Source organism: Silurus meridionalis, chromosome 3 (genome assembly GCF_014805685.1).
Source record: "Silurus meridionalis isolate SWU-2019-XX chromosome 3, ASM1480568v1, whole genome shotgun sequence".
NCBI classification, from domain to species: domain Eukaryota; kingdom Metazoa; phylum Chordata; class Actinopteri; order Siluriformes; family Siluridae; genus Silurus; species Silurus meridionalis.
Window position 1 is genome coordinate 9132721 of NC_060886.1, and position 68439 is coordinate 9201159.

Consider the following 68439-nt stretch of genomic DNA (forward strand, 5'->3'; position numbering starts at 1 on the left):
TGAAGTGATTGCAAAACAATTTCAGAAGTGCATCCGAGCCTCTTTTTAATCACTTTGGTGTTTTCTGGAGAATGTGTAGAAGTGCACATTGAATGGGTTTGTAATGCAGAAAGAATCCGGTTATTCTCTCGATAAAAACCGGATTAACAGGTCCACGAGGTCACGCCCATATCCTCCCCAAAAGCGGATATAAGTCTCAGATGCTGGGCAACACTGCGACACAACGTTACTGCTTTGTATAGACACATATTATATTTATTTATTTATTGTAACTTTTTTTTCGCTGCATCTCCCACTAAAAAGAAGGTACGAAAAATGATGCGTTTGCCCGAACTCCAGAACCAGAAGAACTCTCTGTTCACGGCCATGAACCGCTTCATCGGCGCGGTGAACCGGATGGATGAGACGGTGATGGTGCCGAGTCTGCTGCGAGACGTGCCGCCCGCCAGCGCCGCGGACGCCGGGGACGCCGGGGACTACCTGCGCGCCGACGAGGCCGACATGTACACTTACTACACGCAGCTCAAGACCATCCGCAACGAGATCGAGTGGGGAGCCGCACTGCGAGCCGAGGAGTCCCAGCGAGCCGCCGAGAAAGCGGCCGAGCCCGAGATGAGCGAGCACGACGAGCTGGAGAGCTTGCTGCGGTTCCACCTGAAGGGCCTGTATGGTGTTCTGACCAAACTCACCAGCCACGCCAACGAGCTGACCGACCGCTACAAGCAGGAGATCGGCATCGCTGGATGGGGACAATGAGACACTGGTGTGTGTGTGTGTGTGGAGAGGACTTTGAAAGCATTTAAAGTATTTCTTTTTTTTTTTTTTTTTTTTTTTTTTTGGAACTAACATCATTTTTGGTTGGTGACCAAAACCTGATGTCAAAGTATCAAGCTACCCTTTTTGCACATATCTTTCCTCCTCTACATGATCACACACACTACCTTGTCCGGTATATTTGGGAACTCTTGTATTACTTGCATTAATGTTATTATAAAAAAAAAAGAAGAAAACCAGAGAATGGGCAGAGGACTAACAAGGTCTCATGATGCAAAAGCTCTCTCCTACATCACATCTTCAGCTTTACAGAAAAAGCCTTAACCGTTGCATGTATTTATTTTTGTTGTTGTTTTTGTGTATAACTTTAGACAGATTTTAGTTTCACTGAAAGGAAAAATGATCTGAAACTATCTCCGTCAATGACCTGGAATGCTCCGAGAAGTTATGAAGAGCTCCACGAGACGATTTTGTTGTTGCTGTACTATTGCCACCAGTGCATTTTTGTCCAAAACATTTGTTACTTTTATATCCTGAGATTATTTTATAGTAAAATAAATTGTCATCTGTTTAATACATGATTCCTGCTTGTTTGTGTGATCTTTGAATCTCAAAGATGGTCGAGAGAGAGAGAGAGAGACAGAGAGACAGACAGGGAGAGAGAGATGTATAAGGTGTGTGAAGTGTTTGAGATCTGGAAATGAATGTTACTCTCAAGGTGTGACTTTATGTAATACATTAAATCATAGCTTGGAAAGTTAACAATGTAGAAGATGTGCTACGCTAATGTTGCTTCAAGAAACCAAAACTTCCAGTTCCAGTGACTCAGTCTATGCATACAGTACATACCAGGAAACTGATGTTGGTATTAAAAAAAAAAAAAAAAAATCATGAGTAATAAAATGACTTAAGCAGAGCAATTTGAGAAACAAATACAAACATCTACTTCTTTTGGTCTGCTTTCCAACCAGGAAATGTGATTTCAACCACCAGATTTTGAAAATGGAGAAGGGTTTAAGGTTAAACATTGTGATTAAACATTTTAAAACATTTTCTAATGTCAAATTACATCGCATGCTTTTATAATAAATTGGATGCACACTTTTAGATTAAATTAATGATAATTGGTGAATTGTAAGGCAGATCTTTTATAATACAAGATAAATAATAATGATTGTGAAAATCTGCAGAGCAACAACAAAATATCTTCATTTCCTAAATGTTATGGGCTTTAAACTATAACATGTTCAATGTAAATACCTTGGGTATTTTTTTTCTCATTTAGTGCTTAATGTGTGTGTTCTGGAGGGAGCGTGTTCATCTTTATTGCTGATTAGACAGGTCAGATAAAACTAAAGGCTTTTGTGAGGTCAAATTTTTAATAATTGTTTAAAATGTGACCACCTGAATTTCAAGATTTTATGCATTTTAGTACTTTATTTTACAAAATATAAAACGCATGGCTTCTGTTTTTGGATTAACGTGAATTGCCTTATAGGAATAACAAAAGTGCTAGTTTGTGAAGGCTGCTTTAAGCCCAGTGTTTACTAATCTACTGAGTTTTTATTGGTCCTTAGATGAAACTAATTTAATTATTATTATTTTTTTTTTTAGGAGAAACCTGAGCGAAAGTCTCACCAAAGATTGAAAGTAGCACTTTGAAATAATGTAAAAGATTAAACAATACAAGAAAACACAATAAGTAATAATACAATAAACACAAAAACATAAGGAAAGAAAACCAAACAAGTTACATTTAGTTCTCAAACTTGATTTAAAACCACCCTTTATTTTCCATTTATATTTAAAGTTTCCATAACCCTGACTAGCTGACACACGATTTTATTAAATCCTTTAAACTAAACTTTATCTTGCATTTTTTTCCTCAGGCAATTTCCTCATTCTTGCCAGTTTTGGCTCAAATTGTTAATTCAATAGGACAATCCTTCCATCTTAAAGTATTTAGGTCTGTAAATAGAAAACGTTGGTGAACACCTCTCCCACAATCCTGGACCACTCCTGCAATTCTTCAAACAATGGCACGAAAAGATCACCGGGAAGGAACCAGAGAAAGAGAGCTTCCCACTCATCACAGAAAAGACACCACACCCTTACCTGTATATCAAGGTGTGCTTTATAGCTATTATACTATGCACAATACACCTTTGCTCCTCAAGCTACCTTTACAGGACGAGTCATGTCTGCACACCTTCTGCCATTTTGACTCTATAATTGCAGATGTATCACCTTTACATAAACAGTATAGACACAAACACATTCTGGTGTTTCTTCCTGTTTCAGATGAGGTGTTTCTAAGAAAAGCAGAACTGCCAGAATGTGGTTGCAGTTGAAATTTTGGAAATGTACATATCAGGCCTCCTCTTCATGCAAAAAAATTAAAAAAGAAAAGTAGAGGAGTGAAAATGAATTTGCCCGATTTGAAAAACGTAACAAAAAAAAAAAATGAGGAGCAGCTTCATGTCTCTCATTATAGCTCAAAGCAATTGGCTGCATATCTTATAGACTACATAGCTGTATTAGGCACTGAAATCTATTGCACTACAAATTGGATTGTTTATATATTTATATTGTACTATTCGTTTCATTCTACAAGAGATTTAGATTACAGTTTTTATCCATTTATTTATTTCTAAATGTTATACAGTTATAAATGAGTGGAACCATGACAACTTTCATTTTTAATATAATACAGTTTGGTATAATGCTAATTTAATTTTGTACACACGGCCCTCAATCAAAAGTTTGAAAACACTAATTAAAAAAATATATATATATTTTAGAGAGACATGCATGTTCTTTTTTGTATTCAACAACATATGTAATTTATCAGTTTTCATTATCATTAAACTGTCACTTTAGGCAATACCAGTAGGCAACTCCATAAATATCTGTAAGTTTAATGATGAAAAGAATACTGAACCAACATGGTTACCATTTCATACTTCAACACCATGCAATTTCTTCTGGACTATTTGACACCAACTTTACAATACAACAAGACAATGGTCTATAGCATATGTTCAAGCTCTGTAAGCGTTATTTAGGAAGCAAAACGGTCAGCTGGAGTGTTATCTCTAATGAAATGGCCTCCCCAGTCACCTCACTTTAATCCTATTTAACTCTGGGATGAACCAGATCAAAAGGACAAAAGAATGAACCTCAGGATTGAACTTGAGGAAATCAGGTATGAACCACAGGATTGATCTTGAGGAGTCAGGAATGAAGCTCAGGACTGAACTTGAGTAGATCATGAATAAACCTCAGGACTAAACTTAAGGAGTCAAGGAATGAACCTCAGGACTGAACTTGAGGAGATCAGAAATAAACCTCATGACTGAACTAAGTAGATAAGGAATGAACCTCAGGACTGAACTTGAGGAGATCAGGAACGAACCTCAGGACTGAACCCGAGGAGATCAGGAATGAACCTCAGGACTGAACTTGAGGAGATCAGAAATAAACCTCAGGACTGAACTAAGTAGATCAGGAATGAACCTCCGGACTGAACTTGAGGAGATCAGGAACGAACCTCAGGACTGAACCCGAGGAGAATAGGAATGAACCTCAGGACTGAACTTGAGGAGATTAGGAATGAACCTCAGGACTGAACTTGAGGAGATCAGGAATGAACCTCAGGAGTAAACTTGAAGAGATCAGGAATGAACCTCAGGAGTAAACTTGAGGAGATCAGGAATGAACCTCAGGACTGAACTTGAGGAGATCAGGAATAAACCTCAGGACTGAACTAAGTAGATCAGGAATGAACCTCAGGACTGAACTTGAGGAGATCAGAAATAAACTTCAGGACTGAACCCGAGGAGATCAGGAATGAACCTCAGGAGTAAACTTGAGGAGATCAGGAATGAACCTCAGGAGTAAACTTGAGGAGATCAGGAATGAACCTCAGGACTGAACTTGAGGAGATCAGGAATAAACCTCAGGACTGAACTAAGTAGATCAGGAATGAACCTCAGGACTGAACTTGAGGAGATTAGGAATGAACCTCAGGACTGAACTTGAGGAGATCAGGAATGAACCTCAGGAGTAAACTTGAGGAGATCAGGAATGAACCTCAGGAGTAAACTTGAGGAGATCAGGAATGAACCTCAGGACTGAACTTGAGGAGATCAGGAATAAACCTCAGGACTGAACTAAGTAGATCAGGAATGAACCTCAGGACTGAACTTGAGGAGATCAGAAATAAACCTCAGGACTGAACTAAGTAGCTCAGGAATGAACCTCAGGACTGGACTTGAGGAGTTTAGGAACGAACCTCAGGACTGAACCCGAGGAGATCAGGAGTGAACCTCAGGACTGAAATAAGAAGATTAGGACTGAATCTGTTAGGAACAGAACTAAAACTCAGAAGTGAACCCGAGAAGATAAACACTGAACCTCGGGTCGGAACTCGTGAAGCTCAGCATTGGCCTTTTTTCTGAGAGACCGGATTAAGGCGTTTCGCGTTCTCTGAATGTCCCTCTCTGCACACCGTAGTACCTCGGCAGTGTGACGGGTCGTGAGCTCACATGATGATGTATATGAATGAAGATATCATCACAGCGCTAACGGCTAACTGCTAACCTGCAGAAGTATGGAAAATGTAGGAAATGTGGAAAATGGAGATGCAGTCGGGACAGACCAGAACAGCAGCTCCCGCTGTACCTTCTTCAGTGTGGATCCGAGTGACTACAGATGTGTGAGTAACTGAGACAGAAGAGATGACATGAGATAAGGGCCTATGGAGGATAGATAAATAGATAGACAGATGTATAAACATCAGTAGGTTTCCAAACACAACATTACAGACAAGCAGAATGTTACTGTAGATCTTTGTGTCGCCATTAAGTGATCCAGCAGATATCGGTGTTAATGTGGGATTAAACCCATTAATCTTCAGTTTAACAGCATAGTTTTATATTTATTTTAGCTTTTGGACACTGTGTGATTGATAATTAATATCAGCAAGGCTGACAAAAAACAACAACAAGTAACAAGCACAAAGAGTCTGCTCTTAGCTGTGAGTTCAACTGAACGAGCTGAATGGAAGGAAAGAAGAAAGGGAAGAAATTGATGAATAAATAAAATGAAGCAGGAAGGGAAGAAAAACCGAAAGAATGAAGGGATGAGAAAGAAGGGAAAAAAAAGTAAGAAGGAAAAACAAGGAAAGATAGAAGGAATGAAGGAAAGAATGAACGAAAGAAAGAAAGAAAGGAGAAAGGAATGGAAAAAGGAAATGAATCAAGTAAGAAGGAAGGCGAGAAAGAATGAAGGAAAGATGGGGAAAAAGAACATGAAAACAAAAGAAAGAACAAAGTAAGAAGGACTAGAAGAAAAGAGTGAAGGGATAAAAGATAAATAAGGATAGAAAGAAAGTAAGAAGGAAAAAGGAAAATTAGGAAAGAAAGAAGGAATGGATAAAAGAAAGAAGGAATGAAGGAAAGAAAGAAAGGAGAAAGGAATGGAAAAAGAAAATAAATCAAGTAAGAAAGAAGGTGGGAAAGAATGAAGGAAAGAAGGAAAAAAAGAACATAAGGAGAAAAGAAAAATAAAGTAAGTAGGAATGGAAGAAAAGAGTGAAGGGATAAAAGAGAAAATTAGGAAAGAAAGAAGGAATGGATAAAAGAAAGAAGGAATGAAGAATGAAAGAAAGAAAGCAGGAAGAAAAGATGAAAAAAGTAAAGAAGGAATGATGGAAAGAAGAAAAGAGAGAAAGAAACATAATCTACAGTGTAGAGTGAAAAGGAAAGATTTGAGAAAAGTAAATTGGAGGAAGACGTGTGCAAGGCGCAATATTTGTAGAGAAATATGAGACATATCATTGTATAATATGAAATATATACCTTTTATGTACAACTCTACAAATATTATACACCGTGTATATACAGATGGTATACGGATTACAATTATATACAGAAATGATTGGGAATGCACAGGTTGGAGCTGAACCTCATCTGTGCAGACATCGTGAAGGTGCTCATTGGCAGGTAGTTGGTTGCCAGTGATGCTTTGGGTGGCGGTTCTTTTGTTCTTTCTGATCTGCGAATAAAGTGGAAAATAAATTAATTGACAAATACGTTTACAGTATTTGTCCGACACTCCTATCCATTAATTTCTCATTCATACAACCAAGCAGATGAGGGTTAAGGGCCTTGTACAATGGCCACCAAGTGGTGGTGGGGTTTGAACTCATGACCTTCTGATCAGATTTCCAATGTCTTAACCACTGATCCACCAATTCCCTAAGATTTAAAACTAAACAGGAAATAGTTTTATAAACTAAGTACAATATAAATGCATTATTTCCAGAATATTTGAAGGAAAGAAAAATGAATAAGTCAAAACAAATTAAGTTTAATGAAACAAAAATAAACAGCACTTGTAATATTTATAAGGAAACACGGGGGCGTGGCAGATCACTCCCTGTTCCTAATATTGTGACAGGCCAGGACATATTGTGCTGCTATTATACAGTTGTTTTTATCTTCTCCAAGTAGGGTGGGAAATTGTACACTATTAGATTAGCTGTGACATTTGGTGTGTGTGTGTGTGTGTGTGTGTGTGTGTGTGTGTGTGTGTGTCTTTTTTTTGAGTTTGATAATGCATGTAGTTTTCTTTCATTTCTAATGTAATCTGTTCTAGTCTGATTAGTTTATGGTTTTGGTCTAAAGCAGCTTCCACACTTAACAAAACTTTAACCCTAATTCTCATATGCAATTTGATTTGGATTTACTTTTTTAGCAGAATGAATTTACATTTCCAAAAAAAGCAGCATATCTTTAAAAAAGACAAAAGCATTTATTTTTATTTATCATGCTGGGTACATTGACACCGATCTGGTTTTCTAGTTTGAAGACTGTTAAATTTTGTTTATGTGGTGCGACACACCTTCAGTTAAAGTAAATGATCAGCAAATTCTTCATTAGCTTTACGGCAGAAGTGGCGAAATGTTTTTCCTGTGAAAATCACACTTGACTGAGGGCCAAAAAAACATATGTTGCATCATACCCAACATTGTATTAGAATCAAAGTTGCCATGGTTCCTCTCATTTATGATATCATAATATTCAAAAATAAATACATAGAAAACACGACTTTGTAATCCGATTCTCTGATGCAGTTTAATTTTCATTTATTTTAAATCGTTGCTCAGTGAAACTAATTGAATCAGAAACAATCAAATTTATTTATTTATTTATTTATTTATTTATTTATTTATTTATTTATTTATAGTCCATATTTTTCCAAAGATTTTCTCTGTTCATATAAGGAAAGGCAGTCAATTTAATCAAGTTCAAGTTTATTTCTATAGCGCTTTTCACAACGGCAATGTCTCAAAGCAGCTTTACAGAATTTATGAAGTAAAGTGAATGATGTGTGTTTATCCCTGATGAGCAGCCGTGGCGACTGTGGGAAGGAAAAACTCCCTTAGATGATATGAGGAAGAAACCTTGAGAGGAACCAGACTCAAAAGGGGAACCCATCCTCATTTGGGTGACATCAAGGCCAGTAATTTGGCTGATAATCACAAGCCAACTTTTGCCCATAAGCTCTAGTTTGGAATCTCTGCTTGACAGTATGTTTACTAAAGTTCTCAAAGGTGCCACCTAGCATTTTTACCGGATGTGTTCAGTGAAATGAGTGGAGGTTTTTGTTGTTATATTAGACACTATCTGAGGCATCAGTATGTACATAACATGTTGAGAATACTTGGCCTGTACAGTCGATGGAAGCCACTCAGCATGAACTTGTCTTTCAACATTTTTCCTGCTTGAGTGATCAGAGAGAGAAAGAGAGAGAGAGACCGAAAGGAACATTCCATTACTGTTTCTCATAACATCATTTTTCATACCTTTTTTCCTAAATGTAATGTCTGTTACAGTAGCTGACAGTGTGTTTTTACCAGATGACCAAATACAGATAAATATGGTTCTAAAAATAGCAGAAATTTACACAAGAAATATTACACAATTAAATAAGTCTACATTTTAGTTATACTGTGAAAAAAAAAATTTTATTTAAAGAATAAAATCATGCATTTGGACCAGTATGGTTTATTAAATGTGTTTTCTAGGTCTATCAGATATCCCTTTATTCGTCCCACAGTGGGGAATATTTTGTACTGTAGCCTGTCTGCTATTTTGGGAAAGTATTTACAATAATGTAGAATGTACAGTATCAAAAGACCTTCCAGTACTTGAAATTTGCTGTGGAAGATTAGTTTTTTCCAGAATGTCTGCTGGTTGTTAGTGTCTGCATGTTGGTAGTGAAGTGGATTTAAACCTAAATTGCTGCTATTAGACTTCAGGTGGAAACTCACTTAATGCATTTACACTACTGGAGAATAATATTGATATTTTTTTCCCCCCTCACAGGATGTGATTCTAGTGGTGAAGAAAGCCACCGGGGCGTTTTCTCTGGTCGCATGGTAACTAGCATTTTCAATTCTCCTTGTTTTCAATGTCTCTTGAGAGCTGGAGTTTGATTTACTGTCAGTGCTAATGTAATTTTCCTTCCCTCACAGCCTTTTTATGTTATTTGTGATATGGCTGCTGCGCCGATACAACTCCCTGGCTCAGGTAGTGTGCGTATATCATTTCTAAAGTGGACTTCCATATAATCATCTATCTGTTAATATATCTGCATTTCAGTGCTACTTTTTTAAGTCCTAGAGGTAGACATGGAACAATTATTTAGTAATACATTATTTAAAAATGGAGACAAATCATATGTTTAACCTAAAAAATGAATCTACAGTGTATATATATATGTGTGTGTGTATATGTATATAAAGGAGATATAGAAAGGCTTAATTCTATTGTTTTTGCTATACACTGATGATATTAGGGTTTCATTTTCAGATCTTTACATCTAGATGTGTTAAACAACTTGAAACATGACACCTTTAGTGGCAGACCACCCATTTTATTGGTGAATATAAAGTATATTAATAGATAGCTAACAGATTGTAATATTTGGTTAAATAACACCTTGCATTAATCTCATCACGCTGGCTGTTCGTGATACTTTTCCAGGCTTGTACCATAGGTCCTTTAGGCTTTTTTTAAATTTATTTTTATTAAAGATTCTCCTTTTTGGCTCTAAATTGGGTTAAGGTTTGGGTATGGACTTGACCAGTTCAAAATCTTCCATCTTTCGGCCTAATGTTGTATTAGTAATATATGTTATGGATCTTTGGCTTGTTGCATGATGAAAATTATTGGTAAATTGGCGATCAGAATGTTTCTGTAGACTTTTAAATCCATTTTGCTGCTACCATCACAAGTTATTATAGATTAGTGAGTCTGTTCTTGAAGCAGCCAATCGTGACACTAGATCCACAATGCCTGAATATTGAGCTTGTATGTTTGGATTATAAGCCGATTTTTCCTCTACACTTTTGACTTTTCATCTCTTTGCTGGAGGGTAACTTTTCCTGTGGTACTTTTATGACTCATCTCAATTCCATTGTGGATTCAAATCTGACTTTCTGTTTCCTCCTGCTATTGGGTGGTTTGGATCTTGCATTATGGCTCCCGCATGTATTCTCTCAAAGTGTTCTTTAAACGGTGGACGGTGATACCAACACCACTGCCTTGTGCAGTTTTCTCTTTGGCTGGCTTGTTTGATGTCTGGCTATTAGTACACCAGTATTTATTTAAGAACATTTAAATTGTGATTGCTGTGCCCACTGAACATGCAGTGATATGTACCCTCGATTTCAGCTTTAACATAGCTTGATTTTCTATCATAGACATCTCTTTGTTTTTTTTGATGGTTTATCCTTTTTAACAACATAGTTTTCACAGGTGGAATATAGGGATCAAATTTTGTTTAAACAGCCATTTTAACAGAACACAACTAGGCAGTTTCATTTTCCAATAATCCTGATCACAAGATCAATAAGTTACCTCAAACAAAAAGTGTGTTCTAAGTTGTTCAATAAATTTTTGAGCTGTGTCAGCAATGAAAGCTGAAATTTTGATAAGCTTGTATTTTATTTTACCCCAACCCCATAAAAATACATTTGGAGGGGACTATATTTATTTTTTTAAATATTTTATCACCACAAAAGGCATGGTTTTAGTCTAGACATGCTTGTGTTACAGAAACTTTCTGTAACACTTAGATCTTTCTGAATGAGTAATATGAAGGAAATATTTGAATACTATCTGTACTGCCCTGTCTTATCCTGTTCTGTTTGCAGAAAATGATAGTCAGTCTAACAGTAGCAGCATTCTTTGACAGTGTTGCATATGTCATGGTGAGTCACTAAGATTAAATATATACAGTATGTGCATGCATATTTGAGTGTTTTTGGGATCTTAGGTCATTTGTTATCTCCTCTGTCTTTCAGTTCATTAGTGATATAAATTATGCATTTATTTTTAAGCAAAAAATTATTTGAGGCAAGTTTTTCAATTCAGACTTCAGGCTGCCAGTGTGGACTGTTTTCGATTATTATAATTAAATTATTATAATAATTTATAACTAATAATTTATAATTTCATTATGCACTCTCTTTTTTTTCTAATAATGATTAAGTTAATTAATTATTAATACATTTATAAACTGAAATCCAATAAATACCACAAATTCTTTAGCATCCAACTTTTACTAAAATGTTCTACATACCTACTATAAGTTGGTCTTTTGTAATGTTGTTGAACTACATGTCATGTTAAATGTTCAGCCTTATGGTCTGTACAGGGAGAGTCTCATCCAGAGGGAGGTCTGTGTGATTTCCAAGCCTGGTGGTTAACATATTTTGGTGAGTTTGGTCTACATGGTCAAGAATGATTCTTTTTGTTTTCATTTGTTTTCAGGAGTCTGAAATTTCCATGTATTTGTTTTATATACTGTATATGTTCGAGACATGCCTGAGTGCACAGTAGTAAGTGTGTTATTATTGTGTGTTGTAGACTGGAGTGCTCTGGCCTGGGTATGTCTCATCACTCTAAATCTTTACTTGAACCTGGTCAGGGAGCTCAGAACTGAACATTATGAGATGTAAGGAACATTTGCATTTGGTGATCACACTTGTTGATACGGTTCCACTTTTAGATCTAAATGGCAATGATTTTGTGATGTTTTTCAGACCATACCATATTGTTGCATGGGGGATCCCACTATTTATGTCTGTTCTCCCATTGATAAAAGGATACTATGGTCCAGCTGGAGCCTGGTGGTGAGTTACTAATGATGGAGGAGGTGGTAGTAGCTTAAATGTGGTACTACTGTTAGAGAGTAAATATTGAACAAGAATTTTAATTGCTCAGGTATTTAAAATGGATTCTTATCACTATAGCTGTGGTCACACTACATTTTTCGTTCCACTGACCTCTATTTTTTTGCGAATGCTGGAGACCAGACATACAAGCTTAGTACAAAGAAGTTTTACATTTAGCTGTAGGTTAAAAAATCATGTTTGGACCCATAAATGATCAATGCTTACAAGATAAAGAAAATAGTTTTAGACCATACAGCTTTGAAAAAATATATAAAATCAGCATAAAATGCTGCCTGGTTTCAAAGGTATTTTTTTTAAATATAAATTTCGCAATCTGATGTGACTTCAACCTGATTTTGCATGTTGAAGATAAAACCATCTTGTAAATCAATACATTCAATACATTTGATTTGTCTGAACCACCTCACTTTAGTAAAAATATTCCAATCATGCCTAATGCTTCCCATATTTAACTTTATTTGCTTTCCTTAATCAAACTTCCCCTTTCCCTGATATATTTCGGTTTATCTGTCCTTCCATGATTTAGCTGGATCACTGATGACCATGTGGCCTGGAGATTTGGCATGTAAGTAATACCTTTGGTTTGGAATCTCAGCGAGACGTGTGTTCTTTGCTCATGTGTCCCGTGAGGAAATATTTGTTATCTCGCCAACACAAGTTACATCTCGGTGTTGAAGCAGACATGTAGCTCGACTGGTTGTCGTGTTAGAAATGATTGTCTTCTCTCTGTTTATTTTTTTCTCGGCAAGAGTTTGTCAAAACCGAAACCCGTCAATAGGATTTATCACTGCATGATCTCAGGTATGGTAGAGGTAAACATGCCTTTTATCCAACATGACTTGAGTGAACTCAGCAAGTTTTTCAAGTCAGACTTCTGGCTGCCAGTGTGGACTGTTTTTATAGGGAGAGGACATTTGACTGAGATTTACAAATACCTAACCACAGACCTGGTTTGCATGACATGAAGAGAAAAATGAGTGTAAAAATGAGTTAGAATAAAAATCTCACCCAGTGCTACTGCTTTACTATAGTTTATTACAGTTTATATAGCTATAGGCATATATACCCAAACTTAATGGGATGTCATGAATTCCACAATCTTTTTTAAATACATTGATTACATTTTGTTTGCTATAATGTGCCTTTTGTTTTTATGTGAAAACGTTTGTGTCACTATGAATTGGTATGATCCTAACCAGATTGGCTAGCCATAACACAATGTCCACCTGCCTGATATTGTGCTGGTCTCCCTGAGAGCTGCAGTTTTGGAGATGCTCTGACCCAGTCGTCTAGCCATCACGATTAGGCCCTTGTCAAACTTGATCAAATCTATACGCTTGCCCATTTTTTTTTGCTTTTAACACAACAAATTTGAAAACAAATTGTACACTTGCTGCCTAATATATTCCTCTCACTAACAGGTGCCATGATGAGATAATCAGTGTTATTTACTTCACCTGTCATAATGTTATAATAATAATAAAAAGCAAATGTCACAGAACACTAACTTCATTGTGCAAAGAATTATTACGCGGAAAATTGTCCATGGATCCACATTTTGAATATATTCAGAAATAGATCAGCCAGGAACTTTTGGGATCCTCTTTGTCAACACACTACGATTTGGGGCTCATTAATGCTAATCTCAGGTACTATTTAAGATCAATAGTAAGTGAATTGGGATGCTTTCCAGGCATTGAAGTCTTTGAAAGGTATTTGGCCAGGTTCCAGGATTGTTTAACCACAAATCAGCAGTTTTTATTAAAATTCAGTGGCGGTGTCTTCTGCTGTATTATTGAGCAATTCTCATCTCTTCCCGGTCAGCTCTTCCTTGTCATTTGACAGCTACCAACATAAAGTGTAAAATCTGAGACGTGATTGCCAGCAAGTCACATTTGTTAGCAACTGCTGGATCTGCTGTGCCACAGGGAGGCATACCACCCTCACAAACACTTATGACTGGCGAATGTAGCTCTGATTGACAGGTTGGCATTAAGGTTGCTTTCCAGACATCCAGAGAGCCTTTACATTTTGCTCCCAGCCATCATCAGGATTCCAATTTTGTGTTTGTTTAATGTAGATGAGCACTTTAATATATCTGATTTATGAGTGTGTGTCATATACAATTTTTGTCAGCTGTTGTTTTGTTTGTATAGCTTTTCATCCCGTTTCTGTTTTCTATGCAGATGGTACATCCGCTCTTCACCCTCATCTTCCTCATGATCTGCTGTTATCTACGAATCATATTTGTGGCCAATAAGAGGGTGAGTTACAGTCCAAGTCAAACACGCAGCCCTCCAATGAAACTGACACGATGCAACTGAGATGAAGCTGGTTGGATCAGGGTCACATTTTCGAAGCATTCCTACGTGTAGCTGTGTTATAAAATACAACCCTGCCCCAGCTGTCAAACCTTCACATACTCCTCGTGTTATCCGTCTTCTGTTGTCATGATGATTCCTGAGGGCAGGGATGATTATCCAGAGGGCAGCATACCAGCGTCTAGAATGTTCTACTTAATCTTGATTACCACATGAATGAATACACACACACACACACACACACACACACACACACACACACACACACACACACACACACACACAACTATCTATGGCTGCTGATTTTTTTATGTGATCTCAAACTAGAGAGTGTAATCTAATTTATCAACAAGACCCAATATATTGCACTTTAAATATTATTTTAGATAGTCATGTGGATTTTATATATAAACACAGATGCAGTCCTGGTTCGGTACCTTCAACCCAGAGAGAGAAAGGAGGAAGGTGAGTTTGAGTTGTAAATTTTGGAAACGATTTTAGCAAAAATAAAACCATCATTGTTCTTTTAACGGGTTATTTCTGTAACCTATGTTCACACTAGCGAGTGACAAAGCAACAAACCACTTTTCATTTTTTATGCACATGCCCGTCACTGATCAGTGGTTTTAGTGACAACACTCGGCAAAATTTGCCAATTTCATCATTTTCTATACTCTATGCAAATTCGTTTTGGTTTAGAAATTGCCTTAAGTAACTCTACATCTCTGGCGATTACTTTGCATTTAAGATGAACTTGTGAATTCATCTTATTTTGAAGATAAATAAGGCTTAAAAGAAAGCAGTGGAGATTGTCTATTAGTCTATACAATGATTAATGCATTATACAATATATGCACAAAAGTATTGGGACACCTGCCTTTTCCAGCCATATGCGGTTTTTCCCACCACCTATGGAGGCACACAATTTTATAGGATGTCTTTGGACAGGTAACATGAAACGTTCCCCTTTACTTCAACTAGAAGATCAAACCTGTTCCAGCATGACAATGGCCCTGTAAACAAAGCCAGCTCTGAAGATATGGTGTAAATATTTTGGAGTGGAAGATCATGTGTGGCCTGTTATAGAGCTCTGACCTCAACCCTATTGATTACCTTTGGAATGAGCTGAAATGCTGACTTCACCCCTAGACCTTCTCACCTCACCCACATCAGTACCACAATCTACTAACACCCTTGTCACTGAATGAGCACAAATCTCCACAAGCACACTCTAGAAATCAAGTGAAACATCTTCCCAGAAGAGTGGAGGTTATTATAATTGCAAATAAGGACTAAATGTGGAATGGGTTGTTCAAAGATTCTTATACAAATCTAATGCTCAGGTGTCCACAAACTTTTGCGCATGTAGTGTGTATCGACTAAAGGTTACTAGATTTTCTCAATATAATTAAAGTTTTCTCAGTTGCTTTGGAGCATTTCTCGAATCATCCTTAATATTTGCAAACCAGTAAATGCATTTCTCAAAACAATTTGTACAAACAGCACAATACACTGGATTTCTTGCAAAAGCCTGAACTGAATAAAATTATCACTAGTGTGAAGATGGCATGTGTTAGTCTCTGCCTTTCTGCCCACCTTTAGATGTCTCTAGTTGAGGAAATCCGACCTCTGAAATGGTATCCCTCAGTATATCTGCTGGTGTCAATCTTCCCACTGTTAAATCGGTAAGCATATATATTTTATATTTAAAATTGATTTGATTTATATATATATGTATGTATGTATGTATGTATGTATGTATATGTATATATAATTGCATCATTAATGGATGCGTCGTGTGCCCATAGGCTTCATAACGCTCTGTATCCTGAGGCTCCCGTGTTCTCCCTCACGCTTCTACACGTTCTCAGTGCTCCTCTGCACGGTTTGGCAAATGCATTTGTCTTTAGCAAGGACACCTGGAGTCAGCTCAGCAATACCGGAATCAAAGTAGGAAAAAAGAAAAACACACACACACACTCGTTAAGTACTTGTATGCCGTTAATTCTCGTGTATTATGTGTTCCAGTTGGCACTTCAGTCTCGACTGTGTGACAGCACCAGGATCGGCGAGTATCACCCGGCCAACGTGAGATACACCGTAGCTCTCGAGTCCGAGTCGGATGATGATGATAACAACGTCCTCTTCTACAGCCCTGACATGAGCCTGAAGGACAGAGGACCCTGATTTTTTTCTGTTTTTCTCTGTGTGTGTGTGTGTGTGTATACAATAAGCACATTACAGTTGATACTCCTTGCCTTTTAAAAATGTGCTGCTCTTTGATTTTACCCATCACCATGATGTGTTCAAAATAAATAATACAGAAACGATAAGTGTTTTTACAATCAGAAAATCCCATTTTGACTTAATAAAATTGAAATAGTTCATTTTTTCATTATCATACTGTCCATGTTGTAAATACAGTGCAAGGTGAGCACTTTACATTAACATCCTCAGTATTGATGGAAAGCTTTAATTGTTTCAGTTGCCTTGCTTTGAGATTTCTCTACTGTGTATTATTATTTTTAACTATTATTTTCAGCTGTACAGTTTGTGTCCATGGTCATGTGTTTAGCTGATCATGTTTTATTATTATTTATGGAAATGTACAGAGTGTCTGCTATATTTTTGTACTGTTTTCATATGATTAAAAAACGTTAATACACACCGATATTTATAGTCTATCTGTGTGTTTGTGACTTTGTAGGATGTCGCTTTTCTTGTGATCTTTATTCATGTAAAAGCTTCACTAAAGCAGCTACTGAAGACTGAAAAAATGGAAATGCCATAAAATAAATGGAAAAATTCTCCCTATTTTTCCGGTTATAAGATTACAACAAACCAAATAAGAGCTCTTTGTCTCATCTCAGCCTTAAAATAGTCCAGTGGGTCATTTTCCTCATTTGAATTTATTTTATAAGTATTTATTTCTAGAATGTTCTTTTAATAGAATAAGAAAACTAGAAGTAATTTCCAGAAATAGGGTTAATGATTTGATATTTTGTTTATCGTAATCTATAATAAGAAATACAAGATTTTGGCTACCTGAAATTGGCCCTGTGTGTGTGTGTGTGTGTGTGTGTGTGTGTGTGTGTGTGTGTGTGTATCATGCCCTAAGATTGGCTTGTCATCCCATCCATGGTGTATTTTTGCCCTTGTACTTAACAAATACCAAATGTACTATGACACTAACCAGGATAAGGTGGATATTTAAGAATAAATTATTCATAATGGCTAATTGAAACTTCACCTAGGTGTGTGTATGTATGTCTTTAACAGACTGGTATTCTGTCCACGGTGTACCAGGGATGGGCCTGGATTCACTGTGAGCTTGACTGGGAGTTACTCAAGATAAACTGAAGAACACTTGGAAGCCGATCAGTCTGATTATGAAGAACTTGTTCTCGTTAGATGCTCAGAAAGGCTCAATTCAGATTGCTGAAAAACAGGTGATGAAGTTACATACAACTAATTAATCATGGGGATGATATTCATCTTCATATTCAGAGATGTTTTAAACCCTGCCATCTTGTGGATACATTCTGTATCGAATCTGATTATTTAATGCATTTACATATAAGGCATTTGGCATGCTGAAGGGCTCAACACTGACAGCTTGGTTGTGCTGGTATTTGTACTGATGACCTTCCAAACAGAATTATGATCTAAGCCACTATATAAAACAATTAAGTTTAATAAAATAATAATAAATAAATAAACTATTTATTATAAGTAATTACAAAAATAATGTATTATAAATAAAGTTGCCAAATTCCAGGAATTTTCAAGACTGGAAACAAATAACAGGGAACTTAAATATATGTGAAAACTTGGAAAAAAAGTGGGGGGGGAAAGATCTTCAGTAAAATCTTGTTTAAAGCAGATTAAACCAGATTAGATGCAATTTAAGTTGGATTTCTACCCTGCACATTCATCAATCACATGCACACAGCACACACATGCACCATGCATTCCTCCACAACACAACACAAATCATTTATTGAATCCTGCACACAAAATGATGTAAAAAAAAATGTCCATCTTGGAAAGTATGCTTAAACTACATAAATATTACATAGATTTATGTTTCAAACTTCCTTTGTGCTTTTTGTAAGCTATTGTGCAACAAAATTAGTCAAAGTCAGAAATGTCAATCTGTATTAACATCAGAATCAGAATCAGGTTTATTGTCCAAGTGTGTTGACACACACGAGGAATTTGGCTCCAGCTGTTAGTGACTCAAAGGTACAGACATCAATAACACTACACATTTAGCTTGGACTATACAAGACAAAACAGTCTATACAATACAATATATCCTACGCCAATATCCTTATGACCAAATGTTATGTTTTTAAATGATTAAGTTTATATACATTTCCACACATTTCTAATGAATTCCCATCAATTTTTGATAAGTTTCCAATTTGAAGTATTTCCAAAATTCCCCAGATGAAGTTCATATGGAAAGTTTCCCGAAATGTACGGGGAATTTTCCACCACTTTGCAACCCTAATTCTAAATAATTTATAAAAAATTATTAAGTATAAAGTAAAATAATAAGTATAAGTAAAGAATAAGTTTAAGTAAAATAATAACTCAAAATATTGAATCTAATTAAACTAATTCTGTTTAAATTCTGTAGAAATATATAGTGCACATACGAGTTTTAGAATGAACGCCCTAGAAGCCTCCTGATTGGCTGGTTTGCATCTTGTGCCCTGTCCCCATTGGCTGTGAGGGAGAATATATATCTTGACGCAATCGTTTCATAACAAGGGCGAGACAACGCGGAAGTCCAAAAGACCATAAAGTAGAGACGAAGCGTCTCTCACTTTCTAAACAAAGATTTATAAACATTGATTTGTTTTCATTTGATCTGTGCAGAAGACGCCGTAGAGCGTCCCGTGGTGTGGTATAATGGTATGACTTCTGATAAAAGGTAAAACGCCCTTTAATTTATTTTATTTTATTTGTTTCTAAACATTTATTGCATAATTGTTTGCTTATTAAATATAAGATGACGTAGTTATATACATTTTATCGACACACACACACACACACACACACACACACACATATAATATATATATATTATAATATTATTATTATATTATACATTTTAAATATTATTATAATATTCTATAATATAATAATAAAATGTATTGTCTATTACTCATTTTTATAGAATAACATTATATTTCAATAACTAATAATTATAAATAATAATACATTATTAAGGGTATAACATTTTATACTGTATTAAACAAAATTCATTTGTATTAAACAAAATGTCCCTGCTATCTGTTATACATCAAAGTTTATACATAATACTCTGTGTGTGTGTGTGTGTGTGTGTGTGTGTGTGTGTGTGTGTGTGTGTGTGTGTGTTCTATCAGCCGGTGCCTATGTGGTGCGGAAGATCTCTTCTGCTGTCCGAGGGGATGAGCAAAAAGATGAGCCTGTCCGCACGCCATGTAGCCTGGCCCAAGGTGAGACCTCCTGAAAACCCAAGTTGCTGTTTTCCATAATGCATATAATACCATGTGATCACATCATGTGACCTGGTGATGACTCAGGAAAACTGGATTTAGGATCACTGACAATGAGCAGAAGAAGTTTAATTCAGTCTAATTGGATGTATTGGAAATGTAAATACTGGTTTATTAAAAAGCATAAAAAGAGTAAAATATATAAAGTGTCATGGAAATACTACATGAAGTCACAGAAAAATCAGGAAAGCCACTGGAATTCTATATTTTGGTATATTTACTATACTTGACCTTAGATATATTATATATACAGAAAATACTAGATTAAAGGTACCTGCATCCTATTAGATCTATTACAGAATGTATTTAGCAAAAGAAAATAGTTAGTAGGTGTAGATCTGGGATATTTTATAGCTCTAGTGTCCAGTGTCCATCTCTTGTATTCATACAATCTTTAAGATTGTTCATACAGTGGTGTGAAAAAGTGTTTGCCCCTTCCTGATTTCTTATTTTTTTGCATGTTTGTCAAAGTCCTGACCTGAATCCTATTAAGATGCTGTGGCATGACCTTAAAAAGGTGGTTCATGTTAGAAAACCCTCCAATGTGGCTGAATTACAACAAATCTGCATAGATGAGTGGACCAACATTCCTCCTTAGTGCCGTAACAGACTCATTGCAAGTTATCGCAAAAGCTTGATTGCAGTTGTTGCTGCTAAGGACGGCCCAACCAGTTATTAGGTTTAGGGGGCAAACACTTTTCACACAGGACCATGTAGTTTTGGATATTTTTTCCCTCAATAATTAAAACCTTCATTTAAGAAAAGTAAGAAATCAGGAAAACACTTTCCACACCACTGTATGTGTGTATAATATATATATATATATATTCTTTTTGTATTTTTTGTGCATGTGTGTGTGTTTCAGTCAGTGTTGTTTGGCTTTAACACTGACACACAGGTTAATCACCGAGCTCTGTAAAGTAATAGAGTGACTGAGATATTCATATGTTTCTGTGTTTGTGTTTCAGCTAATAAGCGTCGGAGTCAGAAGCGGTTAACAGCGGCTGAGACATCATCTCCAGACCTGGATGATGGCGCAGTCTGTGTGCCTTCCACAGACACTGCAGTTCAGAAACGTAGTTCCTGAGGTTAAAGGTCACGCTGGTGCATTACTGGGTAATAGACAGTCTGATTAGCAAAACATATATTTACACTGAAGCCAATTTAGATTTTAGTTACATAATTGTACCTAGAGTGCTAATTAATTATTTAAGAATAATAGTACATAGTGATGAGCAAAATGCTGGAGTTTGTCTTTGTAATTATGGGCTTATTTACTATCTGGCTGCTCACAGACCCAAATTGGACTCTAAAATTAGTGCTTGGGTATGTAGATAAAAACTAAACAGAATTATAAACATCTGAGAATTTACTAATAACAGTATATCTCAATAGTTTCCTTTTATTTATTAAAAAGTACAATTAAAAATTAGAGGAAAAGTTTTAATATTGGGTTATCAAAAAGTTTGACAATATACTGATAATACATCACTCTAAAAAACATTCTTTAAAAAAAACCCTTTTAGTTAATTAATGTTGTTTATCAACCCAGTTTGCCCTGCGTGACTGTTATTCAGTGCCTTTTCTTTCTCACTTTTTCTGTTCACTCAGCTGTAGAGTGTGACGGTCTGTTCATCAACCTCTAGCTTAGGGTCTGGACAGATCTGAAGTTTTCCTACAGCTGTATTATTTTATGGAATGTATAAACCAATATTTATCACTTTACAAGAAAGCCTATTCAAAAGAGCAGGGCTTTGAATGTGTATAACATTTTCATACCTTGTGTGAAAAATAAAATCGCTTGAAAATCAGTGTGTATTGTATTATATTTGTATTTGGAACAACGCAATTGTATTTTAACGGCACTTATTGTATCAATGCCCGATAAATGTAGCACGCATTTATTTTTGAGCATTTTATTAAAAATAGAAATAAATATAAAAGAAAATATAATCTTTAATGCAACACATTTATTCAGGACATCCTTTCTATATTCAGATATGAAAAAACAAAAATGATAATCAATAAACATTTGGCTTACTGATGTGCCAAGTCTCAAATCAAACACCAAAATCCGCCATGATGCACATCCGGCAATTACAACCGTCCGTGTGGAAACATAGCAAAATTTCAGTTTGGTGTCCTAATAATTTATTCAATTCAATTCATTTTTATTTGTATAGCGCTTTTACCAATGAACATTGTCTCAAAGATACAGTCACAATGTGGTGATAAAAATGAATAAGATATTCTTTATAAGTGTAAGTTTGTCCTTGATGAGCGACTTTAATTTATGTAATTTACTACACCATAATTACTTTAAAACATTTGCAAGAATATTTTTTCTTATATTTGCACAAAGCAACATTTGTCCGTGTCCATCTGGATTAGAGTACTAAAAACTTGAAAATTATAAATTTAAGGTACAATTTAAACAGATAAAAATGTGCGATTAGGTTGCAATTAATCACGAGTTAACTCATGACAATCATTCGATTTATCTTGATTAAATATTTTAATTGATTAAAAGCCCAGCAACATGTACTTTAAGCTACAGAGGCCCCGACTGTTAATTGACGGCAGATTCCTTTGACCCTGATATATGATTGGACAGAAAGACTAACGTAAAATGTACACTCGGTTGTGTTGCTTCTTAAAGCAGCACAACTGAGATAAATCATAAAATAAAGAGAACAGACTATTGGGAATAATTTTACAGTATTTATTATAAGTTATGAGTCATAAACAGCATATTTTTAAATATTTTTTAATATGTTTTAATATCATATAATCCAGTTGATCCACTCAGTTTATATATCTGTCTGAATCCCCTGGATGATCCTATCATAAACATTTCTTTTTATTCTATTTATCTATTCTAAAGAAGCATCTGCAATATGAATGGAGAAGGTAGGGAATGTAATTTATATTGTGTCAGATTCTCAATATGCCTTTGCCCCTTTCCCGAGACATATTTGTTAATTTATGGTTCAAATTATATTTGTATTAGTTCAGGCCTGTATTCATCACCATGTTTTCCAGTCTACCTATTGAGTGCATGTCACTACTCCATAGGGACTGGATTGTAAACAAGCCCCTCGAGCGGAAGTAGACGAGGCTGAACAGAGACTGGCCGTTAAATAGCCGTTCGACACCCATTCTCCTTGTGTAGAACCCGCCTCCTTCTCTACGATTGGTTACTACATGATAATAACAGTATCTGCATCCAATCAAAGAGTGGATATAAGTTTTAACCAATCAACGCTCAGAATACAGGTATCGAAATATAGAAGACGATACGGCAACTTTCTTCCGGTTTATACCGGAAGTTTTTATTCAGGGACGCAGAGGTGCGCTCAAGGCACTTTGGAGATGGATATGAACTTGTTTTAGTGTCTCTTTTTAATTCATATTTATTTATTGGTTTTAAATTATGAAATTATGTTTATAGCAGTCGTTCCGCTCGTGAAAAAAAGTGAGTAAAAAAATAAAATGAAAGTGAAATTGTAACATTAAATTGTATAGCCTGTTAGCCTTCAGGCTAAATAACGTAAACTGACAGGGAGCTCACAGAGACAGTGTTCAGACTTTTATTGATTTATTTGTTATAATAATAATAATAATAATAATAATAATAATAAGTTATGGAGTTTATTGCATGTACAAACAATAAACAGATCTGGATTCACTGCACTTGTTTGTGGCACGTATGTGTGTAGTTTCATAACAAAATAAATAGACAGACAGACAGATTTATTAATTTAGCTATTAATATTTATGACGTATTAAATGTATGCATGTATTTATTTACTATAGGTCAATTCGAAACGAATATTTACTTTCTAACACTGTTAGAAATACCTATAGTAATAATTTTGGCATTATTAATAATACTACTAAAAATATTTAATTATCAACAGACAGATTCAGATTTAAATATTAATATTTTATTTGTATGCATTTTGTGCATGTATGCGTCATTTCATAGCCAGCACTGTTAGTTTAATGTCAATAGTCTGGATATCACATTTATATCACAGATAAGTGCATAAATGCAGTGTGTGTGTATGTGTGTGTGTGTGTGTGTGTGTGTGTAATATAAACAGATAAATCCAGATTCATGTGTACATGTTTGTTGCTTATTTCTTAATTTCTGATTTACTTTTCAACATTCTTGAAACCAATAATAATAATAATAATAATAATAATAATAATGTCAGCTTACCAGCCACAAGTGGAGTTTATTGCACATATATACAGTAACAGTAACAATAACAGACATGTCTGGATTCAGCTTCTGGTGTTTCATTTGTATTTATGTGCATGTGTGCGGTTGCATAACCAACACTGTTAATGCAGCACTGTGTAATGTAAAAAGTCCAGATATCAGTACATCAGTTCATTTCCCTGTGGTGATGAATTGAAGCATTAGAAGCAAACTCCTTCTCATGTTTGATACGCTGTTCTGATCTTCTCTGCCCCTACAGCTTAAGAAGTAATTTCTCGAACTTTGCGAGTCGCGATGCCACATGAGAAAGGTTCAGACACTGGTGCTGTTACTGTGGACCCTAAAAAAGCTCTGACAATCACACCGGGAGGAAAGCTCAACACTGGTCAAGTATGCACTTTCTGCGAAATTTCAGATAAATCATTGTTGATATAAATGCTATAGGTTTTAGACACTGACTTGTCACAAAATATTCAACACCATGAGCAATACAGTTGTGCAATGAAAGTCCAGTAACTAGTAGAAATGCACTTATCCAGTGGGTACATTTTTTCTTTGGCTAAATGATACTGATACCACAAATCCTCTTAGAAAATGACTCATCTCTCTTCAAGCATTTTTCTAGGGTTCTTTAAGACAATTTGTTTCCTGCCGCATTCATGTCACAGAAATGTGATTCAATACTGATCTGGGTTTTTCAGGCTGGTATCAACACATCCCTGCTGACTGGCTTTAAAGATCAATTATAGAGTAATACACAAGGAACAAGTTATCTGTGATAGCACTTTTAATATACCGGCACTCTGTGCTTAATTATGATTACTCTCATCATAGACAGATGTAATGTAAAAATTTCTCATGTAAAGCATATACAGTATACAATATATATATATATATATATATATATATATATATATATATATATATATATATATATATATAAATATTCTCCAAGAAGCATTATTGTATAGAGTGACACACAAAATTATGAGTAACACAATGACAAAGAGTACAAAGAAAATAATAATTTTAGCGATTTTTTTATGCATCTATAAATTATATAACTGATTATGGTAAGTTACATTTTTATTACATATATGTGTGTATATATATATATATATATATATATATATATATATATATATATATATATATATATAAATCATTAATAAAACATACAATATATATAATAGTAATATGCATGTTAGTGCATGTCACAACTCCCCCACCCCACCCAGGTCTATGGGGGAAAAAAAGAAAGAAAAAGGTTGGGAACTACTGCTCTATAGTGTAACTGTATATACTACAGTATGAAGATGTAAAGTATGTCCGGGTTAGTGGGAGTCTCATGGCCCAGATTGTTTAAAAAACTGATTGCAAGTGACTTATTAGCAATTGGAAACTTTGTGTTTGCGTGTTCGTCAGATTGAAAATCCATTGAAAATCCACAAGAAAAAAGGACTTCTCGATGGAGGCGCAGATGCAGACATGACAAAAATTGTGAGAAAGCACCCCATGGTAAGCGTACACAAGCTGCATAGAAAGCTACTGTATTTATAGCTATACTGGAAATCAAAGGTTGATAAAGTATGTCAAGGAAATATTTCCCACTCCATTATACCACTTCCACCTGCATGGACTGTTGACACAATGCAGGTTACAGCCATGGATTCATGGTGTTGGCACCAAAATCTGACCCTAACATCTTTGTGTTTGAGCAGAAATCAATCGGACCAGGCTACGGTTTTTCTAGTGTTTAACTGTCTAATGTTGGTGAGCCTGTGCCCAATGCAGCCTCAGCTTCCTGTATTTGACTGACAGAAATGAAACTCGTTGTGGTTCTCTGGCTGTTGTAGCCTTGTAGCCGACTCTCCTCGAGCTTTGATTTGAGGTTGTGTCCTCTGGGATGCTTTTCTGCTAACTACAATTGTACAGAGTGGTTATCTGAGTTTCTGTAGCCTTTCAGCTCAAACCAGTTTGGCCATTCCCTGTTGACATTTCTCAACAGCACTAAGACCTCATTTATATTCATGTTGATGGTTGATGATATCCGAAGCCGCTGGCTCGTAGCTGCATTGTTTTATCCATAGCATTGCTGTCACAGGATTGGCTGATTAGATAATTGCATTTGTACAGGTTTTTCTGATAAATAGCTTAGAGATCAGATTCACAACCAGCATTAAAATGATCACGAATTTCAAGTTCGTCACAGAAATATTTCTGCATCTGTTAGATCCACTGGACACAACTGGCAGCCAACGGAGCATCCTCTGGATCAGCTCATCACCATAATTGGAGACAAGCAGATGAACTCAAGAATGATTCACAGATGCTGGATATTAAAAGGTAACCATCAACGTCCTGCAACGATGTCTAAAAATAGGCCGACTGTTTGGTAGATTCAGTTTCACAACCCCGCAGAAAGATGCAGATGTTCGAGGCAACCACAGAAAAGAGTGTGAAGTCAGAATGGAGGCGTTGTTAATGCCTGTGTGTTGTAAAGGGGATTCATTAATGTTTTATCCTTTCTTGTAGTTCTTATGATATAATATTTAGGATCATGTCAGGTCTAGGTTTTAAGACTGCAAAAGGTGGAAAAGTCCAAGGTGTGTGAAATTACTTATGCATGGTAGTGTAGGTTAAAGCTGTGAATTTAGGGAGGTACTTGAGAGAATGCTATAAGCGAAACGAATTACATTTTAAATGGTTGTGCTAATAGTCTATATTGGTAGACATCACACACTCGTATGCATGCTCATGTTCAAACACACACTATTTCCTGTCAAATTAGCATACTGTATTTTGCAGTGTAGAACGAGTCACGGTGGTTTGCAGCTACTTTCAAGACATTTACTTGCTGGTGTTAGTCAGATAATATAGTAATATTTATATTCATCCACATTCATAGCTGTGATGATATGAGTGCTGTGCCCTTACTTCCTTGTTCATTTAAGGAGCTGTAGAGTATAGACACACACACACACCCCACAGTACTACTTGCTCTGCTGCTTTGCTTATCATTGGCTCACCTTCTGTCTCATATTGCCACGTGTTCATTGGCAGAGAAAGATAAACTGGCTGCTGAACATGAAACATGAACATAAAACATGGCTTTTGTAGATTTTGTACCTAAATGAATTTAAATTGAAGATAGCGTTCCGTTCCGCCCTGTTTCTGAAGGGAGGACTTTATGTTCTGCATCAGAATGTCACAGTACATGGTAGAATCTATGTTTCCCCCAATACCAGCAGCACTTATGCAGCCCCAGACCATAATGCTACCACCACCACCATGCTTGACTGCAGACAAGATACACTTTTCTTGGTTCTCTTCACCAGGGCGTCACCACACATGTTGGACACCATCGGAGCCAAACATGTTTATCCACAGGACATGGTTCCAGTATTTCATGCTCTTGGACAAGTTGTCTTCAGCAAACTGTTTATGTGCTTTCTTGTGAGCCAGCTTCAGAAGACGCTTTCTTCTGGGACGATGGCCATGCAAAGCGACATGTTGCAGGGTGTGGCAGTACGGTCTGAGCACTGACAAGCGGACCTTCCGTTTCCGCAACCTCTAAAGCAATGCATCTGTTTTTTGAAGCAGCTGCACCTGATGCACAGAACTAAGACTCGACTTCTTTGATGGACCCTTGTGAGATCTGTTCCGAGTGGAACACGTCTTGGAAAACCTCTGTGAGACCCTGTGCACTGTACTGTAACTCAGTTTCAGGGTGTTACAGATCTTCTTTTAGCCTCGCCATCTTTGTGGAAAGCAACAATTCTAATTCTCAGATCCTCAGAGAGTCTTTACCATGAGGTGCCATGTTGAAAATCCAGTGGTCAGTATGAGAGAAATTACACCATATTTTTAACTGCTCTACTACAAGAAACACAAATTTGTATGGTTCTGTCAAGCAGACAAAAACATGAACGCGATGAATAGGACATGTGGCTTTGCACGGTTGCATAACGTACAGCTGTTATCACTTAGGGTGTACTCACTTTTGTTTCCAGTTATTTAGACAACATTGAGTTACTTTTAGAGGACAGTAAATATGTAGTGCTATACAAGCTGCGCATTGACTACTCTAAAATATATCCTAACAATTCTGTTTGGACTGCGGCTAATTGGAACCGACTTCACCATACAACAGGACAAAATGAGACACGAATCATCTGTCCAGTCTCTGTAAGCTTTATTTAGAGAGCAGACTGTCAGTCTGAGTTTTATCTATGATGGAATGGCCTGCCTAGTCACCACACCTAAATCTTATTGAACTGCTCCTGAATGAACTGGATCGCAAGGTCAGAAGGATATCTTCAACTAGCATGTTTACCACTGTGTGGCATCCCCTCTTCTTTTTATAACAGTCTGCAAACGTCTGGGGACTGAGGAGACAAGTTGCTCAAGTTTAGGAATAGGAATGTTGTCCCATTCTTGTCTAATACACGCTTCTAGTTGCTCAAATGTTTTAGGTCTTCTTTGTCGCATCTTCCTCTTTATGATGTGCCAAATGTTTTCTATGGGTGAAAGATCTGGACTGCAGGCTGTCCATTTCAGTACCCGTATCCTTTTTCTACGCAGCCATGATGTTGTAATTGATGCAGTATGTGGTCTGACATTGTCATGTTGGAAAATGCAAGGTCTTCCCTAAAAGAGACGACGTCTGGATGGGAGCATATGTTGTTCTAGAACTTGGATATACCTTTCAGCATTGATGGTGCCTTTCCAGATGTGTAAGCTGCCCATGCCACACGCACTCATACAACCCCATTCCATCAGAGATGCAGGCTGAACTGAGCGCTGATAACAACTTGGGTTGTCTTTGAGCTCTTTAGTCCGGATGACATGGCGTCCCAGTTTTTCAAAAAGAACTTCAAATTTCGATTTGTCTGACCACAGAACAGTTTTCCACTTTGCCACAGTCCATTTTAAATGAGCCATGGCCCAGAGAAAGCACCTGCGCTTCTGAATAACGTTTAGATATGGCTTCTTTTTTGACCTATAGAGTTTTAGCCGGCAAAGGCAAATGGCACGATGGCCCATGTTGTGATTTCCATTACAGTAGCGTTCCTGTATATGATGCAGTGCCGTCTAAGGCCCTGAAGATCACGGGCATCCAGTATGGTTTTCCGGCCTTGACCTTTACGCACAGAGATTGTTCCAGATTCTCTGAATCTTTGGATGATATTATGCACTGTAGATGATGATAACTTCAATCTCTTTGCAATTTTTCTCTGAGAAACTCATTTCTGATATTGCTTCACTATTTATCGCTGCAGCATTGGGGGAATTGGTGATCCTCTGCCCATCTTGACTTCTGAGAGACACTGCCACTCTGAGAGGCTCTTTTTATACCCAATCATGTTGCCAATTGACCTAATATGTTGCAAATTGGTTCTCCAGCTGTTCCTTATATGTACATTTAACTTTTCCGGCATCTTATTGCTACCTGTCCCAACTCAGCTCTCATGAAATCCAAAATGAGCCAATATTTGGCACAACATTTCAAAATGTCTCACTTTCAACATTTGATATGTTATCTATATTCTATTGTGAATGAAATATAAGTTTATGAGATTTGAAAATTATTGCATTCATTTTTTATTCACAATTTGTACAGTGTCCCAACTTTTTTGGAATCGGGTTTGTATGTATATATATTGTGTGTGTGTGTGTGTGTGTGTGTGTGTGTGTATATATATATATATATATATATATATATATATATATATATATATATATATATATATATATATATATATATATATATATATATATATATAAATAATATTTCTCTGTTGTATGTTGGACAAGGAAGGGTTGTGCACTTGCACTTGCTCTTCCATGCCTCAATCAAGTAGGTCAGTATTTGTATATTTAAATTTATTTCCTGTCATTTTAGGTGCCAGGTTAAAGTGATCTTGATGGACGTTCTCCGAACAGAAGAGGGCCAGAGATACCTGGGTAGCTGTGTGAGTGACACCAATGCAAAGGTGCAGGCACCACTTAAAGAAGAACCCATGGAGAGGTGGAGGGAGAGAAGATCCTCAGCACAGCACAGCGCAGTCAGGAGGAGAACTAGTGCACCTCACAATGACCAAACTAAGATTTCACCTCTCAAACTCACCAACTCCGCATACACTGACTCTGTGCGTGCTGAGAAAAATTATATGCACTTTTCCAAAGAAGTCCGGTCTCCAGTGGCCAAAAGATGCAAACGATTCAACAATTCACTGAAACATGCAGAACCTGCTGCATCTGATGAGGAATATTCCACTCCACTTAAGCAAAGTGACTTTTCACCAAGCAAAGAAAGTCATAATCTGTTTTCTGAACACACACAACCACTGGATGAGAATGAGTTGTGCCAAGATGAGGAAGGTGACTCTCCGAGGTCCACGAGTACTGTTCATTCTGAAGAATCTGATTCAGAGCAGATATCTGACACTTTAAGCACAGCCTCATACACACCATCACAAGTTAAGCAGCCAAGTCGCTCTAGCAGAATGGAACATCAGGGTTTAGAGAGTAAAGATGTTCCCGCTCAGGTGAAATTTCCAAATAAACTATAATATTCAGTAAAACATAAAAATATATTCTAAAGCAGTGGTTCTTAAACTTTTCTTTTCCTGAAGTAAATTGTCTGGTTCCCCCTCGGCATGGAACTACTGCGTGGATTTACTATGATAGTGTTGGGAATGCCTGTTCATGCAGTTCTCTAATCAGCCAGTGTGTGGCAGCAGTGCAATGAAAAAATTCATGCAGATGCAGGCCTCAGAGGTTTTGACTGAGCTATGATTGCTGGTGGGCTGGTTTGGGTATTTTTTATAACTGTTGATCTCCTGGGATTTCTCCTGGGAAAAAGGAGTTGATGAGGGTGTACAGAGAACGGCCAGACTGGGCCGAGCTAACTACTTTAGCAATGTCTCTAGCATCTTGTGAAATCTGTACTATGAAGAATTGAGGCTAAACAAAAGGTGGTCCTATTAAGTATAGTGTTTCTATTAAATGATGCAACTTTTTGAATAACAGCTTTGCAAGACGCAAGCTTAGCCGTCTATGTGGAGCGTAGTCCACTGTATTTTGTAAAAACCTAGTATAAATCATTTTCCAGCACATTTTCAATCTGTACTTGAGGCAAATAAGTTCAGTGGTACAGAACAGGATTTGCCTGATGGCACATATTCAGTTTCAAGAAATTTTTTAAGGAATAGCGATGTAAAATTTCTTTTTTTGCTGTATAAAAACGTTGAATGTTGTAGTTAACATTAGAAGTTCCTGTAATTGTTGGGTATTTCATTGTGCTCTGTTTCCGTAGCTAAATACCAGTGAAAATAAAGTTCAAGAATGTGCAGAAGTTACTGAAGACAGAGAAGGAAAAACAGAACAGGAGAAAGAAAAAGAAGTGGAGGAAGAGAAGCCTCTACACCAGAATGGAGAAGTGCTAGATGAAGCGGGTGGAGCCAGAGGCAGCGTCCTGCGCTTGTCTTCCGGGTAGCTGAGGGACAATTGGCTGATGGAGAAATCACACCAAAATCCAGTCAAATGGCAGCCTCTGCAGATAAACACTTCCTTGACTCAAAGCTTGTGGAAGTCAGACAGGCCTCTAAGCCACAACCAACTGAACCAAGTGAGTGGCAGTCATGGATCTTCATAGATATGATCCTTATTTTCAATGATGTTCTAGTAGACACCTTTATATTTTTTTATATAAACTTCAGTACCTCTTTATTTAATAACATTTTGGCTGTCATTTTTGTTTGCGTTTATATGAGCTGTGTGAGTAGAAATGTGCTTCCATTGCGTTAAGTATACGTTTCATCCTCTCTTCTCTCTCAGTTGTTCTTTCCAGTGAAGAGGAGGAGGAGGAGGAGGAGGAGGAGGAGGAAAAGGAGGGTGGAACTTCACATGTCCAAGCACTAGAGGGAGCCAAAGAGCCATACAAGCAACAAAAGCCTTCACAGGCCATAGAGAAAAAAAAGATTCCAGATGCACACATTTTTCCCTCAGATTTGAACAAGCAGGTGTGCATTACTGTCTCCACACACCGATTATTAAGCAGAGAAGCAGCTGGATAGGGTTGTTTTGCTGAATCCGCCAGGTTTTTTCCCCCTCACAAGCTATTAAATGTAATTAGATTCTGCAATCCTTGCAGTATTTCATCCTTTTGCGGTTTAGTGGTGAACTATTGTTTACAGCTCCTAAATATGACACGATTTGTCAAGTTTTCTAAACGCTTCTCTCACATGCAACTAACCTACAAGCCTCCTTTTACAAATTCTCCTTTTTGCACTGATTTGTCTTTATACAATAGCTCAACAATTGCTTTCTCTTTGTCATAGTGTAACTGTTTCCACCAAAGAAACGTACCAGATTGAGGTTTCCTAGTAACAGGTTGGAAAATACAATCCTCCGGTTGAAAATGTTCAGTTGGCCAACAGTGTCACCTTCAATTCCTTACTCAACAAACGTGTGCCATTATAGGACTAGCTGTTGTAATGCAACATTGGTTATATGATTGTGACGATCACCTTTGAACTCTCATCTTAAAAAATATTTTATGCAAATTCTAAATAATGTTCATTTATTATTCAAATATAAATTACATTTTAAACCAGCAGAAAGTAATTTGTCAGAAATGTATTGTTCAACAGCAATTGCGTAATGTTAACACTAGGTGGTGCTGTAGCACATTGAGAGTGGGGTGTTCTTTAAATCCCATTAGTGAGCTGTCTAGAGCTTCACCAGATACAGGGCTCATTCTGATACCAAGGGCTGATCCAGTCATGGTTTTAAATACTGCTCACCAAAGATTTACTGCTTGAAAGCTCTAAGATTAAAGCGCATAACATCACAATAGCAATTCCACAGTTTGCCCCATTTCCAAAGAGTAACACAAGTGGAAGGAGGTAATCTTCACGAAACAGAACGATACGTTCACAGTTAGATTTAGTTGTAACTTAAAATACAACACAGGCACTATTCTGACAGTTACATGCACCAGGTACCCCAGGAATTTTGTGACGTAAGTGCACAACTGTGCTTCAGAGCAAATAATGCTCTAATTATTTGGTCCATGGAGGAGGAATAATTTGTAATGAACCCCCTCACCACCATCACCACCACCAATTTTTCCATTAACTTTGTTTCAAACTTTAAAATGAATACTTTATCTCCTCAGTGTACACCAAACCACTGTTAGATGTTTCCATTTTCTTCCTCAGATTTCATTTTCAGTCCATCCATATCCATCGTCAACATTTCCCAAGGTATTGATGACCTAATCTTCTGCAAACTGTTGATTTATTTATTTCTTCATGCGTCCTGCCTAGGGTTCCAGCTTCGAGGACTCGACTTTAAATGGTTGTCCAGTCATGGAGCTTCAGTTCTCTGCCGTTTACATGGGCATCCTCAGTGTCTCATGTAATGGGCTTGTAAAGGTCTGACTAATAGCTATGCTACACTTATTATAAAGATATATAAATTGGCTCAGATCTAGCTGAAATAGTGCGAATTAAATTTTGCTGTTGGTTCTGTTCACTTGCCATGTGTTCTGTATTTCTGACATCTTATTTTGCTTTAATATATTTATGCTCTGTCTCTTGCAGATCACAGATGATAAGATCACCATTTCATTGAAAGGTAAACATGTGTAGCAAAAATGTACTGAAGAGTTTAAAATGTTAAATTACTTTGTGAAACCAGTTTATGGAGCAGGAACGGTGGAAACCGTGTAATATATGTTTCTATCTTTTATTTGCTGTGTAGATTCTTTAGGTTCTGAGGTAAAAGCATCCTTGGCGACAGTACACGTGCGGAAGTACAGCGTGTGGGATGGGCTTTTGGTGCAGGACAGTAATTTAGTTAAAGAAAACGAAGTTCCTCCTTTATCTATCCTCCTCTTATGGCTGGATGAGGTTCAAGCACAACATTTATTTAGCGACTTGTCAGTCATGCAGACAGAGACACGCCCAGGTGAGTCAGCCACATCGCTTTAAGATTCTTATCTCAGCTGTTTGGACCTCTGTTTTTTACTCTGTGCGCTTGTTGTTTTTTTTCTCCTGTGTTGTGCTCGGCGCTGCAGCTGAGGGTAGCACGTGTGTTGTGCTCTGTGTGTCTGAACCACTGAATGGAGTTCAGGGTGCACTGCTGGCCTCTATAATGGACATTGTAGGTATCAGACATGGAAATAACGAGCTTATGTCCCCGCTCACATACGCCGACAGTCTGACGCTTCTGCAGAACAGCCGAGACTCAAACATGCTCCAACTGCTGATTCCCAAACCGGAGACCGGAGTCTTGTGTGAATCTGGGAGCTCACCTGCACCAGTGAGCCCAACTACAGCTTCAGCTAAGGTGTGTGATGCACCTATGCTTTTAATGCTCTATACAATCAACACTTTAATTATGAACTTTTATTTAAAATTATTTTGGAGAAAATACTGCGTTTTCTTTCAAGTAAATAGATACATTTTCATTCTCACCTCTGGCAGAAACTAAAGAGATTTTAAAAACCAAGATTAGCTACAGTATAAGTGTCTCCATCACAAGGAGAGGTGTAGAAGATGCATTACCATTTCCCTTCACTGGAACGATTCCCCTGTGCACAGTGTGAGCTCCATGAAGACATTGTTGTTTAAGTTTGGAGAGGAAGAATTTAAGTGTCTGAAATAGACACTGAACACCATGGGATGATTTGAAAATTTTCTGACTGCACAACAGATCTCCTCACCCAACATCAATGCCTGATCTCATTTATACTCTTGTGCCTGAATGAACACAAATCTCCAAAGCCACACTCCATTATCTAGTGGAAAGCCTTACCAGAAGAGTGGTATAGATAACTAGCTGACTAACCTATGGTTTTGTAATAGGAACACATGTGTCTGATGGTCAGGTCAACATATACTTTAATTATATAGTGTGTGTGTGTGTATATATATGTATGTATATATATATATATATATATATATATATATATATATATATATATATATATATATATATATATATATATATATACAGTATATGCCTGTCTTCAGTAATGTATGATAGAACCATCTAGGTATATATTTGTGTGTGTGTGTGTGTGTGTGTGTGTGTGTGTGTGTGTGTTTGTGTGTGTGTTCCCAGGACACAGATACCCAGCCAGACTCCAGAGCCTACGCTTTATGTCAAAGCAGAGGTCAGAGTGTTTACAGTGTGTCCTTGGCTCATAAACCTGTAACAGATTGGACTCAGTACCGGCATTGTGGTCCTGCACGCAGGTACTCAGTCCAAACACCATGTTAAATATACTGAATGTTGTATTGTGGGAAAAGTATCAGGTGCAATACTTAAATCTTGCAATGCCTAACCAAAAAAATTTCACATTTTATATATATGTACAGTATATATACACACTATCTGTGTGTGTGTGTGTGTGTGTATGTGTGTGTGTGAGAACAGTGCATCCGGAAATTATTCATTCTACAATACGCCATAATGGCAACGTGCAAGAAGTGTGTTTGAAATCTTTAGAATTTATTACAAATAAATAAAAAAAATCACATACGTATTCACAGCCTTTGCTCAATACTTTGATGAAGGACCTTTCGCACCAATTATAGCCTCAATCTTTTTAAGTTTGATGCTACAAGCTTAGAAGTCGTCTGGTAGCCACTCTTTTGTCATCTTGGCTGTGTGTTGTACAGTCAGTCTCCCATATTTTATCATTCGATACCTAAAGCAGATGATTTTTAACGATCCCTTGTACAATCTCATTTAAATTAACAGCCAGGTTAAAATAAGGCTAATGTTTAGTTCCAGCACTCGTGAGTTATTAAGTGAGTAGCTTATGCATTAATTGAAACTGTTACCCAACATCATCATGTTTTTGTTTATTGAAAAGAAAATCTCCCTTAACGATGTTTAAATTAAATGCAGGTAGTCCCCGAGTTATGATGGTTAGATTTTACGATGAAGATAACGAAAAAATTGTAAAAACTTAAATATTTTTAATCCGCACTCTTTTAATTTTCATACAATACGTTGGGACTCTGGCAGGAGGTACACATTGTGAGATGCCTTACAATCTCCATCGGTCTACAGAGTTCAGTCGTCTCTGTTTATGGTGTTTCAAAGCCCAGTTTTAGCTCTTGTCTCTCTCCATTTTTATCAGCATCACCAGACACTAAAACAGTGTGTGTCTGGCTCTGCCCTCCACTCACGATCCAGGGCTCGTCCACGCGCCTGCTGCCATGCTCTAAATTCTGTTCTGTAATTTGTTAAATTATTAGGAAGGAATAACAGAAAGCCAGACAGGACTGGTCCCAATCCAGAGCTTACAATTCCGCCAACATAGCATGATGATCAAACTGTTTACTTACACCATTAATTTGTAAATGTGGCGAGCACTGCTCTTGGTTTTGCACAGAATAGAGAAAAGGGAGGCTTGAGTATAGCTGACTTAATCATTCTAATCTCAGGTTGATCCAGTTTCCTCCACCACCGTCCAAAGGAGCCATAACCGTGACCACTGAGGACCTGGAGTGTTTAGATAGCGGGGAGTTTCTCAATGATGTCATCATCGACTTCTACCTCAAGTAAGATGCTGCATACACAGCATGCATTTGTTCCCAATTACACAAATAAATTACTGCACATTTAGACTGAAATTTGTCTGTAACATTATTGTTTGTTTAGAAATAATAATGCGCTGCTTCAAAAACAGTTTGAAGCAACCAGTGTTCATATAGTACATGTGTACATGTTATTGTGTGTGTCTCAAAGGTATCTATTGGTCCAGAAGGCCCCTCATCCTTCCGTGAGAAGATCTCACGTTTTCAGCAGCTTCTTTTATAAACAGCTCACACGGCGTGACAACGCTAATGAAGACAGCACCAGCACACCGTAAGTGGGCTAAGGAGAGGGTGGAAAGACATGGAAAGGGCCCTAAAATGCAGCTGGTATAAAGCTTTTTTGAAAAGAATTGAAGTGTTGAGGGACACAAACACGTTTTTGTTTTGTTATCACTCGTGGGCTTCATGAATGTTATAGGGCAAGATATGAAGGTAAAAAAAAGCTGAGCTGAGGAACCTATATATATATATATATATATATATATATATATATATATATATATATATATATAGTAAGGAGGAAGACAGTGAACAATGACTTTCTTGGTAGGCTACTGTTTAGATACTACTGTTTAGAGTCACGGTGAAGGGAGAGCTCGCTTACTCCAGTTGCAGCAGAAATCATATGAGCACACAGGTTTCCAAAACTCGTGCTTTTTCATTTTTGGTGGTCATAATGTTATGCATAATGTTCGTGTGTGTGTGTGTGCGCGTATGTACATATAATATGTATGTACATACACACAAACACATTTTAGATTACATTTGAGAAATAAAAATGTTTTTATCAATATCAGCTAAAATAGCTTGTAGATGCTACAACCTAAGACTCAGTGATAACAATGTTGTGTTGTTTGTATTAGCTATAGTTTTTTTTGCTGTCTGTTTGTTTCTGTTTGTTTAAAATAATGATTTTTTAATAATAATTGGAATGCATATTGTGCGGTTGTGTGTGTATTTGTGCTTTAGAGCCCAACTCAGAAGGCACCAGCGGGTCAGGACCTGGACACGTCATGTGGACATATTTGAGAAAGACTTCCTATTTGTACCCGTCAATCAAGAGTGAGTACCAATAGGCATAGACATCTTGCACACCTGTCCTTGATGGCAAATGTCATGTCTTTGGAATATAGTAGTTTTGTTGATGTCCCTTGTATTGTTTAATATTGTAGAGCTCACTGGTATCTAGTAGTTGTGTGTTTCCCCGGGCTGGATGAGCCACAGTACGTGGCGAGAGGAGGCCATGCCTCAGCGCATGATGGGACTGAAAACACCAGTGAAACCACAGCTCAGAGTGAATCTCAGCGTGAAGATGAGGACATAAATTCAGGTACATTTCACCCGAGTGACCTTATTAAGCATTATCAAATGCATTTGTCCAGTTTATTGTACATTAAAGACACACTGCCTTTCTCACCATAGATGAAAACTCTTCTGTTTTTGCTCCTGGTCCACCAGTAAGATCTGAATATTTTATACAGAAATATATAATATTCCCATAATATATAATATATCTTTATATTGATATGTTATACACTTTCCACCTGCATTTTTAGACTTGCACAGAAAGTACCTGTAAACGACGAACTGTCTGTAAGAGGTATGACCGATTTTGTTTTTACCACAAGTTTTACAAATAGCATCTTTCTAGTGAATATTGGCATGACATAGCCTTAGATTATGTTTATTATGTGCCATACAAGTCCCTGTAAATTAAGTGCTTCTACAACCATGTTAAAACTTTAGATCGTGGTGCATAATGAGGAGTGTGAAACATTGCTGGTGTGTAACAGCTATTCAATTATGTGATAACTGTATAATTCTAAATATCCTTCAGACCCTGCATTCTTATCATGGACTCTCTGAAGCTGTCTGTTCATGAGCGTATCTTCAAGCTCCTGCGCGAGTGAGTGTCTACCATACCTTGTTCATGTTGTATTATCTATGTTGTATGATGTAGAATCTTTGTTTTGAAATATAGGACACTGTGTAATTATTCAGAATGAGTATACATTTTTATTATAAACATAGGGTTAATCAGAATTCCTTCGTAGCATCCATATGTTCAGCCACATGCCATAATTCTCTTGATGGTCAATATTTTTGGGGATCCCAATGATTTGAAAGTATGAACTCGTAGATGGTAATTAAGGACTGAATTTGGCTGCATGTGCTCAAATACACCAAATAGGATTTAATATAAAAATCTGTGTTAGTGAACACAATTCAGATAATATACACCGACCAGGTATAACATTGACATTATAACATTGTGAGCGGTGAAGTTAATAACACTGATTATCTCCATCATGGCACCTGTTAGTGAGTGGGATATATTAGGCAGCAAAGCGAACATTTAGTCCTCAAAGTTGACGTGTAAGAAGCAGGAAAAATGGGCAAGCGTACGAATTTGAGTTTGACAAGAGACAAATTGTGATGTGTAGACGACTGGGTCAAAACATCTCCAAAACTGCAGCTCTTGTGGGATGTTGCTGGTCTGCAGTGGTCAGTATCTATCAAAAGTACTCCAAGGAAGGAACAGTGGTGAACCGACGACAGGGTCACGGGCAGACGAGGCTCATTGATGCACGTGGGGAGTGAAGGCTGAACCACGTGGTCCGATCCAACAGACTGTAGCTCAAACCGCTGAAGAAGTTAACGCTGTTAATGCTCGACAGATCAGGACTGTTTTGGCAGAAAAAGGGGACCAACACAATAGCAGGGAGGTGGTCAAAATGTTATGCCTGATCAATGTATATGAATAAAGTGGTGGGAAATTTATTCCAAATTTGCAAATCTTTGCAGATGTAGAATATTGTAAATAGACTATTTCCTGTTTAAAAGGACTTGGAATAGCTGTAGCTATAACTGATAAAAAGAATAATACCTATTTCCATGCATCTTACGTATGTGTTTAGGTATCTTCAGGCAGAGTGGGAGGTAAAACGAGGCGGACATCGAGACTTTAGTGCAGAGCGGATGGTGGGCTCTCACTGCATAGTTCCCCTGCAAGACAACAGTAGTGACTGTGGTCTTTATTTATTGCAGTATGCAGAAAGCTTTTTACAGGTAAAACACATTCTCACTGACATTTGTTTAATTTTCTTTTCCTGTTTGATAAACGGCTCGTAAATGTAATGTATATTTTGACTCTTTGTAGGATCCCGTAGTGCACTTTGACCTGCCACTGAAGCTGGCCTGCTGGTTTCCACGACAGAAAGTGCGCGAGAAGCGAGAGGAGATTCGAGATCTTGTGTTGCACCTGTACCGATTTCAGCAAGGCTCTCTGGGAAATGAAAGCTCAGAGAATAGAAAAGAAAAAGGAAATATAGTTTAGTAGTTTTGAGCATTAAGAAGATCTGACTTATTTTTTTTTACTTTTATTTATCACATTTTATTGTAATGTTTTTAGGTCTCCAATGTGTTTTTATGCTTTTGTACACCTTAATGCAAGAACTGTAATAAAATCCATGATGTGAAACACACCTTGTTTTATTCATTTAAACAATTCATGTAAACTGTATAGGATCCTATGTTTCTTTGGTGTGTTTTAGAGCTGGTCTGAAAATAGACTGTCTTAGCAAGATCGCCTTAGTGTGGTAGGTTTTCCATGTGTGATTGGGGTGAAGAAAGGACAAGCTGTCAGTGGGTGCAGGCTGGCTTTCTAACAGGTGGACAAGCTGGTGAAAATTTATTAAAATACGTATGTATCGGACATGCTGAGATTGGACAGATCTAACAGACCCAGGAAACTCAGTTGAGTGAAAATGTGATTTGTAAAAATATACGTCTCATATAACTCTGTGTTTTTTAAATAACTCTTTACTAGAAGTTCACCCTGTACTCTATTGTTTCACAATGTTTGGTTTTTTTGACCACATATTGAGATAAGCATTGTGGGAACACTAAAGAAATTCCACCAACAATTTATGCATTCTTTCTCTCTCCATTTATTTACTATCTGCTCTCAAAACTCTCTTCACTCCTGGTAGTTCTTGAGTTGCTGCTCTAGAGGATTACCGAACAAGATTAGAGAGCAAAAAAGTGCATAGTACCATCTGTTCACAGACGTGACGGACCAAATGTAATCAAAACTGGAATCCTAAATGAACTAGTTAATGAGAGTCCTGAATGGTGAGCTATGGCAAGTCCATGGAATCATGGGATTGCACCTTGCTGTGTCATAATAATGCAAATATGTGCTGCTGTCTTTTTTTGTAAGCTTCGAAGCCTTGGCAGATGACCAGTCAAAATGTGGAAGTGTGTATGGATTTTTACCTTGTGCATGGCCAGTGTTTTTGCTCTGAGTACTGGTATGTATTAAGTTCTTGAGTCTGTTTTCTGTCTCTTTTTTTCATTCTCTCTGTAATCTCTGTAGTACAGACACACACACACACACACACACACACACACACACATACTAACAAATACACTTATATCTCTAAACCAAAGATAAATCAGAATTCCTAGAAAGTAGCATCTATCTGTTGCTTCTCTTGATATCCAGTTTATTTTGAGAGCAGTAATTAAATTGAAAGTATGATGCAGTTGATGGTCAATACACCATAATCCTGAAAACTTGCTGTTTTAATTCTAAACCAGCAAGTGCAATGTAATTGGGTTTCATCTGAAGGCACTTGAGAATAACTTGATAAATATATGGCATGCGTGCAGATTTTTAGGACAGTGGACCCTGTGCAGTTATTACTCATTGCTGGAGTCATGTTTGAGAACCATTAACATTTAATTGTTTAATCAAAAACATGCATTTTACAGGAGTAAAACTTTGTAGATAGGAAAACGAACTTGCGTCTGAAACTGCCTGATTTACAGAACTGCAGTACCTCCCATCCTAAATTCTTTAACTATAAATATCTCTTAATTCTCCAGATTGAAAAGAAATACACAGAGTTTGTACATTTCTAAATACATTTATTTTAGAATCCTATTAAATAAAACATTTCTTGTTTCTTTTTAATAGATGATGCTAACTGGGTCCCCAGACTACGAGAGCTGGACAAATTTAATGAAGCACTTGAGGAACGAGGACTCCTGCGACGACGGAAACAAAACCTTCCTCTGTCCAACGGAGTGCAATTCTGTTCCCAGGAGAAGCTACAACAAGCTATAGCCAGCCATTTCAAATATTACCAGCTGAGAGGTGAGAATGCAGGTTGGCTGCTTATGCCAATTTTCTTTCATTACGTTTCTGGACTGTTGACTGTTGCAATCAATGACCATGAACAACAACTGATTGAATGTAGAATCTAATTACTGTATTAGTATGTGATATACTAATATAATCAGTAGTATTATCAGTAGTATGGACTGATGAGGTCATGAAATTTTGATAGAGAGGAATCAATTAACATGTTTATATAAAAATGATTTCTGTCAGCTGTTGGAATCAGACAGAGTGATGGGTAGGTATTGGCCCCTGACAGGTCATGTGCCACAATTTATGTGATAGATTGAACAGATAAACTGCAATTAAAGGTAATGAAGTTTATTATTTGCTTTAATTAACTACTAATACCACAGCTTGGCTGTGCTTTAAAAATCTCTCTCTATATATATTATATCATAATTGTGTACTTGAATAAGTACGAAGCAGACAGTAAAGCTTTCATGTAAGTCTTTGTGAAAATATAAATCTCCTGAACGTTGTAAATGCAAGTGTATACACTATGTATGCAGCTGAGAAGCAAAGAGCACTGAGCTATAAGACCCCAGTAGAGACTTTAATGTATATATGTTAAGGATTTCAGGATTTGTTATTATTTATATTTTTCATTCTCATGACCACTTAATGTTTCCAGTACTCAGTTTGCTTTACTGCAATAATAGGAAATATTTTATTTAGTAACAATAGAACAGCAATCAATATTTCAAAAACTTTACTCTCCGAGTCAAATACAAAATATAATTATGAATGCTAGCACCAAGAACAATATTCAAAAAAACTCTGTCTTCTCCATTTATTAGTAAATCAGGGGCAAGGGAAAGAGACCAATAAAGGTCAAGGCAAAGAGAAAGGGATTTTCTTATTTTTTTTACCTCTTCCTTTAAAATGTATTTATTTATTTATTTATTTATTTATTTATTTATTTATTTATATTTTATTCTTTTCTGTTTGAATAAACTGCATGAGGTCGTGCATTCAATAAGTAGCTGGGTGTAGCTTTTATCACTCATCAAGCAGAAGACGAGCAGAAATAATTTTTTTAACGAATAAGATTTCAATTACAAGTGCAATTTGAACTAATTTAGTTCGACAGGCTAAAAAAAAAAAAAACCTAGTAAATTAAATTATAAAAAAAAAAAAGTGTAAAATAGTCAGGGTGTACAAATAAAGTGTGTACAAATTGAATACAGCTTTAAACATAATGAAAATGCTATTGACAATTATTGTTATAATAACACTGTCAACAATAAATCACAGCATTTAACTGTGCCCAGTCTGTTACTGATTAAGGTTATAGCTCATGAGAAGAATTTATTTCAATTCAACTTAGTACTGTGATTTTAACAATGAACATTATCATAAAGCAGATTTAGAGCAATAGATAGATTAGGTATATATATTTAAAATTCATAGATTTTATCTCTATACGTTTATTTCTAATAAGGAGAAGCAAGGATGAGAAAGCAAAACTCCCTGAGATGATATGAGGGGAAAAAGCCTTGAGAGGAACCGGATTTGAAAGGAAACCATCATCATCATCTGGATGATACCAGATATACATTCATTATAGTTTCATTATGGTTGAAGTTATCAAATGTTAAAAACTTCTATGTAAAATGGTGTGTGTGGCAATTTGCAGTCCAAGGTCATCTTCATGGATTCTAAGTGGAACCATCAACAATATGTATGTTTTTGGGCTGTTCGTATGAAGCCATCCTCAGCTGCATTGACTGGTTTGCAGTTGATAGCATCTTCATCAGGGTGTCAAGAAGGATAAAGCATGTACAGGGTGCAGAAGGGAACAGGATCACTGGTATATTAGGAGCATGTGTAACTCGATGGAAAGAGAAAGAGAGAAAAAGATGTCCCTGTGTATAGAAGCTGCTGCTTTTAGGTTTCTGTAACTGACCCCTAAACGAATTAGCTGGAAGAACAGAACAATGAGCTCAAGGTTTAAGGAATTAAACTTATGAAAATTTAACAAAACATCATAGTTCTCGTACCAAGTTATTTTCTGTTACTCCAAACAAATCATTGTGATGAAAACCAGCATGCTCTAAACGACATGTTTACAACGCTAGGCATTTTGACGTCCTGTTTATATCCTTGCAAAGGTTTTGCATAATTTTGATGGTCCTGTTAAATTACATGTATTGGGATGTCCATAAAACAAAGCCAACATGAACATTGAGTTGTTTTGTGAATAAGCAAGTACTCGCGTTGCTTATTAGCTTAATATTAGATGCACACAATTGGATGGGTTTTTAATATCTTCCACTGGATTTTATTACACTGGTTACTTGTGTGATGTAACTTTCAGTTTAAGCAATAAACATGTAAGGGTATGAGCTGTTGTTGATGGAACATTTGTACTTGTTTGCAATGCTGCCAACTTTGTGAGCTCATATAAATGACTACTTTACCAATGTACCAGATGCTGCACTTCTGACTAATGGCAAAACTAATTGCACTCACCCACACACATGCAACACTCCCATTCAACTTACACTTCGAATGGATGCCTGGATTCCTGCATCGCTGCATTATTTGCATTAATGTTTCTACATTAGTTGCAGTAGAGGGCTGCTTTGTTCCCCATACACAAACCAACACTGAAAATATGAAGCATATGTCGGGCCATATATTGTAAATAAATAAATGTCAATGCCCCAAAGTTTCCAAGGTATATCACGTTTTCTGATCTTAATTATAATTACTATGTTTTTCCCTGGTAAAGGTTATCAAACTTGATTTTGGATGGCAACGTCTAAAGCAATGCTGCAGCACTCATGCATCTGTTTTTTGAACCAGCTGTTGCAGCACGAGGACCCTTGCGAGTTGTTCCGAGTGGAACACGTCTTGGAAAACCTGTGTATGACCCTGTGCACTGCACTGTAACTCAGTTTCAGGGTGTTACTGATCTTCTTATAGCCTCGACCATCTTTTCTAATTCTCAAATCCTCAGAGAGTTCTTTTCCTTGAGGTGTCATTTTGAACATCCAGAATTGAGAATCCAGAGAATTGTACTCAAAGCACTCGATTTTAACTGCTCTATTATAAGATACACAAATTCGTATGGTTCTGTCAAGCAGACAAAAACATGAACATAATGAATAGGTACAACTGTTATCACTTATTGCCAGTTATTTAGACAATAACTCCTGTATGTTGAGGTATTTAAAAATATATCTGTTTCATTTCTATAGTATTGTCCCTTAAATAGATATACTGGGATGGTTGCTGAAATGTGAGGAGTCTACTACTTTTGTGAGATACTGTATATATTCATAGAACAATTGAAAGATGTCATTAAATATATCATCTGGATTGTGGTCAATAAAATAACAGAATCTCAGATTATTAATGTGTCAGGAAAATATTTGCTGTGACTTTAATACAGAGCCCAGTATTTTAGCTCATGCCTTGTCAGTATTTAAAAGTATTTCTGCTTGATGCACTTTCTTCACTAAGTGCAGTTCTTGAGAGTCTCTTACAGTGTTTTATCATCAGATCTGATAGGGTGCATTTTGGCATCAAAATAAATCTGCTGACTCTCCAGCTCTATCTTGTTTTTACTTACATATCTGCCTTCTTTTGTGTCTCTTTTGCTTCATGCTATTTTAGTTTATCATTTGTCATTAATTGTCAAATTGTGTGTATTTTTTATCAGCGTGCCAGGAGATAGTATGGGAAGCTTTTAAGATTTTCTTGTACCGCCTACCTGTAGAGGATGAATACCAGCACTGGATGAGGCAATGCCAGACCGGGACAATCAGTGCGAGGGAGATTGGCATTACATTCAGCCAATCCGAAGAACATCTTAAAGCAATGATGCATGCAAGTATATGTAGCGTATAGGGGCATGTGTAAAGGTAGTTTTGTAAATGTTTGTTTGTCTCATGAGTGACTTCTTTCTATCATCTATCTCTGCAGAAGCTGGTTCAACCTGGGCTGAAAAAGTAAGATATGTCACAACATATCCATCTTTCTATGAACTCATTCCAATCAAACCCCATTAATAGCAATATATTTCCCCTTCCCTTTCTGTGCAATATCCCAAGAGTCAATAGCAACCCACTCATACTTCATCTCTTTATGTCTTTTATCTTCAGTGACACAACCAAGACCCATTTGTGCAGGTTTGTGCTATGTACTCTTAACCCCAAACTCTGACACTGGCTTTACCATATTATATCACATATGGGCGCTAGCTACAGAAGAGTTATACAGTAGAATACTTGTCAGTAATCTTGACCAAATGAAAAACAGCAGTAGTATCCCCCTCATACTTTACAGCTATTATATCACTTTCAAGTGCGAACTGATCAAAATGGCACATACAGAAATCTGTTTCTGCTGATCTACTGTAGATTCTTATTTTCATAAATGAATTCCATTGGTTTTCAATGCAGACAATTTTGTGAGTGTCATTATCAGTCAGTTACTTATTTACAATAGTTCTTGCAGTATAAACTGACTTGGCTTGGTGCATGTGAGGGGAGGTGGCAGGTTAAGATGTTAGCGCCACCAAGCTGCCACTTCTTCTTTGACTGAGAACTGCTCAGTTGTATAAGTGAGATAATTGTAAGTTGTTCTAAATTAAAGCGTTTCAGTCAAATGCCATAAATGTAAATATGCTAGATAAATGCTACTCTGGTATATGCCTTAAGTATGCACATACTGTAGATATCCTCTGACCTAATGCTCATTTCTAAGGCATCTATGTGACCCATCCAAAGAGCAGGACATCAGCCCTTCAGGTCTGTCCTGTATATTTAGTCTTGTTAATGCAATTGGTAAAATAACCAATAATAAAATAAACTCTGCTTCACCTGCTAGTCACATGACTAAAAGAAGTCTCCTTGTAGATGGGTCGGGGGATAATCTGAAAACAAAGATCAGGTTAGACATGGATGGAGTGAGCTTAAGGCTGGCACCAGGCTCATCTGGCACCACCATTTCAGAGAAGCACAATGAGGTGAGTGGGGGCTAAGAAATAAATTTGCTACTTAGCATTTAAGAGGAATGTTTTTCCAATCAGGCTGTAGTTAGCGGGCAAGGAGAAAACAAGTTAGCAATCAGGAAAACCAACTGGTTTTTGTGTGTGTGTGTGTGTGTGTGTGTGTGCTGTATGTTTTGGTTGCAGTTCAGTTGTAACATAGAGCCTATGGCTGTGCTGATACATCCAACAGTGGAAAATAGAATGAATCTCACTGCGATACTGAAAGAAGAGCGATGGAGAGAACAGCTCTCAAACCCAACCAGCAGCCAATATTACACACTCTCTCAGCAGTTTAGTGAGAAGGTAACATAAAAAAAAGTTTTCTGAAACACATTCATAAGTATATACATTCATTAATATATGATCAAATATCAATTTATATGTGGTATCTGCAGGTTTCAGCTGCACTGGAGAAGCTCAATGAATTCAAGAGTGTATCTATACAGGACTTCAGGTGTGTAAGTGTAGGCTTTAAGGGCTACATGAAGCTTTATTTGTGGAGAAAATGTATTCTGATAGTTGGTGATACATACTATTTTTTTCCAGTATATATTATATACAATATTTCCCCCATTTAGGACAATTAGATCAAATAACTCATTGTTTAGGTATTGAAAGTATGCAATATGTCCTGTACATAGTATGCACTGTGTTCTTTTTTCAGGCCTCATATGGATCCTTCTGGGTGAGTCCAGACTTTATGATTGATATATTGCTTTACCTTCTCATATATTAATTATTATATTATATCATTATTATTATCTGAATGTCATGGTTCTGCAAGTCTAATTCTTGAGTGATGTCTTCTGCAGAATAAGCTCATGCTTGTATGTACTGTGTGTACACATGTGGTCACTGAAGGCTCTTACTTTATGGCTTAGTTTGGGTATCTGCTAAATTGTTTGAATTCTTAAATCATCAAATAAAACCACTAAATTATTATTTATGTAGTAGTATGTTACAAGACATTTAATTCATTCATAAAAATGACTTAATTGAATACTTTTATATAATATGATTTCTTGTGTTCTTTTCACAGTAGGGAGTCTGTATTGGTGAACTATGCTGTGTCTCTTATCACAAGGGCCCAGGAGATCAGCAGTGAAACTCTTAACTTCATCACCATGCATTTGAATATAGTAGAGGGCAACAATATTGAATCAGAGAAACCCACTGTTCTGTACACAGTGGCTGACATGCATGTCTACATCACAGAGGCCCCTTCAGGTGCACAGGACTGTGAGCTTTCTTTAATGACTTTAAATTAACTGAATTATTTCATTTTGTAGTAGTCTAAAGTGGACTGATTTATTTACAGAGAACACATCTCCAGAGGAAGCCCAACATACAAAGGGACCAAAACAACTGGAGATAATGGTAGGTAAAGAAAATTATAGTGATGTGTAAATTTGATGAGCTTTAGCAAATAAAGGATAAAACAAGCTGCTACTCTGGAGCCCTTAGGCAAGGCCCTTAACACTATAGCTGCTCAGTTTTATGAATGAGACACTGTAAAGGTAAATCGCTTTGGATACAGGTGCCTGGCAAAATGATGTAAATGTAAAGGCTTGTTAATGTGCATTATGGCAGCTAGAGATATTCCATAGTCATTCTACCACCACCACCTTTCTTTTTTCATAGACATAAAATTGTAGAATTAAGCTTGTCACATTATTTTGGAAAGTGCAAAGCACAAAGCTCTATATCCCTAAGACATTCTATCTTATCTAACCCTAAGACTATTGTGTGTTTTGTGCTACACTATATTGCCAAAAGTTTCTAGACACCTGGTCATAAGTATGGTATATGTTTTTTGAGCAACGCATTCCACATTAAGTCCCAATTTGCTCATTTAATTTCATCCACTCTTCTTGGAAGATGTTCCACTAGATTTTGGAGTGTGCTTGTGTACATTTCTGTCCATCAGCCACAAGGTTGTTAGTGAAGTCAGATACTGATGTTGGTGAGGTGAGGAGGCCTAGGGTGCAGTCAGTGTTCCAATTCATCCCAAAGGTGTTCAGTAGGGTTGAGATCAAAGCTCTATAGTAGGCCACTCAAGATCTTCCTCTCAATGCCATGAAAAAAACAGATCTTAATGGAGCTGGCTTTGTGCACTGAGGAAATGCCATGCTGGAACATGTTTGGGTTTCCAACTTTAGGTGAACGCAAAATTGTATTATACTGCATCCAGAAACATCCTGTACAATAGTCTGCTTCCAACTTTGTGGTAACAGTTTGAAGAACAACCACATATGGCATGAAAGGTATGACTTTGTTGTTGACTGTGTTTTTGTTTAGCATGAGACACAAACTACAACAAAGACACAAGATTATCCTATAGTCGGAATGGAAGAGGATTCAAGTTTATCTGAGGAAATTTATATGGGAGTGATTGATGTCACTGTACAGCAACAACTTACTGAGCAGACCAGCATTTCAAAAGGTATGCACAATGCCATCCACCCAGGTACACTCTCTTAAAGAGCTGCAAGACGCTTGTAAAAAATGTTCTTCTTCATGTGTTTAGATGCAAAGGTGAAGGAAGATCTTCTATACAGTACTTTTGAAGCTCAGCCAAGTGTGACTCCTACTGTGACCTTCACCCAAGCTGCAGGCCCCACACATGCTGTTTCTGATAATAAGACCTATCAGAGAGATGACATTCTTGAAAATAATCTGTCAAAAGATAATGAAAAAAGCATTGGAAAAATGGATGAAGACACATCTGTTTTAACTGACAGATCTCTGGCAGAAGATTATAAATTTTCCATTGTAACTGAGTATGTAGAAGAACCCCTTTCAACGCCTTGTCCCATACCAGCCATAGGGACAACAGAATCATCAGAGGAAAAAGACAAATTTACAGAGACAACCAATGGAGAAAATAACTTTAGAGAAGAAGGAGCTTGTGATGCATGTTCAGAAAGAGAAAGCTGTGAAAGGAGATCCTGAGGTTCCTACACAAACAGAAATCAAGGTCATGGAAGTGACTGTGGCCTCTAAAGAAATAAAAAAGCCTGTTACTCTGGCAGGAATAAAAGTTAAAGTGAATGATGCTGTGAATGATGAAAGAGAACATTTTGATGTTTCCATAGTGATGGAGGGAGATATGCCTGCTGTGGAAACAATTACACCATCTTTTCAGACTCCAGAAATGGAGATCACCACAGAACCTTGTCCTGTTCACTCCATACATCTATCTCCAGAGTTTGAGCCCACCATGCCTACAGACATCACAATTTCTGTTCATATACCAACTAGAAAAGAAGAGGAAAGTGAAATTGCCATGCCTACTAGCCCTGGGCATGTTCTGATCGTGTTCTTTAGTCTTCGGGTGACCAACATGATATTCACAGAAGATTTGTTTAATAAAAGTTCTCCAGAGTACAAAGCCCTGGAGCAGAGGTTCCTTGAGTTGGTAAAAGAAAATAATTTTCCAAATTGCCACTTATGTAAATAGTTCTAGTAAAGTTATTGAGATTGAAAGTAGTTTAGAGGTTAATATTACTACATATTTTTGCAAATTTTTATTATGAACAGTACTTGATTTCCTGCTTCACCACTTTTCACATATTGTATATGCTTGATTATTTTTCCCATTAGAAAATACTTTTTCCATCAATTTTTTATTAAAATTGTGTTGTTTATTTTTTTCTCAGCTGGTTCCTTACTTGCAGTCAAACCTCAGTGACTTTCAGAATCTGGAGATACTAAACTTCAGGAATGGCAGCATCGTGGTGAACAGCCGTGTAAAGTTTGGGAAACCGGTTCCTCACGGTGTCACCACAGCTGTCTATGTTATCCTAGAGGACTTCTGTAACACAGCATACCAGACCATGAATCTGGCAATAGACAAATACTCACTAGATGTGGAGTCAGGTAGGATCAGTTCTCCAGCATTGGTATATAATGAAAAGTGCTGTTCATGAGAAAAGACCACACTTTAAGTGGGAATGAGAGTGATTCTGGTAGTCTAAGTGTAACTGAAACTGTAACTAAAATTGAAGAAGTGGAGATAATTCTTCATGTGAAACTTTAGGGGGAGGCATTTTTTTAAACAACTATCACTAAATTATGCCTTGTTACATGCAAGCATGTACAACACAATGTACTGCGTTATGATAGATAAGGAATATAACAAGATTCACAATTAGGCACTTTTTGAAAAAATTCTCAGGGATGACCATCACCATCATTGCCTCTGGCTTGCACATTATTGATAAAATAATAGGGACAACTGTATTCATTTACAATTATTTCTTCTAAATCTGATTTTGTATCAGACAAAATTTAGATATAGTTGACTTTCTGTAGAGAGAGAGTCAGGACCCTCAAGGAATCTGGTCTTCCATACACATGAAGGACATTTTTGGTGTAGTGCTAATATGATGTGTGTATATCCTAACATTCTTCAGGATCTGTTTTTAATCTTTGTGTTCTCCTGAGGCATCAACACTTAAATGTTACAGCTGTAGCTTTACAAATTCTTTTATAATGAAATTTTGTGTGTTGCATTTTAGGCGATCAGGCAGACCCGTGCAAATTCCAGGCATGCAATGAGTTTGCGGAATGTACCGTGAACCGCTGGTCCAGTGAGGCAGTGTGTGTGTGTAACCCAGGCTACTTCAGCATTGATGGCTTGCCTTGTCAGAGCATCTGTGAAATACAGGGAGATTTTTGCCTTAATGAAGGCAAGTGTGACATTGTTCCAGGTCGAGGAGCCATCTGCAGGTGTGAAATGTGTGATTACTTGACTCATCTTCAGACAGTCTATGGGAATGTTTTTGTTGATAATATTAACACCTATGTGTGTGTTTGTGTGCTACAGGTGTCGAGTAGGGAAGAACTGGTGGTATCGAGGAGAGCATTGTGAGGAGTATGTATCAGAGCTGCTGGTGGTAGGGCTTGCTATAGCATCAGTCACTGGCTTCCTGCTGTTGGCTTTAGCAATCATCTTCTTCCTAGCTAGGGCCCTGAGAAACCAATATGATGATGAGCTGCAGGACACTGTGAGGTAAACAAATAACAACATACCATACCTCAGAATGCCTTTGGCAGTGGTGGACAGTAACAAAGTATATTTTATTCGTTACTGTAATTTAAGTAGCTTTTTCACGTATCTGTACTTTACTGAAGTGTTTCTATTCGGGGGAGACTTTTACTTTAACTTCACTGCATTTCATAGTCAAATATCTTACTTTTTACTCAACTACATTTTGCAAAATCAGTCATTTCTTTTATTTCTGAGTGAAAAAAACTTAACTGGTCCATCATGCAGCAAGCCACCAATCAGGGTCGAGCACACACTCTGATTTGAACTTGTTTTGATTGCCGCTCAGTGGTATCTACTGTACTCATCACGGACATACAGTTCAGCATCAGTTCAACAGGAAGCAGAACATTTTGGGTGTAATAAATGATGGAAGAAACTCTCTAACTTGTGACAACACCCTTGATCGTATTTGCGCAATTCTTTTGAAGTAGTTGAAAAGAAGGTTTTGAGCTCATGATCATTTTAATACATATTAATCAGTGTCTGACTCATTAATATAATTCTAATAATAGATTGGAGAGAAACATTAGAGTCTTTTCACATAAACTGAGTTGATTAAGAAAAGAGTCTTCTGACAAAAATGATAATAGGAACATTATAGCCATAATAAATCATACTTCAGTACTTCGGATACTTAATTACATTTCAATGCAAATACTATCGTAGACTTTTACTGGAGTAATATTTTTTCGAGTGTATCTCTACTTTTACTTAAATACATGGTTTGTGTACTTCGTCCACAACCAGCCTTTGGCTCTATAATAGGTTTAATCATATAATAATAATAATAATAATAATAATAATAATAATAATAATAATAATAATAATAAAATGTTTAGAAATGTGATAACTGTTAATGAATATATCTGAAGTGAATTTGGGCTTGAAATTAATTCTCAAACATCATTTAAAAAACTTTACCCCCCACACAAAACATGAAAAATATTGATTACAATTAAATAATCCTGATTGGTAGCTTTCGGTTAAACTTTTTTTCTTTCAGGCATACTGGTAATGGAGCATGTCTATGGAAACACATACCACTTCAGTGTCGAACTGGTTTATAGACAAAAAAGTTAAATTCCACACTTTAATAAGCCACAGAGAACAAAAACTCAATGATACCATAAAATCAGCTCATAAAAAGCATGCTTATGTTCTGAAAAAAATGCACCATTAGTTAGTGTTATTAAGAAGCAAAGACGTATTTTTGACCCTTTTCCATTCTACAACATGCATCAATAATGCAAACATTGACATGATTTTTTCTTTGTGTTTGACCTTGGTCTTCATAGCTGGAACTATGTTCATCTCATGAGCTGTTTTTTAAAACAAGAACATAGTTTTCTTTGGCTGAGCGAGAACCTACATTGTTCCAATTGTTTTATTATGAGATCATTTTTATTGGCCTAGAGATATGTCTGTTTTTAATTACAAACTGCTTAAAATAATGACATTGCATTTGCTTGTCAACTCATCATGTTTGTTTGTGTGTGTGTGTGTTTGTGTGCACAAGCATGTGCATGTGTGTCTTTCTGGACTATTTAGTTGTTTACAAGGAGCAGATGATTGCTTTATAAAAAAAGAAAATGATGGGGACATTTTATTTTTATTGTTACTGAGATTAAGGTCACAGTACGCAATGTCATTTCAGTAATTTCAATCAATGGAAATACACCACAAAAACATGTACATTTACATTACATCATCTTACATTTACAGCATTTGTCAGATACTCTTATCCAAAGCGACTTACAATTATCTCATTTATACAACTGAGCAGTTGAGGCCCAGCAGCAGGGATAAGCAGTATTTATGATACATGTATTTGAAATACGTCTTTTGTATTTGATATGGTTGATAAAAATGGCTTCAGAATTTGTATCAAAATACTTTAGTCTTTTGTAGTTTTAAAATAATGTAAAATACTTTGTAAAACATCGCCATGATGACATCATAAAAAATGCAGCCTCTGTTTGGTGCCTACTCATTAGTTTACCCAGATTTGTTGAGAACAGAATCCATATGGAAGGTGGTGAAGGTAAGAAACATGCAGGCCGCCAGCTTTCAAATAGGTTATATAAATATTTGATTGCTGAATATTGTACCGTAAATGAAGTAGCTGTTTAGTAGGATCATGGTTTTGCATACCATTGCATGAATGACTGCATGACACACAATATATTATATTTATGATTAACAATAAAATCATTAATTAGTTAGAATCTAGTTGCAGAACTCTATTCTGATCAGAAGTTCAATGTCTTAACCACTGAGCTACCACTTACCTTTATGTGTGTTTGTATCTGTACACACAGGGGAGGAGACAGTGTTGCTTCTCTGGAATGGGCTACAAAGTACAATCCCATGTATGAGAGTGATGCGACGACTGGTTACAGTCATTACTACCGGCGGTATCCTGAACCTCCGATCCACAGCAGCGCGAGCGCCGAGGCCTCCACAGACTTTAGCAGTGAGGAGATCCAGCACGTCTATGAGAACAGTCAACTCACCAAAGAGGTACATTTCCTGTTCTTTTCTGTTTGTTGTGGTGCCTTTTGCGATTTATTATTATTATTTTTTTAGTCAGTGTTGTTTCCTTTGGTCTGCAGGAGATTCAGGACCGGATTCGCATTATTGAGCTTTATGCTAAAGATCGTCAGTTTGTAAAACTTGCGAAGCAGCATCAAGTGTAAGTGTGAATGGCGAAATGTGTGATTAAATGTGATTATTCCTTTTTGGCAAAGCTTTGTTCACATTTCTGTGTTTGTTTGTGTCATTAGTTTGGCAGATACTCCAAGTGAGACTTCATCAATGTAAAAAGGACACACACCTTGTAGCCTGTTACACACAACAAGGTATTTAGTAAAAAGTCTCCATGTTCGTTTAACACCTTAATTATTTGTCATTTTAGACCTGTTGACAGTAACTAAATCTTCTGTTTATTGCCATTTTAGAATTTTTTTTGTAGAATCCATGATAAACATTTAGCTCACTGATGTATGAGGTTTGTAATGCCTTGCGTAAAAGTACAACTTCACTGCTCCCCTTTAACATTTCTACTTTAATAAAAGTACTTACTTTTGAGTGGATGCATGTACCAAAAAATAAAAGTACTGATCTGATCATTAATGCAACCCAATATTCCTTTATAATTGCAAACACACAGTGAGAGAACCTTCACTTCATGCACTCTTACCAGAACCTGTGGTCTTGAGACAGGTTCTCATTTATCTGTTTTATTTGAAAGTAGAAATGAATGGCATATGTTTCTGAAAAGTAGTGAAGTAAAAAGTAGAATAATACTTTAAAATGTTGTAAAGTAAATGTTTCCCCAATACAAAAATGCTCAAAGTATATACAAACTTGAAAACTGCATTTAAGTGCAGTAAACAAAATACTGCCGATCAATGCTAGCTTTCCTTTTAATCTATATCACATTGATCTAAATGTTTATCATATGGCATGATCAAATTCTAATATGTGCCTTATTGACTTTGCTGTAATGGGGTTGATAATCATTTACTAGAGTTCTGAAATATGACCCTGGCCCAAGATATTCACTTCCTGAAAACTTAAAGTGTTATATTTGAAGGCTTTTAATGTCAAACTGTGATTTTAATAAACCATCATTGTATGTCCAACAAACACTAGGAAATATCGTGTGTAATATACAGGTGCATCTCAATAAATTAGATTGTCATGGAAAAGTAAATTTCTTTCAGTAATTCAACTGGAATTGTGAAATTCATATATTAAATTAATTTATTGCACACGGACTGAAGTAGTTTAAGTCTTTGGTTTTTTTTAATTGTGATGATTATGGCTCCTATTTAACAAAAACCCACTAAATCACTATCTCAAAAAATTAGAATACTTTATAAGACCAATAAAAAACTTTTTTTAATTAATTGTTGGCCTTCTGGAAAGTATGTTAATTTACTGTATGTACTCAATACTTGGTATTGGCTCATTTTGCTTTGATTACTGCCTTAATTTGGCATGGCATGGAGGTGATCAGGAGGTGGTATAGATGTCCAGGTTTCTTTGAAAGTGGCCTTCAGCTCATCTGCATTTTTTTGGTCTCTTGTTTCTCATTTTCCTCTTGACAATAAGCCATAGATTCTCTTTGGGGTTCAGGTCTGGTGAGTTTGCTGGCCAGTCAAGCACACCAACACCATGGTCATTTTACCAACTTTTGGTGCTTTTGGCAGTGTGGGCAGGTGCCAAATCCTGCTGGAAAATGAATTCAGCATCTCCATAAAGCTGGTCAGCAGAAGTAAGCATGAAGTAAATAGGTGCAGTGACACAGTAGACCCACACAAGCAGATGACACTGCACCCCAAATCTTTACAGACTGTGGAAACTTAACACTGGACTTCAAGAAACTTGGGCTATGAGCTTCTCCACCCTTCCTCCAGACTCTGGGACCTTGGTTTTTAAATGAAATACAAAACTTGCTCTTAACTGAAAAGAGGACTTTGGACCACTGGGCAACAGTCCAGTTCTCTTTAGTCCAGGTAAGAGCCCTTGTCTGTGGTTCAGGAGTGGCTTAACAAGAGGAATACGACAACTGTAGCCAAATTCTTTGACATGTCTGTGTGTGGTGGCTTTTGATGCCTTAACCCTAGCCTCTGTCCATTCCTTGTGAAGTTCACCCAAATTCTTGAATCGATTTTACTTGACAAACATCTTAAGGCTGCGGTTCTCTCGTTTGGTTGTGTATCTTTTTCTTCCACACTTTTTCCTTCCACTCAACTTTCAGTTAACATGCTTGGATACAGCACTTTGTGACCAGCAGCTTCTTTGGCAATGAATGTTTGTGTCTTACCCTCCTTGTAAAGGGTGTCAATAAATGTCTTCTGGAAAACTGTCAGATCAGCAGTCTTCCCCCTTGCTTGTGTAGCCTAGTGAATCAATCTGAGAGACCATTTTGAAGGCTCAGGAAACCTTTGAAGGTGTTTTGAGTTAATTAGCTGATTGGGTGAATTGGTGGGTTTTTGTTAAATGCGATCCAAAATCATCACAATTAAAAGAACCAAAGATGTAAACTACTTCAGTCTGTGTTCATTGCATTTATTTAATACACAAGTTTCACAATTTGAGTTGAATTACTGAAACAAATGAACTTTTCCACAACCTTTTAATTTATTGAGATGCACCTGTATACTCAAATCTCTTTATAATAATGTTTGTAAATTTGAATTGCTCTTGCAGGACTACTGAATCTCAAAACAGATGAATGTTTTATTGTCCTTCAAGCCACAGTTAAATCTGAGGTGTTACATGTTTTAGATTTCCCCACATCCTCTCTGATGAGGCCAAAAAAGATAAACCTTGAAAAATGATTACTTTGCAGGGTTGTTCCTCATAATCACGGCCAGCTTTCTATTTTTTTTCTCAAGTTATTACAACCAAACATTTCATCCAAAGGATAAAAGAGATAAGTGAGACCAAAGGAGGAATGAAAGAATGGTTTATTGCTTCTTTATGTTGTATTTATCAATAAATTTATTCACATTACCTCAAGCCAGACTGATCTCCAGAACAACCCACAGAAACACACACAAACACGATGTAGTCGCTGATGAGAGCACTACAGCTGTAGCTTCTGTTTTCTGTTAGCCTTTTTTGTTACCTTTTTAAATAATTACTTGTAATGATAGCAAACGATACAGTATGCCAATGCAAAATGTTAAGCAAATGCATTTTTATGTATTAGTTTTTTATATTAACATTTTAACATTTTCATGGTTTAAATACATTATTTGACCAACAAACGAAACAAAGGCATTCATCAATTGTCATAGTCAAGTCAGAAATGTAAATGTGTTTCTAATTCAGTGTGTACAGAACAGGCCACTACTATATTTCTATTAAAAGAATTAAAACCATATTTGAACTTCTGTGCTTTTGTTTCAGTATGAAACAAATTTTGACATAATAAGTAGTCTGCTGTTCGAACTGCCTGTGTTCCAGTAGGGAAAGTCAAGGGAAAGCATGACAGAATATTTCCAAGAAAAATGTTGAAAGAGAAAAAAGAAAAAGTGCAACCTCAAGCACAGAGATAAACATAAATAAAACCATAAAATGTCATAGTTGCTAAATGAAAATTAGAAAAAGAAATCAAACAACAGGAAGGCATAAAACAGCATTTCCCACAATTGACCTAGTTTAATGAGAACAACCTGCTGTAACGACTGCAAAACTTGGACCTTTGAATAGTGGAACAAAGTAATATTGTCTAATGAGTCATCTGTTGCTGTTCTCTAGGCATCCGAGTGTGTTTTTCCTTTTGAGCTTAAGCGCTCCCTGATTGCAATGTTTCTTGTTGACAAATGATGTAATGTCCCCCTAGAAATTGCTCAGAGCAGGTTTTACAACAAGCCACGAAGGACTGTGTTAATTAAAAAAGACAAAATACAGCTCAGAATATTCCGCAAAGTGACTCCAGAGTTGGATCTCAAAAAGGGTGTCTCAAAAGTCTTCATACATCAGGGTAATACTTTTTTTTAACAGACTGTAGCTTTATTTACAAAACATACTCGACATGATCTCCAATTTTTTGTAAACACACACAGACTCGTCTTTCCCAACTTTGGCTCCCTGTCTGGCAACAGCAGCGTCTGCTCACCATGTTTGCTGTTAAAGTCCATTGCAACCTTATGGCAGCCATAAGAATTATTTGAATGTTTTTTACAGTATATAAATATATATATTTGGATTATTCGCTGTAGCAACCCTTAATGGGAGAAGCCGAAAGAAGAATATATATATATATATATATATATATATATATATATATATATATATATATATATATATATATATCTTCTTCTTCTTCTTCTTTTGAATTCTCCCATTAGGGGTCTCCACAGCGGATCATCCGTCTCCATACCCCCCTGTTCTCTACATTTGCCTCTTTCACACCAACTACCTGCATGTCTTCCCTCACCACATTCATAAACCGCCTCCTTGGCCTTCTTCTTTTCCTCCTTTCTGGTGGCTCCATCCTCAGCATTCTCCTACTGATATACCCCATGTCCCTCCTCTGCACATGTCCAAACCATCTCAATCTCTCCTCCCTCACCTTGTCTCCAAAACGTCCTACATGCAATGTCCCTCTAATAAACTATTTCTAATCCTGTCCATCGTCGTCACTCTGAACGAAAACCTCAACATCTTCAGCTCTGCTACCTCCAGCTCCACCTCCTGTCTTTTACTCAATGCCACTGTCTCTAATCCATACAACATCGCAGGTCTCACCACAGTCCTATAAACAAGAAGATATATATATATCTTCTTGTATGTATGTATATGTATATGTATATGTATGTATGTATATGTATGTATATGTATTGTTTATAGGACTGTGGTGAGACCTGTGATGTTGTATGGATTAGAGACAGTGGCATTGAGTCTTTTTAGACAACTAAGAAACAGTAAATGCAAGTACATTTATTTTATGAACACAATCCAATTATTTCAAATATTAGGCTCATTATTTAAATGTAAAAATATACAATGATATACAATATAATTCTGGCTATTATTGACCTTTTACTTTTTGACCTTTGTTTTACTAAATCACTAAGTCATCAAAATGTTGACGTTGTTATTAAATCCATTCAGTTTAAATCTGCTCTATAGCTTTAAGAACTCAATAGCACTGTGGAATCTGCATTAAAATGTAAAGGTTAATGTGACTAGACTGATGGGGATTAAAAACATTTCTCTGGCTCTCTTCATTCCAGCAGAACAAAATACCATGTGATAGGGTGTAGATCGGGTCAAAATCCCAGATTTAAAAGCCTGCTTTAGTATCACACACCTCCCCATTTCTGATCTTACTTCCCCATCAACACCTACAACATCCCCCTCTTGCAACAAAAGACAAAGAAAGCTCCAGGTCCAGATGGTGTTTCATCTGACGGTCTAAAAATCTGGGCTGACCAGCTGGCCTCTATCTTCATGCAGATCTTCAACAGATCACTGGAGCAGAGTCAAGTACCCATCTGCTTCAAATGTACCACCATTATCCCTATCTCCAAGAAAATGAAAATCACAGAAATTAATGACTCAGGCCCGTGTCTGGAATCATGGTGATGTTTATGAGACTGGTTTTGGCCCATCTAAAGAAACCGGATTGGACCTATGCTGGAACCCCTTCAGTTTGCATACACAACAAACTGGTTTGTAGATGATGCAGTCAACATTGCACTGCACTTCTCAGGGTTGTGTTCAGTTGGCTGTCAAATGTAGTCACTGGATCTGGAGATGGAGCTTAACACACTCAAAACAGTGAAAATTATAGTAGATTGGAGGAGAAATCCCCCCTCATCATTTTGAACAGTACTGTGGCTGCAGTGGAGTTATTTCTGGCATCTACCATCTCTTAGGGCTTGAAGTGCCAGACACTGACTACATTACAAGGAAGAGTCAGCAGAGATTGTTCTTCGCTCACCAACTGAGGAAGTTCAACCTGCCACAGGAGATGTTGATGCAGTTTTTCTCAGACATCATTGAGTCTGTTCTATTTACATTGATCACTATCTGGTTTGGTTCAGCTACCATATGAAACATTAGAATATGTAAGGATGGTCAGATCTCTCCATGAGGTCAGAACCCGGGAACTGCCATGCAACAAAACAATAAACTTTCTAAGAGAAAGCCATTTGTTCAGATGCCCTCTTACCCATTCTTAACCCCCCCCTTTTTCCCTCTTAGGAACACGGCCTGGCCATGAAAAAGTGACTCAGAAGTTCCCTGTATTCATATTTGGTATCATTTTTAAAGGTATCAGTGTGATTGGAAAAATGATCTCAGTCCCATATCAGTAGAACAGACCAAAAAAAAAGGTTTCTGGTTTGGGGAAAATTCTGTCCTACTGATGTGAGACTTGTCCCGGAGAAGATCTTTATCAGGTGTTGGTTTTTACCCTAGGTTGTATTTGGTTTTTAGGCCACCTCCTGTCCCAAAAAAGGTTTTGCAAACCTTTTATTACTTTAAATTTACGAGTGTTTATGGTGGTTTGGAATTTTAGGAGATTTGGCGAAACACTCGGGGAAACATTCTGTAGTCAGAACTTCCCACACAGTCCCTGTGTGTCTCTTTTGCCAGGTACAGTAATTCTTTAACAGTTCTTTAGTAAACTGCATTGCTAAACTATTTGGTTTTATGCTGATCATGTTGTGTAACTTTCTTCTATTATGTGTTCAGGATTTGACATTTTTTATTGATTATTCCCTGGCAAACAAATGTAAACTTCTCTCTGAAAAATTATGAAATCATTTATATCTAGTTAATTATGTAGTCTGGTGTTATTGCAAATCTATGACCAGGTTATTACATACAGAAGGCTCATAAACGGATATAACATAAAGCACAACATCTGGGACCTTCTGATTTTTGACTATCACTGACTTACTGTCATAACAAAGTGACTAAATCAACTGTTTTTTATGAATGAGCAAGCATTGAGTGGCCTACTTAAACAATAGTAGTTTACAGTTATATCCTCTGGCTGAGATTCGGCCAATCCTCCTCCATGAACAGGTATGTAAAACTCCCAAACTGCCGGTCCTTAGGCTGAATACGGCCCTCCTGCCCCCTCCCTCCAGCCCACAACTGAGGAAAAAAAAATTTAAAAAATCCGGCCTGCAAAAATATTTTTAGTATTTTTTTCTATTTGCTTCATACCAAAAACTACCCCTTCATATTAAATTGAAACAAAACACCATTCTATATATAAAAAAACCCTGCATAAATGAAAAACCTGTGCATGCGGCAGAATTGGTAAGTGGAGAGCAGTTTTTTATGGAGTTTAATGGAAATGCTACCTGTCTGATATGCAAAGAAATAGTAGCCGCACTAAAGGAATATAATCTCAAAAGTGATTACTCGACTAAACACGAAGAACAGTATGAGAAGTTCCAGGAAGACGAGAGAAAAAAAAACAAGCCACTTAGTTGCAGAGAGAGCTAACGTCCCAGCAAGGCCTTTCCATAAAGCCAAAAAGGATGCTGATGCTGCAGTTGAATATATTTGTCCACAAATTAACTAAGGCATTTAAAAAAAAAAACATTATTTTGCAGAAAACACACTGATCAAAATTAGAGAACACTTTCAGATACCTCCCAGTTATTGGTGTTAAGTTAATAGAGTAGCTTAGAGCATGGGTCTCAAACTCAAATTGGCTGGGGGCCATTGCTGTGATTGACATCTCATTGGAGCTTGATCAGCTTGAATTATATATATTCAAGATAAATCTTTATTACAAATTGAGTCAGATTGAAGTTAAACAAATTAGATTTATTTTACAAATTACAATCCATTTTAGTAATCTTTTACAGCAGCATGAGAGAGTAAAACACAGCATACCTTCAACCAAGTCAGTGGATTCCGTCAGTGGGCTATTGGGTGGGTTACCTTACAAAGATTACAGAGGACAGTCCAGACTGCTGAGAAGATTATTGGTCCTCAACCTACAGTACTCCAAACAAACTGAACACTGCCAGAGTGAGTAAACAAGCCTCCAAACTCACCAAGGACATCACACACCCAGCTTTGAACCACTAGCTGGCTCTCCCAAGCACTGAGCACCAGCGCTTCAAGGTATAAAAATCAGCTTTTTCCCAGGCAATTCACCTCAAAAAAGCTTAAACTCACACCAGTAATCAATGTCTTGTGCAATCTATTAAAATATATTCAGGTGCGATATGTAAATGTGCAATATACAGTATAATTGTTTTCTATTTATTATTTTGTGCCACTTGCACATGTATATTTTTTATATATCATCCTGACTGTACATTGGGGGGAAAAATTAAAAATAAAACAATTTTGTTGTACCTGGGAGCATCTAATGCAGTGTTGGTGGCAGCAGTGGGTAGAGGTGGGTTTAGCCCACCCAGTCAACATTTGATTTTATTATTTTAACCAAAGGGAAACCAGAAACCAGAAAAAAACAGAAAATCCCAGCATGATTTCTAACTTCTGATTGGGTTGGCAGCAGCCTAGAGCCAATGAATAATCATTAGTCTGTAACAGTTTAACCAAAGCCCCGCTGCAGCAGCACAGGATAGGTAGAACATTTATCAAGATGTCTTAAATGTTCCCTGTGAACACTTTCATAGTGGTGTGAAACGGTTGTTTAACTGAATTTTTTTGTGTTGATTTTTCCCTTTCAGTAACAGCCCCCAGGACATAATGTTGATTTCATCTTGACCACATTCAGCAGAATATGAAGGTAAAGCAAAGGACTGTGTTAAACACAAAAAGCATGACACAGTAGAAATTCAATTAACCAAATGAAATAGAAATACTGATCAGACAGAAATATAGATTTGTCAAATCAAAAGGTAAAGGCTAGTGTAGCACAGTGTAACCCTTGTTATCATTTGAGTAACAGAAAACACCAAAAGAAGATATACACACTAATCCTACCCTAACATCAGGCAAGAGAACATAGGAGTTGTGAAATGCCCTGGCAGTTACATCCAACTCTGGACCAATATTAATAAAATAGTGGTACTTTTCAGATCAAGAGCATACATGCATTACCATTTGTATAAATATATCACTATCACTAGTGTTTATTGGTTCAGCCTGTTTGTTCATATTCATAAAATGATCTGGGCCATGTAATAAAAATAACATTTGGACCGTAACAGCTTAAGGCCAGATGTAACAATATTATATGTTAATCTTGGCTGGTTCTTACTTTGGTGCAGATCCACAAAACAAGTCTTTTCCAATAGCGATGCATGAATAAAAAAGAGACAATGCTACCTCTGTTTTGCAGATCTGGAGTGGATGTCGTGAGCAAGTTCATGGTTTTCATTGTCATTTCATTGGACACTTGTAATGTGTTGTTGGCTGACTCCTCAATCTAAGCTAATTCAGAATGCAGAATCCTGTGTCATACTACAAATAGAAACCTTACACCGCAGACCCATTCAGCTTAATTTGGCTCCATATTAAGGAACCCCTGCTTATTTTGTTTAAAGCGATCAATGTTTTTTTTTTATTCCCTTCCAGCATATCTTCCTGGTTTCCTAAAGCAGTACAACCCATCCTGAGCACTTTACCCAGATGTTTTTATACCTTGTGTTCAAATGGATCCATATTAAACATATAGAAATTTGATCAAGACAAAAAAGGCAGAAACAAGGATATACTGTATATTTACACTGAAATATTCATAGTTTCGGGGTCATTTACCTTATTATATAAGCCTTCAAATTAGAAGCTTTTTAAAGTATTGCATTCCAGACGGGAGAAAAACACTACCTCATTGTATTTGTGTTTAGGAGCCTAGTCACAAGCATAGTTATATACAGAATACAAGTTGCAGTGATTCTTAAACCTGATTGGCTGCTTAGAAAATTTGGCATTAAAGCAAATAGACTATGAATATAAAATAAGAGAAAATATAAGAAAATATGAGAAAATAAAGAAAATAAGAGAAAATATGAGAACAAATGTTAGATAATGAAATATTATTAGTAAAAAACAGTGAAAATATATTTACATGCGCAAAAGTGAAGTACAAATTGTGTGGAATCTAATGAGGTATGACCATAACAAACCAAAGACGGTAACAGTAACAATGACAATGTAAGGTGCTGCGTGCAAATGCTAGTATAACTCTAATATGAGTGTAAAGGACAACTGAGCATAAGAGACTTATGGGATCGTTTAGATGGGAATGCTTGCTTTAAGAAGTCTGATAAGTTGTGAGAAGAAGCTTTTCAAGAAGCCTCTGGCAGCAGACTGAACAAGTAGTTACTGTGGTGATTAGGGTCTTTAACAATCTCAACATTCCTGTTTATGCATCGACTGATAAATATTTCATGCAGAGAGGGTAGACCCTGAGATACGCTCTGCTAAGCTGAGATGCACTAGTCAGAATGCTTTTTATAGCCTGATAATAGGTTTTAAGGATTACTGGTTAAACCCTAAATTTCCTTTAATAGTTCAATAGTTCCGTCAAATCAATAGTTCCTTGGTTTTGCTGGCATTCAGGTAGAGAAAGTTATCCTGGCACCATGATGTTAGTTTGGCCATTTCATCAAGGTAGGTGGTTTCATTGTTGTTGGAGATGATGCCTAGTACCACTGTGTCATCTACAGATTTGAAGATGGAAGTAGAGCTGTGAGAGGGCACGCAGTCATGAGTGTAGAGAAAGTATACCAGGGGGCTCAGGACACAACCTTGAGGGGCTCCTTTACTCAGGGTGATGGAGTTGGAAGAGGATATCTGAGGTCAAAAAAGGCTTGTGGAGTGAATCACTCATAATCCCTAGTACAGTAGATGTTTCAGTTGTTTGAATGAGATAATTTTAAGTCGCTCTGAATAAGGGTGTCAACCAGATGGCGTAAATGTATGATTCTTTTCCCAATAGGCCTTGAAAAGTGCTTGTTGCAGTTCCCATATTTCACCGCAAGGTACAATAAATATGGTTACGGTTAGAAAGAGGTAATTAGTAGTTAGAAAAATTTTACATTTATAGTGTTGTAAGTTTTAAACATATCAACAGTTGTTTGATAGCTAATGTACATGTTGGAGTGCTTCCCCATCTGCCCTCTCATGAATGAGGGTCGCTGTCTAAAGTACAAGATGTAACCTTAATATTAGGTACAGCATTGGTTGCATTTCTTTTTCAGGGGGAAACATTTTAATTTTTTCTTTAGTACCTGTTGAGAAGTTTCAAGAATTCAAACAGAGGCCAATGCAAACATCTTGTCCATTTGTCTACTCAAGCCTCTAGGGGTCAGTGTGAGTTTGTTGAAATCAATATCAGAAGGAAACGTAAAACTAATTTTATTATGCTTTCAGGAGATTAAAACAGTATCAGTTTAATAGCACCTTTGCACACTGAAATGTATTATCTACTGTATGTTTTTTTTTTAAATACAAAGTGTGTCTAATATAAAGCAGAAATATTCCTGATTAGTACTTTTGCTTCAATTTTGCAGTGGGTCTATGGAAGAAATTGGTCATTTGTTCCAGAGCTGAAACATGAACTTAGTGAGATCGCACCAGACCTTAAGTTTTAGTAAGCCCTTAACAGAAAGCCAGCTTCAGAGGACTATATATATTTCATGAGAAGAATCTATAACCACAGAGGATAGCACAGGAGTCTGATTATTTCTAATCAGAGCTAGGGATTTCCTGGAGTTTCTTTTTGAGTAAGTGATAAATCTGATTGCAATTGACTCCAGGGTCAGATTGTGTGATGTTACTCTAGAAATCGGCTTTCCTCAGCCAAAGCATTCTCTTTTCCATTTTTGGCATAGTTCATGATTTACTGCAGCCTCTGGCAGCATCCCGTCCCTCTTGGCACAAAATACTGACAGCTGCAACAATTCCTCATATTCTATTCTTTTTGGATGGTCAAACAGACACACATTTATACTAAATTATAATTTCTAATGAAAAGCCATTCATAGCAGGGGTCATATTTTTTTTTTGGTGGCTGATCTGGGCCACTGCAGTGCATCTATACAGAATCAGGACAGTTTAAGGCTTCATGCTCCAGTTCAGGTGTTTTATACTCACTGAAAATACATTTTTGTATTGGATGAACAAAGCAGGATTGATGAAGCCTGCACAAGCTCCACAATTTGCACGAGTGTATGTGTATATCCTGTGGATTAACATGTGTGTTCGGTCCACAGTGCATTGATCTGAGCCAACCACAGCTGCAGAACTTTCAGTTCCAACTCACAAACACACATGTTACGCTGTGGATATTTTACTAGGTCCACTTGTTCTTTTAGATCACAGGTCCCAAACCTGGTCCTTCTGGAGAATCGTCTGTCTGGCACATTTGAATGTTTCCCTTGTTTCTAAAACACACCCACTTCAAATCAGGAAAGACTGTTAATTAGCTGATTAGTTGGAACAGGTATGGAAACAGGAAAAAATATACAAACATGTGCAACACATTTGGGTTTTCAAAAGTCACTGCAAAGATCTTACTGATTATCTTTATTCTATGATTAAACATTTTTATCCGGATAAGAGTTCTCTAATCCAAGATGACCCATCCACAGGACATGTGGATTCAATGAATGCTTTGACAAGGATAAAATTCTATGCCATTCACAGGTACCAAAGGTCAGGCCAAGTGGACACCTACTGAAGATTTCCAGATGATGTGCTAGACAGCACTCTACACCACTATCATCAAAAACTAATATATAAAGATATAATATTTTGTCAAAAAGGTGTGCATCCATCAAGTCATATTCCAGAGACATCCAGAATTTGTGCCAAGCCCTAATGTAATTCTTAAGGTGCCTCGTGTTGACCCATAATCCTACTAAAAGACTTTTTAAATCTCTTAGCTTCATATCCATGGCTGTGTCCAGTCAAGATAAGGAAAAAGTAATTTGCACATATATAGTAAGAATGTTTTTGTGAAAGCGGCCGTTACTCTGGCCAGCTTCCATCGATCAGTTGTTCTGTGCCGGAGAGGAGTTCAGGCAGCGCCGTCTGCACTCCGTTTGATGCCGTGCATGGAGTTAAACAGCAGTGCCAAGCTCTCAAACATCTGCCTTAGAGACCAATATGACAAACAAACAGCAAGGGATGATAGATGGCCCACTGACAAAAGAAGGGAGAAAACATCCATGTTTCCCACACAGTCAGAAACAATGAAGATCATCATGCCTGGAAGTGTATCAGAGCTGGAAACAGAAAGAAAATGTTGGTGCAGTATTGCAAACAAACACAGATCCACTGCCAAAAAAACAGAAGTGCATTGAGGAGCTTCTATTCAAGATAGGGAATTTTAGTGGATGTAAAGGTTTTCAGCCATACCATCCCATTTTTCTTTATCCTCTCATAATCATGTACATATCGCCTTTGTTTATGAGCCAGACAGGGTGTGAAATATGATGTGGCATTAATCGCAGATTTTTTTTTTTTTTTTATGAGAAAGGGTTTTACAATTGCAGTTGTCACTCTACTGTAGCATCTGTTCTGTTTTTAGGTTTTAGGCATTCCTGAGAGTTTAGGAATATGCTGACCATAGATGAAAGTGTGGCAGTTTTTAACATATGTACTTTTTAACATTTACATTGACATCATTTAGCAGATGGCCATATGCAGAGGGAAGTGTTGAAAAGCTTTGTACTGTCTATCATCATCCCACATCTATATGATGGGGATGATCACCAAAGTGCTAATTTACATTTATGGCATTTGCCACATGCCCTTATCCAGAGCAACTTACAAAAGTGCTTTGAAGTCTCCATTAATAAATACATTCTAATGCTGGTTTATTAGGACACAGACTAAGACTAAGAATACCATTAGTCTGAAATATTGTTGGGAGAGAAAATAGTTGTGAGAGGAGAAGTGATAAAGAAGGGTATTAAGAGGCATGTCCTTAGACTAGATGATGTATGTCCTACTAGAGACT

At 36.9% G+C, this 68439-nt stretch overlaps 5 protein-coding genes and 1 long non-coding RNA gene across 7 annotated transcripts; all 6 read left to right on the top strand.

Moving 5' to 3' along the window:
• Window positions 1–105: 105 nt before the first annotated feature.
• On the top strand, window positions 106–1355 carry mid1ip1a (MID1 interacting protein 1a). The gene has a single exon (XM_046845247.1). The coding sequence runs from the start codon at window positions 316–318 to the stop codon at window positions 754–756; it is 441 nt and encodes a 146-aa protein (XP_046701203.1). The 5' UTR covers window positions 106–315; the 3' UTR covers window positions 757–1355.
• Window positions 1356–5277: 3922 nt separating this feature from the next.
• Window positions 5278–17035, top strand: si:dkey-100n23.5 (cyclic AMP receptor-like protein A). The gene is given in 14 exon segments (XM_046845747.1): window positions 5278–5491; window positions 9168–9220; window positions 9317–9371; window positions 11000–11056; window positions 11503–11563; window positions 11715–11802; window positions 11891–11980; window positions 12570–12608; window positions 14230–14234; window positions 14237–14307; window positions 14782–14829; window positions 15967–16049; window positions 16173–16314; window positions 16393–17035. Coding segments are annotated over 14 exon segments (1056 nt in total). The 5' UTR covers window positions 5278–5386; the 3' UTR covers window positions 16552–17035.
• Window positions 17036–19133: 2098 nt separating this feature from the next.
• LOC124382937 lies at window positions 19134–21727 on the top strand. Its single transcript, XR_006925145.1, has 3 exons — window positions 19134–19306; window positions 19764–19856; window positions 20885–21727. It is a non-coding gene; the product is annotated as an uncharacterized LOC124382937 (long non-coding RNA).
• A 1492-nt stretch (window positions 21728–23219) lies between these two features.
• On the top strand, window positions 23220–31645 carry LOC124382890. 2 transcript variants are annotated; one of them, XM_046845221.1, is made up of 6 exons: window positions 23222–23391; window positions 24404–24534; window positions 25570–25662; window positions 26378–26490; window positions 30050–30695; window positions 31466–31645. In XM_046845221.1, exons 2-6 carry the CDS (start codon window positions 24439–24441, stop codon window positions 31643–31645), a joined length of 1128 nt encoding a protein of 375 aa, XP_046701177.1. In that variant the 5' UTR covers window positions 23222–23391; window positions 24404–24438. The 2 variants fall into 2 exon arrangements, with proteins under 2 accessions (XP_046701178.1, XP_046701177.1); XM_046845222.1 differs by lacking the exon at window positions 25570–25662 and having other exon boundaries at window positions 23220–23391.
• On the top strand, window positions 31646–40252 carry LOC124382889 (sentrin-specific protease 7-like). The gene is made up of 16 exons (XM_046845220.1): window positions 31646–31777; window positions 31987–32171; window positions 33480–33587; window positions 33756–33789; window positions 33916–34122; window positions 34232–34503; window positions 35281–35414; window positions 36615–36731; window positions 36919–37038; window positions 37737–37829; window positions 37940–38097; window positions 38190–38224; window positions 38324–38367; window positions 38605–38673; window positions 39686–39836; window positions 39928–40252. Exons 1-16 carry the CDS (start codon window positions 31693–31695, stop codon window positions 40102–40104), a joined length of 1989 nt encoding a protein of 662 aa, XP_046701176.1. The 5' UTR covers window positions 31646–31692; the 3' UTR covers window positions 40105–40252.
• Window positions 40253–40389: 137 nt separating this feature from the next.
• On the top strand, window positions 40390–55719 carry impg2a (interphotoreceptor matrix proteoglycan 2a). The gene is given in 22 exon segments (XM_046845223.1): window positions 40390–40523; window positions 40760–41080; window positions 41749–41928; window positions 45623–45789; window positions 45886–45911; window positions 46065–46091; window positions 46669–46712; window positions 46821–46930; window positions 47099–47257; window positions 47350–47408; window positions 47619–47639; window positions 47994–48181; window positions 48273–48331; window positions 49253–49397; window positions 49482–49837; window positions 49839–50372; window positions 50614–50833; window positions 51475–51685; window positions 51783–51968; window positions 54326–54527; window positions 54620–54699; window positions 54791–55719. Coding segments are annotated over 21 exon segments (3039 nt in total). The 5' UTR covers window positions 40390–40523; window positions 40760–41052; the 3' UTR covers window positions 54828–55719.
• The last annotated feature ends 12720 nt before the right edge of the window (window positions 55720–68439 follow it).

Bases quoted from the DNA above. Each gene is read 5' to 3' on its own strand.
- LOC124382889 (XM_046845220.1), top strand. From the start codon at position 31,693: ATGGCAGCCTCTGCAGATAAACACTTCCTTGACTCAAAGCTTGTGGAA. The intron at 35,415-36,614 runs GTACTCAGTCCA...TTCTAATCTCAG, and splicing joins CATTGTGGTCCTGCACGCAG to GTTGATCCAGTTTCCTCCAC. The intron at 36,732-36,918 runs GTAAGATGCTGC...TGTGTCTCAAAG, and splicing joins ATCATCGACTTCTACCTCAA to GTATCTATTGGTCCAGAAGG.
- LOC124382890 (XM_046845221.1), top strand. From the start codon at position 24,439: ATGCCACATGAGAAAGGTTCAGACACTGGTGCTGTTACTGTGGACCCT. The intron at 25,663-26,377 runs GTAAGCGTACAC...TGCATCTGTTAG, and splicing joins TTGTGAGAAAGCACCCCATG to ATCCACTGGACACAACTGGC. The intron at 30,696-31,465 runs GTGAAATTTCCA...CTGTTTCCGTAG, and splicing joins GTAAAGATGTTCCCGCTCAG to CTAAATACCAGTGAAAATAA.
- mid1ip1a (XM_046845247.1), top strand. From the start codon at position 316: ATGATGCGTTTGCCCGAACTCCAGAACCAGAAGAACTCTCTGTTCACG.